Source organism: Xenopus tropicalis, chromosome 10 (genome assembly GCF_000004195.4).
Source record: "Xenopus tropicalis strain Nigerian chromosome 10, UCB_Xtro_10.0, whole genome shotgun sequence".
Taxonomy (NCBI): Eukaryota; Metazoa; Chordata; class Amphibia; order Anura; family Pipidae; genus Xenopus; species Xenopus tropicalis.
The window spans coordinates 9650206-9714031 of NC_030686.2; the positions used below are offsets into that span (position 1 = coordinate 9650206).

General features: G+C 44.9%; 2 protein-coding genes across 2 annotated transcripts; one reads left to right on the forward strand and one right to left on the reverse strand.

The window, feature by feature from the left end:
* The first annotated feature begins 16167 nt into the window (after positions 1 to 16167).
* Positions 16168 to 34074, forward strand: ikzf3 (IKAROS family zinc finger 3). Its single transcript, XM_031894801.1, has 4 exons — positions 16168 to 16454; positions 17405 to 17515; positions 21170 to 21295; positions 33028 to 34074. The coding sequence occupies exons 1-4, from the start codon at positions 16241 to 16243 to the stop codon at positions 33708 to 33710; spliced, it is 1134 nt and encodes a 377-aa protein (XP_031750661.1). The 5' UTR covers positions 16168 to 16240; the 3' UTR covers positions 33711 to 34074.
* Positions 34075 to 43791: 9717 nt separating this feature from the next.
* LOC100491569 (retinol dehydrogenase 8) lies at positions 43792 to 58799 on the reverse strand. The gene is made up of 6 exons (XM_002940371.4): positions 58294 to 58799; positions 53494 to 53655; positions 50576 to 50755; positions 49998 to 50091; positions 45221 to 45404; positions 43792 to 44179 (listed from the first exon to the last, which is right to left on the reverse strand). Exons 1-6 carry the CDS (start codon positions 58508 to 58510, stop codon positions 43940 to 43942), a joined length of 1077 nt encoding a protein of 358 aa, XP_002940417.2. The 5' UTR covers positions 58511 to 58799; the 3' UTR covers positions 43792 to 43939.
* Between the last annotated feature and the right edge of the window lie 5027 nt (positions 58800 to 63826).

Below are 63826 nucleotides of genomic sequence, written 5' to 3' on the forward strand. Positions count from 1 at the left end.
AGCCCCATTCTATTTAGATATCTGTTGAGTGATAATCTGCCTGCTGAACTCAACTAGATGCCCCTCTAGGCGCCAGTTGGTTGGAACTTGAATGTAACTCAATATTCATTCTGCTTTTTCTAGATGCTGATACGAGTATGGATTCTATGAGTTCTCAAGATCAGCCAGAACCTGCAGGTAACCCAATTTCAATGAAGATTTGCCTTTATCATTACATAAAAGCCTTTTACTATCTCATTCAGTAATAGTAATAAAAAAAAAATATGATACATGGGCTACTTTATATGTAATTCAGCTTCATATAAGATGAATAACCTTGAATTTTGAATTGTTATACGTATATGTTATTAGTATCAGTAATGGAAGGTAGGAATTGGCAAATTTGCCCACATCCCCTAATCACTGAAACAGTTTATGAGTCTAAACCAGGGGGCTCCTGTGCATCATAATGGGAATTGGGGGTCCGTTATTATTGTTCAGGCGGGGCAGAGAGGTAAGGGTTATTGTGGCTGACACAGCACCCTACAGAAATTCAAATTTGTGAGGTTTCATTTTGGTTATAACAAACTCACAATTAAAAAGAACTTGAATCTTTGCTTATTTATTGTGGAAAAAAAAATAAAATACATTAAATTTGTGAGCCCATCTGGCAGAGAAAGTGGCTCATACTAGGTAATTCATCTGGGAGCCTTAAGGTGGCCATACACATTAAGATCTGCTTGCTTAGCGAGGTCGCCAAGTGAGCAGATCTTCTCCCGATATCCCCACCTATGGGTGGGCGATATCAGGTGAATTCAGGTTATTTAGGCCTGGGGCCAAACAATCGAATTACAACAACGGTAATAGGCGCAGTCGATTCGGGGACCACATCAACGAGCCGATGTTGTCCCCGATCCGACTAAATTTTTTAACCTGCCCGATCGATATCTGCCCAATTTCCAGCCAGATATCGGTCGGTCAGGGCCATCGTTTGTGCCCCTACATGGGCCGATTAGCTGCCGAATCGGTCTAAGGGACCCATATCGGCAGCTGTAATTGGCCCGTGTATGGCCACCTTTACTCATGAGACTTATTTGCCAAATTGACTAAATTAGCAGTATGTTAGTTATACTAGCAGTAATATCTGCAGATACCTGTCATCCGAATTGTCTATGAATGTTTCCATTCGTCAAGGTCAAGAAATGCAGTATCTGTTTATGATAAGTTGAACTGAATAAGCTGCTCAGATGACGGGTTAAACATTCTCAAGTCCAATAGCTTTAGCTTTATTCTTGCTAGATACCACAGACCAAACTGTCGGCCCCTGGCTTACATAAAAGGGCATGGCTGTCATTTGAGAGTATCCTCTTCTAGGGAAAATAAGAAAAAAAGATTCTTGGCTGTCATGTAAAAGTACTTCTCAGATTTCCAATGACTGGGCATTCAAATCTATTTTTGGTTCTGGCCACAGAATCGTAGTACAAGAACAAAACCTTGTTGTCAAGCTCCAAATAATAGCAATTGTCCTATATTTGTTTAATATGGGGGTGATATTACTGCTGGTATAACTAACATACTGCTAATTTAGAGAGCAGAAGGGGATATTTGCAAGAAGAGCAAGTAGTCAATTTGGGTCTCAACAAAAGGGCAAGTAATTCTCATGGGTAAGGTTTACAGATGAATTACCTTGTATGAACTACTTTCCCTGCCAAATGGGCTAGGAAATGAAGATGGACTACAAATGATGTAAACGAGGAACGTTCCCAGATCCCTAAGTATATCCATTAAAACCATAACAATGACCCATTGGCTTCCAAAAAATCTACACACTACAATATATGCACCAAATGTTCCATCAGTACCTAATGTAGTTATAACTCTTTTATTGGCAAAGGGAACTCTCTATGGATGGCAGTCAGGGTCGGACTGGGCCAACCCTTGCCAGCGCTCCCCCGGCGGACTGTTCCTCCCCTGACGCATTAAATTTATGTATGCTAGGGGTGGACGTGGGTGGGGGCCCCTGTGGGGGGGGGGTCAGGGGACGTGGCCGGCGGGGGCACCTGCAGGCAACCCCCAGTCCAACCCTGGGCAGTATAAATTGTTGAGGTTGGCTGTGAATAGTTTTCCATGTTTCTTTTGTCAAAATCATAAAGTCTTCTGAATTCATTCAAAGTCCATATATTATTGTTATTCATTCGTTCCAGACCTGACTGTTTGCTCTGCAAAGAGAAACCAGGAGGCAGAGCCAAACGATGATGTGTTTCAGAAGGAGGAGGCCGCAAAGCACATGGATCAAGTGTCCCCTCAAGGAGCCAAGGATGATGGAGGTTAGGGTGTAACATAATGCAATTGGTGTTTGTTTACTGAAATGCAAGGTGTGAGAAAGAGACCCAAGGAATATAATAATAATATAATACGTGAGTTGTATCTTCTTTTTTTTCTCAGCTGAGAGATGCAGCTTCAGGTTCTCTGTTAAACAGGGAATAAGGTTGTTTACACCCTGTGGGGGTGCCAGTGCTGGAGCATTAAGGTGCTCAAGAGTGCAGCCTATAGAGCATTAAGGTGCTCAAGAGTGCAGCCTATAGAGCATTAAGGTGCTCAAGAGTGCAGCCTATAGTGCATTAAGGTGCTCAAGAGTGCAGCCTATAGTGCATTAAGGTGCTCAAGAGTGCAGCCTATAGTGCATTAAGGTGCTCAAGAGTGCAGCCTATAGTGCATTAAGGTGCTCAAGAGTGCAGCCTATAGTGCATTAAGGTGCTCAAGAGTGCAGCCTATAGTGCATTAAGGTGCTCAAGAGTGCAGCCTATAGTGCATTAAGGTGCTCAAGAGTGCAGCCTATAGTGCATTAAGGTGCTCAAGAGTGCAGCCTATAGTGCATTAAGGTGCTCAAGAGTGCAGCCTATAGTGCATTAAGGGGCTCAAGAGTGCAGCCTATAGTGCATTAAGGTGCTCAAGAGTGCAGCCTATAGTGCATTATGGTGCTCAAGAGTGCAGCCTATAGTGCATTAAGGGGCTCAAGAGTGCAGCCTATAGTGCATTATGGTGCTCAAGAGTGCAGCCTATAGTGCATTAAGGGGCTCAAGAGTGCAGCCTATAGTGCATTAAGGTGCTCAAGAGTGCAGCCTATAGTGCATTAAGGTTCTCAAGAGTGCAGCCTATAGTGCATTAAGGTGCTCAAGAGTGCAGCCTATAGTGCATTAAGGGGCTCAAGAGTGCAGCCTATAGTGCATTAAGGTTCTCAAGAGTGCAGCCTATAGTGCATTAAGGTTCTCAAGAGTGCAGCCTATAGTGCATTAAGGTGCTCAAGAGTGCAGCCTATAGTGCATTAAGGGGCTCAAGAGTGCAGCCTATAGTGCATTAAGGTGCTCAAGAGTGCAGCCTATAGTGCATTAAGGTTCTCAAGAGTGCAGCCTATAGTGCATTAAGGTGCTCAAGAGTGCAGCCTATAGTGCATTAAGGTTCTCAAGAGTGCAGCCTATAGTGCATTAAGGTGCTCAAGAGTGCAGCCTATAGTGCATTAAGGGGCTCAAGAGTGCAGCCTATAGTGCATTAAGGTGCTCAAGAGTGCAGCCTATAGTGCATTAAGGTGCTCAAGAGTGCAGCCTATAGTACATTAAGGTGCTCAAGAGTGCAGCCTATAGTACATTAAGGTGCTCAAGAGTGCAGCCTATAGTGCATTAAGGTGCTCAAGAGTGCAGCCTATAGTACATTAAGGTGCTCAAGAGTGCAGCCTATAGTACATTAAGGTGCTCAAGAGTGCAGCCTATAGTGCATTAAGGTGCTCAAGAGTGCAGCCTATAGTGCATTAAGGGGCTCAAGAGTGCAGCCTATAGTGCATTAAGGTGCTCAAGAGTGCAGCCTATAGTGCATTAAGGGGCTCAAGAGTGCAGCCTATAGTGCATTAAGGTGCTCAAGAGTGCAGCCTATAGTGCATTAAGGGGCTCAAGAGTGCAGCCTATAGTGCATTAAGGTGCTCAAGAGTGCAGCCTATAGTGCATTAAGGGGCTCAAGAGTGCAGCCTATAGTGCATTAAAGCGGACCTGTCACCCTAAGAAATAAGTCCAAATTATTTTCTATATTGTTAGTTCAGCAAAATAAACTTTACTTACTCTATATAAATAATATAAATCTTGTTTCCTTCCGTCTTGGAATTACTCAATCAAAGCAAGCAGGCAGGCACCATTTTGTGAACACTGTTATTAAGGCAAGCTTTGTATTATGCCAAAATCTTGTTTATGTGACTTACTGGGGGACCTGATCCCCAGGCCCATGCACTGGCTACACAGTTAGATGAGGAGGAGGGAGGGGAGAAGTGAGATGTGCAGTGACATCTAGGAAGTGCTGAACGGAAAGCTAAAGTTATTGTCTGCCCCGCCTCTATGCCTAAGGCATAGAGGTGGGGCAAGCAATATATGATTGACAGCTGTGATTTTGAAATGCCTTTATAATGGGTTTGGATGTGTTAATATAAAAATGAATTTGGGTTTCATGTTTAATTTGAACAGGACTTTTATTATACAGATTTTCATGTCTGGGTGACAGGTCCACTTTAAGGTTCTCAAGAGTGCAGCCTATAGTGCATTATGGTGCTCAAGAGTGCAGCCTATAGTGCATTAAGGGGCTCAAGAGTGCAGCCTATAGTGCATTATGGTGCTCAAGAGTGCAGCCTATAGTGCATTAAGGGGCTCAAGAGTGCAGCCTATAGTGCATTAAGGTGCTCAAGAGTGCAGCCTATAGTGCTTATTCTAGGAGCACTTGTGCCCCCCCCCCAGCTCCACACATAGCTAAGCCTTTCCTTACCTCCTTCCTTAGAGTGGGCAGTAAAGACCTGCATGTCCTGCCACTCCCTACACAACTACATCCCTCTGGTCAGCACTGGATCCAATGGCAGGTCTCTGCGCTCCAAAATGGAGCAGCCTGTGGCCATTTGCAGGAGGCCAACTGCAGCATACAAGGCGAATAAAATGCCATTTTTGCACTTTGTGTGGTGTGTTCGGCTTTGCAAATGAGGCCTTTTATGTTTCCTTTGTTCAGAAAATCTTGCTGTTCGCTTCTGGAAGCTGAAGTGTTTTGGAATCACACAATATATACATATATATATATATATATACAAAACAGCTTTGTTGGTGGGTTTTCTGCCTGCGTTGGATAAATGTGCCAGTTTGTATTAACTGTGTTAATTAGGAAATTGTTTGGGACCATCAGGATTCCCCAGTTGAAATATTTTACAGCATTGCCTGAACTGCCTCAAACTTCAATCGGGACCCTGGTCATGGCCCCAGTCTGCAGCAATAGAATTCTTCACCCATGCTGGATTATGTGTCAGATATATTAGATTATGATTTAGTCGGATCGGGGACCGCATCGGCTCGTTGATGTGGTCCCCAAATCGACTGCACCTATTACCGGCGTTCTAATGGGGCCAAACGACCGAATTAACCTAAATTCACCCGATATTGCCCACCCGTAGGTGGGCATATCGGAGAAGATCCGCTCCTTAAGGCCACCTTAAGGGACAAATGTTAATGAAGGTCTTAACTCCAACTCCAAGCCGTCTATGTCCCTTGACTTTACAGAGTTGTAGTAGAACATCAGCAGGGGAACCTTGGGCTGGCCAGTACTACTTTAAACCATTTGCCCTACCCAGAATAAGAAACTCTATACACAGGTAGCAGAGAGTGATCTGCTGGGGTTGGAATAGAACGTTCTTAATGACTTTTTTACTCCTTATGGACCCCATAATTCAAATGTAAATGTCATAGAGGCATGATGGTTGGATCAAATTACTGAAAATTGTTTCAGTTAGTACAGTTATTGGTCAATTGTATAAGGTTTCCCATGTTGGGCGTATTTGTTCCATCCGTGTAAATCAGTAAAATGAGAGGCCTCTTCTCGTAACTCGTGCATTCAACTCACAAATTTCCCAGTTTCAGACTTTTTGACGGCTGATATTCACCATTGATATCGATGTTTCGTCTCCGTGGGATAGCAGAAGAATGGAAATAACATAATCCAGAATTAACTCATACTCCTTATTCATTATCTGGTCTCAGACCAAAGGGGAATGAGTTGTTTCCGCTAAACCTATTAAAGTACGATATTAGCCTGTCCTGTTCATTCTGCAGTATCAGCTCTTCCTGCCACAAGCCACTCATACCTCCTCATCCTCCTCCGCTGCGGTTTAGGACGCTCATTTTTCAGACACTGCCACCCACTCAAAGACTGCCACATCAATGGGTGCCTGCCCCTGTGCCTCTGGTGGCCTAGATTATATTGACTCCCATGACTACAGTGCCCAGTTAGTTAAAGCAAAGTTGCCTATTATGGGATAAAACCACAAGGTAGAATGATAAGCTTCAATGTCATGATTTTATTTGCACCTCCTAAATAATTTATCAATATGTCGTTCATGATGAAACTACTCATCTCAATCTTATTTTATGAGATTACTGCATTATAATTATAATATATATATATTATATTGTATTATATTGTAACGTCCAGGGTCGGACTGGGCTTGGGGGGCACCGGGAAAAAACCCTGTGGGTCCTGCCCAGTGTCGGACTGAGATGCCAGGGGTCCACCAGAATACCCTGGACCATAGGCCCAATCTCTGAACTATTATTCCTCCTCCCTCAACCCCTTTTATTACCCAAGTTGTTCTCTTTTCTCTATCCTTCCATCTCTTTTCCCCATACAGAAATAGGGAATGACCATGCAATTGGCCAAATAGTTAGAAGCAGGAGGGCCACTGACACCTGGGCCCACCAAGGGGGGTCCCTTGGGGGTGCGGCGGCCCCCTTTGGGGAGGTGTGGGGGCCCTGGTGGGGCAGCCCCGGTGGGCCCTACACCCCCAGTCCGACCTTGGTAACGTCAGAATGTAAGTTGCCTTATCCCACCGTAAAGGAGTAGAAACAGAATCCTTTTTTACTTTCATCTCTGCTGTGTTCATAGCATTTAGCATAGTTACCTATAAGCAATGTATTTGCACTGCTGCTGTTTGATCTAAAAGGTAAAAATCCTATTTGAAGCTTCTCCATTTTGCCTCAGAGGGTGAAGAAACCTTGACCTTTTGCTAAAAGTTAACATCAGTGATATTGTATTTTGTTCCTGGCCAAAAAGGTATCCAGCCCTTTCTTGAAGTAGAACTGCTTCAGGGCGAGAATACCGTTACTTCATGGCTTTCAGTGTAACTACTTGTGATGTTTGGCCCGGCCTGGACCCGCGGGTCGCGACGTTTTTGGGCCGACCTCGGCACATTACTTGCAGGTCGCAGTTGAGCTCTTCTACTCGCCCTCCCCGCCCTCGACCTAACACCGCTGACTGCTTCTTCCGGCTGAATTTATAGGCACCCCGGTCCTTTTGTGATGTCATTGCGGGGCGGGTCTATAAATAGAGGGGAGAATTTGGGTTGGGAGTGGGTGGGTTAGGGTTGGGTGCGGGCCTTTTTTTCAACCCGCACATCACTAGTAACTACTCTTTTCACGCCTTAAGAGGAAACCTCCTATATCTTCATCTAAATCAGGGATCCCCAACCCTTTATACCCGGGAGCCACATTTAAGTGGAAATAGTGTTGGGGAGCAACACAAGCATGAAAAAGGTTCCTGGGGGTGCCAATAAGAGCTATAATTGGCTACTTAATAGCCCCTATGTGGCTAGCAGCCTACAGAAGGCTCTGTTTGGCATTATACTCGGTTTATGCAACCAAAACTTGCCCCCAAGTCAGGAATTCAAAAATAAGCAGCTGCTTTGAGGCCACTGGGAGCAACATCCAAGGGGTTGGGGAGCAACATGTTGCATGAATGACCAGTTTAATTAGCAGTGACTGAGATAAAAAGTGTATATAATTAGCAAACCGGCTAAGCACCTAATAGAGCTGCAGAAACATGAAAGAATGGGATGGTCGATCCATGAAACCTCCATGGTTGCCCTCTGAGAAGCCAGATGTAGACGACACATAGAACAAAGTGCCTCGTGTGTTCCCCGCAGGCGCCAGAGAGATGAGAAAGGCAGAATGTGAGCTCTCCCTGTGCCTGTGAGCGTGCACTCCGGCTGCACAGCCCTGCCTTGCTTCTGTTTGACTCACAGACAGCAGCCGAGCATCAGGATGTGGTAATTGCCTTGGTGTGGCAGCGCCGAGTTCTCAGCAGCCTGCTCTTACACATAACGTGTCCAAGGAGCGGCGGTGGGTAGAGGCGGTAGATGTTTGTGGGTTTTTAAGAGTCGAGGTCCCTTGTTGGGTTTACTTATCTTGCAATGTTCTGGTTCGCACCTTATAGTCGTTTTTTCTCCAGGAATAAAGCCTTAGTGAGATGAGGCGGTCACTATTGCTTTGTTGGTGGGGGTGTCTAATTGCACGGCCCTAATAGCACGAGAGTTACAGTTCGTTTATTAGGCACGCATAGCTGCATTTGATTACGACCTATAAACCACAAGGTAGGGACAATAACATTTTGTATATACTGCCATTCTCTCTAGAAAATAGTTCTTTTTTTGTCTTCTGTAGAGTAATTCTACTCTGCATGTTTTAGGCAACTGTGGAACCGGCCAAAAGTACAGAGGTTGATTTAATACCCAGGGCTTACACCCTTAGTCCTACTCCATTAAGGGTTTGTTATTAATTATAAACAAATGTTTTGGAATTTTTTACTCCACTGGCAGTGGAAAAAACCCCCAAAATTCCCATATTCGGTTGTATTTTTCTGTTTAACAAGTGAGTGCACCCATGTTCTGTCCCCACCTGTGGATCTGCTATTGTAGAAGGGACACAATGTTTGGGATCCCCACATATACTAGGGCAATTAGGGTACAGCAGAGAGGATATAACATATAACAGCATATATATAAGGGACATATTACAGGTATGGGACCTGTTATCCAGAATGATCCAGACCTGGGGATCTCCAGGTAAAGGGTATTTCCTCAATTTGGATCATCATACGTTAAGTCTACTAAACAATCATTTAAACATTAAATAAACCCAATAGGATTGTTCTGCCCCAATAAGGGGTAATTATATCTTAGTTGGGATCAAGTACAGGTACTGTTTTATTATTACAGAGAAAAGGGAATCATTTAACCATGAAATAAACCCAATAGGGCTGTTCTGCCCCAATAAGGGGTAATTATATCTTAGTTGGGATCAAGTACAGGTACTGTTTTATTATTACAGAGAAAAGGGAATCATTTAACCATGAAATAAACCCAATAGGGCTGTTCTGCCCCAATAAGGGGTAATTATATCTTAGTTGGGATCAAGTACAGGTACTGTTTTTACAGAGAAAAGGGAATCATTTGTAATTGGATTTATTTGATGGCCTTCACGTAATTGAGAACTTCCGTTATCAATAGGGAATCAAAGTGTGATCGTTACTCCGTGACTACTCTATGAGTGTTCCCTGTTATTTATTAGTCACACACCTACACCCCATACTATTTAATATCAGAAGAAGTGTGCCATTTAGATCTGAGGCGGATTTCAGCTGATGGGAGAACTGACAAATGATTCCCCAGAACTGATATGTTGGTTTCTGCATACTTTACATTATTAAGTTGCTGTTTGCTCATTTTTAAAAGGGTTGTTCACTTTTGAGTTAACTTTTATTATGATGTAGAGAGTGCTATTCTGAGATCATTGCAATTGGTCTTCATTTTTTTACTATTAGTAGTTTTTTTAATTATTTTACATTTTGTTAGGAAGCTTTTCAGTTTGGAATGTCAGCGTTTTTTTGGTTGCTAGGGTTCAATTTACCTTAGTAACCAGGGAGCCGTTTGAGAGAGTGACTGATATATGCATAGTACAGGTATGGGACCTGCTATCCAGAATGCTCAATAGGGCTGTTCTGCCCCAATAAGGGGTAATTATATCTTAGTTGAGATCAAGTACAGGTACTGTTTTATTATTACAGAGAAAAGGGAATCATTTAACCATGAAATAAACCCAATAGGGCTGTTCTGCCCCAATAAGGGGTAATTATATCTTAGTTGGGATCAAGTACAGGTACTGTTTTATTATTACAGAGAAAAGGGAATCATTTAAACAAGAAATAAACCCAATAGGGCTGTTCTGCCCCCAATAAGGGGTAATTATATCTTAGTTGGGATCAAGTACAGGTACTGTTTTATTATTACAGAGAAAAGGGAATCATTTAACCATTAAATAAACCCAATAGGGCTGTTCTGCCCCCAATAAGGGGTAATTATATCTTAGTTGGGATCAAGTACAGGTACTGTTTTATTATTACAGAGAAAAGGGAATCATTTAACCATGAAATAAACCCAATAGGGCTGTTCTGCCCCAATAAGGGGTAATTATATCTTAGTTGGGATCAAGTACAGGTACTGTTTTATTATTACAGAGAAAAGGGAATCATTTAACCATGAAATAAACCCAATAGGGCTGTTCTGCCCCAATAAGGGGTAATTATATCTTAGTTGGGATCAAGTACAGGTACTGTTTTATTATTACAGAGAAAGGGAATCATTTAACCATTAGATAAACCCAATAGGACTGTTCTGCCCCCAATAAGGGGTAATTATATCTTAGTTGGGATCAAGTACAGGTACTGTTTTATTATTACAGAGAAAAGGGAATCATTTAACCATGAAATAAACCCAATAGGGCTGTTCTGCCCCAATAAGGGGTAATTATATCTTAGTTGGGATCAAGTACAGGTACTGTTTTATTATTACAGAGAAAAGGGAATCATTTAACCATGAAATAAACCCAATAGGGCTGTTCTGCCCCAATAAGGGGTAATTATATCTTAGTTGGGATCAAGTACAGGTACTGTTTTATTATTACAGAGAAAAGGGAATCATTTAACCATTAAATAAACCCAATAGGACTGTTCTGCCCCCAATAAGGGGTAATTATATCTTAGTTGGGATCAAGTACAGGTACTGTTTTATTATTACAGAGAAAAGGGAAATAATGTTAAAAATTCGAATTATTTGCTTATAATGGAGTCTATGGGAGATGGCCTTTCCGTAATTCTTGAACTTTCTGGAAACCAGGTTTCTGGATAAGGGATCCCATACCTGTAGAGGTGCTGAATAGAAAGATAAGTAATAAAAAGTAAGAATAAAAATAAAGCTGTAGCCTCACAAAATTGTTTGGCTGCCGGGGTCAGTGACCCCCATTTGAAAGCTGGAAAGAGGTAGAAGATGAAGGCAAATAATAAAAAAAACTATAAAAGATAAAAAATGCAGACCAATTGAAAAGTTGCTTAGAATTGTCCTTCTATAAAATATTAACTAAAAAGGTGAACTCAGGCCCGGATTTGTGGCGAGGCCACAAAGGCCCGGGCCTAGGGCGGCAAACATTTAGGGGCGGCATGCCGCCCCGCCGCCCCGAAGTTCTGCTCCCATACAGAGCAGCGGGGACCTCTCCCCGCTGCTCCGTATGTGTTCATATCGGCGCCCGCAAAAATGCACATGCGTTCGCTGCGGGGGGGGGGTGAGTTGCGCATGCGCGGGGGGGGGCGGCTGAGTGGGGTGGCCTCGGGGCGCTCGGATTTTAAATCGGGCGCTGGGTGAACTTCCCCTATGTTTTGTATGTTTTTAGCCTCTCCGTCTGTTCTCAAGCACCTTTGCCCCCATTTGTCCCAGTATAGACAGGACAGTCGCACTTTATGGCCGGTGGCTGCTAAATCCAGTTGCCTAGCAATGCAAAAACGCTTTACTCCTTTTTACTTCTTGCCCGAGATACTGAAAAGCCAAACGGCCCCATAGATAGATGGATGCTAATGGGCTGGTGCGTGCCTCATGTTTCCGGGGATGGGGCAGATACAGCGACACTGATTCTCCATCCAGAGGCAGGAAACGCTGCAGCTAATCAGCCCGACACATCTCACCCACAGAATAACATCGGCTCAGAGGGCTTCCTAGGAAACTTCACTGATAATGGGCCGGGGGACTAGCAGGAAAGCTGCTACAGATATACAGATACACACACAGTAGGGCTGCTTTGCTATTAGTTTATGTCACCAATGTTTAGCGGATCCCCTGAACTGGTAGAACTTCACTTCCCACCATCCTGGCAGAACTGCCCAGAAATGCACTCCGTGTTCTTAAGGGTGAGGACACACGGAGCTACTAGTAGCAGCTACTTGTTGTGGCTACTAAAAAAGACAATGCTGATCATTTACTGATAATTGTCTCTACGCAGGGTCGGACTGGGCCGCCGGGACACCAGGAAAAATCGGGCCAGAATCAACCCTTGCTGGCGCTCCCCCGACACATTAAATTTATACGTGCTTGGGGAGGACTTTGGGTGGGGGACCCTGCGGGGGGTTAGGGGATGCAGTCGGCGGGAGCCCCGGTGGGTCCTGCAACCCCCAGTCTGACCCTGAGTCAACTCTCAGTATTGTCTATGGCAAGGTATTTTCTGGCGTTAAGTAGCCTTCAAGAAGTTGCTGCTACTAGTAGCCCAGTGTGTCTTCACCCCTAGTGTGGCCATTCAGGTCATATCAGAGCAAAGGTGGCCATACACGTTAAAATCCGCTCACTTAGTGAGTGGATCTTCTCCCGATATCCCCACCTAAAGGTGGGCGATATATATATATATATATATATATATGTACTAGAGGTACAGGGCTTTCTACTGTAAGTTGTATTTTCATGCATACAATGGTTATTTAATGAATAAACATATAAGAAACGAGTTCCAATCCTGCCCATGAATATCTAACCTTCTTTGTGTTTCTGCCTATGTAGCAGAAGACATGGTAAAAATCAAAGATGAGTTCTGCTCCGTCAACAAGGAACCGATGGAGGTGGAATCCCTGGACCCCGCGGAGAGGACAGACTTAGCGTACGACTATGGCTCGGACTGCGGGCCCTATGATAGCATCCAGCTGGCCAGACACGCTGCCCCATATGACATGAGCAGGCCCGGCCTGGCAAAGCTATACTGTGACATATGCGGGTTGGCCTGCAACAGCCTGAATGTATTATTGGTACATAAGAGAAGTCACACTGGTAACTATTCTCTCCCACAGCTGCAACAGCCTAAATATTATATGGACCCAAACGGGGATAAAGCTGACTGCCTAACCCAGCGCTACAGCGTCAGTGTTGTATGTATCTCTTCTTGCTAATTCCTATGTGAATGTATAATATGCGTCTGTGTATATCTATCATGGTGTCTGTGCTTCTGCTTCTATCATTGTGGGCCTTCAGCTAGCAATCTATTCCTGGCGTCAAACAGAGGCGTCAAGTAATAACAGACTTTTGCTTTGAGGCTCTATTGGATTTCTGGTTTCTGAATATCAGTATATTCTTGCTTATAGTGATGAGTGAATCTGTTCCGTTTCCCTTCGCCAAAAAATTTGCGAAAAGGTGAAAATGTCATGCGGAAAAAAAAAATGTCGCCCACGGCTATTCTTTTGTCACCCGCGGCTATTATTTTGTCGCACAGCTATTCTTTTGTCGCCCGCAGCTATTATTTTGTCACCCGTGGCTATTATTTTGTCGCACGACTATTCTTTTGTCACGCGCAGCTATTCTTTTGTCACCCGCGGCTATTATTTTGTCGCACGGCTATTCTTTTTTCGCCCGCAGCTATTATTTTGTCACCCGCGGTTATTATTTTGTCGAACGGCTATTCTTTTGTCACCCGCAGCTATTCTTTTGTCACCCGCGGCTATTATTTTGTCGCACAGCTATTCTTTTTTCGCCCACGGCTATTCTTTTGTCACCCGCGGCTATTATTTTGTCGCACGGCTATTCTTTTGTCACCCGCAGCTATTCTTTTGTCACCCGCGGTTATTATTTCGTCGCGCGGCTATTCTTTTGTCACCCACGGCTATTATTTTGTCACACGGCTATTGTTTTGTCGCCTGTGGCTATTATTTTGTCGCACGGCTATTCTTTTGTCGCCCGCGGTTATTATTTCGTCGTCCCGCGTTTATTCTTTTGACGCCCGTGACTATTCTTTTTTGACGCTGGCGACAATTTTTGGACGTGCAGCGAATTTTTCCGCGCAAATTTTTTCATCCGTTTCGCAAAACCAATCCGCCAATGGCGAAACGCGGAAATTTGCCACAAATCCATGCCTGGCTAAACATTTCGCCCATCACTACTTGCTTAGTGTTTTTAAATGACTATTATTCTTTTGTATAATTAAATTAATCTTGACCTAAAGGGAAGGTAAAATCACTGTTAAAGGGTAACAGAAACACCCCCTTATCTGGAAAACCCCAGGTCCTGAGCATTCTGGATAACAGGTCCCATATCTGCACTCTCGCCGGGGATTAGTATTTGGCTTATTGCAAATGTGCCAGCTTGCACTATATATCTGACTACTTATTCCCCGATAAGTTAAAATTCACCAGTATAATCATTACCTACATTGCCTCAACAAAGACTAACAATATGGAAGCCACATCCATATGAACCTGCTGTACAGAAAAGTCCTAGGTTCACAATAAGATATTGGGGTTTGTTTCCTAACAGTGTTCAGTGTGTAAAAATGAGTGCCATTCCCTATTTAATTGCCCACAATACATCACTGTATTACAGATTGCCAGCACCTTTACATGTACAGGAATGGGACACCTTATCCGGAAATCTATTATCCAGAAAGTTCCGAATTATGGAAAGGCCATATCCCATGGACCCCATTTTAATCAAATAATTTACATTTTTAAAAATGATTTCTTTTTCCCTGTAATAATAAAACAGTACCTGTACTTGATCCCAACTAAGATATAATTACCCCTTATTGGGGCAGAACAGCCCTATTGGGTTTATTTCATGGTTAAATTATTCCCTTTTCTCTGTAATAATAAAACAGTACCTGTACTTGATCCCAACTAAGATATAATTACCCCTTATTGGGGCAGAACAGCCCTATTGGGATTATTTAATGGTTAAATGATTCCCTTTTCTCTGTAATAATAAAACAGTACCTGTACTTGATCCCAACTAATATATAATTACCCCTTATTGGGGCAGAACAGCCCTATTGGGTTTATTTCATGGTTAAATGATTCCCTTTTCTCTGTAATAATAAAACAGTACCTGTACTTGATCCCAACTAAGATATAATTACCCCTTATTGGGGGCAGAACAGCCCTATTGGGTTTATTTCATGGTTAAATGATTCCTTTTTCCCTGTAATAATAAAACAGTACCTGTACTTGATCCCAACTAAGATATAATTACCCCTTATTGGGGGCAGAACAGCCCTATTGGGTTTATTTCATGGTTAAATGATTCCTTTTTCCCTGTAATAATAAAACAGTACCTGTACTTGATCCCAACTAAGATATAATTACCCCTTATTGGGGCAGAACAGCCCTATTGGGTTTATTTCATGGTTAAATGATTCCTTTTTCCCTGTAATAATAAAACAGGGGTGAGGACGCGCCGCAAACTATAGTCCGGCTCCCCAACAGTCTGAGGGACCGGGAACTGGCCCCCTGTTTAAAAAGTTAGAGGACCCCTGTTATAGAAGCTCCTTTTTAGTAGTTTCTGCTAAACTTTTTATTTACTTGTCTTTCTATTCAGACCCTCTCTTAAGGTCCCCATACACGGGCCAATTGTAGCTGCCGATATGGGTCCCTTGGACAGATTCGGTAGGTAATCGGCCCGTGTAGGGGCAGGAACGAGGGGCCTGCCCAACCAACATCGCCAGATATCGATTGGGCTGGTTAGAAAGTTCAGTCGGATCAGGGACCACATTGGCTCGTTGATGCGGTTCTCGAACCGACTGCCCCATTGCCACCAATATAATTTGATCGTTTGGCCAAATTATTAGTTTTTTTTACCTACACGCTCCCCGATATCGCCCACCCGTAGGTGTGGGATATCGAGTGAAGATATCTCGCCAAGCGAGCGAATGTCAACGTGTATGGGGACCTTTATTTATATTACAGTCTCTCATTAAAAAGGGTAAATCGCTTGCTAGAAATGGGACGCTAGAACCCATAGAGCTGCTGAGATTCCAAGCTGGAGAGCTGCTGGCCAAAAAGCTAAATAATTCAAAAGGCCAACTGCAAATTGTCATTGATTGCCTGTGTCCTACATCATAATAAAAATGAATTCAAGGTTGAACCACCCCTTAATGATAGACGAATTACACCACATTTGCACATTTTACACCCCGTTTTTTCAATCAATGTGAGGAGTTTAGCAGTGAGCTGGACAAGTGAATGTACAATTGGATAGTATGATAGAGCCGGGGCAGAGCCGGCACTCTTTTTTAGCTTTATTGCTTATCGCTGTACTGCTCTTTGGCTTTAGCGCCATTGCTCCATGTGGTGCTGCCCATTCTCACCAATGATGCTGTTGCCTATTCCAGGAGAGAGGCCTTTCCAGTGCAATCAGTGTGGGGCCTCATTCACCCAGAAGGGAAACTTGCTCCGACATGGGAAGCTGCACACCGGGGAAAAACCCTTCAAGTGCCACCTTTGCAGTTACGCCTGCCAGAGGAGGGACGCGCTCACTGGGCACCTACGCACACATTCAGGTGAGAACCTTGCTTATTGGGAAGTAATGGCTGAACAATTACATTTCCCCTAGTCCAGTAACTCCTAGCAACGGCACTGGAACACAGCTGCCTGCCGGTTGCTCTGGGTTACAGGATCAGGGCAAATATTACAATGTAGAGCCTTTTTGCTAAATGGTGGTCAAAAAAGAAACCCTTCGCACCTTAGCGCAATAGACAGAAAATAGACTGTATACTCGTATATACTAAATGGTAAGTCTTGTGGAAAATAAGCAGCCTGTGCTTTGCTCTGGCATTTTGTTACAGGAAAAGGGTAAAAGCTACAAAAGTTCAAGGAGAAGGAAAGTCACAATCATTTGTGTGTGCCAAAAGTTAGGCACCGCCAGTGATTATATTCACTTACCTACTGCCTCCCTCAACCCTCTCCGACACATCATCTAAAATCCTGGCAGGGGAGGAGGGACTAAAACACTGATGTTACAGATTGTAACAACTTCCCCACAGCTTACGGACAGCATGCCTGAACTACATAACCCACAATGCATTGCACTGGGATGTTCCTTTCCTTATTGACATCACGTGTGCAGCAGGGAATTGTGGGATTGGGAGGAGGCAGGCTGAGGGACAGGTGACTACTGTTACAGTTTATTTGAGTCACAAAGTAGTCAGCCAGATCAGCAGGGGAACAGGGGGCGGGGCTTAGGGAACAGGGGGTGGGGCTTAGGGAACTGTTCCAAACCAGATTATTACATTAAACATCATGAAAAGGCTGCGTATTTATATTGATATTATATATTATATATTGATGTTACTTGAAATTATGTTTACTTTTCAAAAAGCTCAAGTTGTGTTGGGTGGATTTCCCCCTTACGGCATACTCCGCAATGGCTATGTATATACTATAAATATTATGATGTATTTCTAAATGTATTTATGTTTTATATTTATTTATGCTTCATTTTTTTCCCCAGTGGAGAAACCCTACAAATGTGAATTTTGCGGCCGTAGCTACAAGCAGCGCAGTTCCCTGGAAGAGCACAAGGAGCGGTGCCGCATTTATCAGCAGAACCTCAGTGAGTCCGGTGGGTCCCATCTCTGACCCAATCACTCGCACAATAACTATCTGTTCCTTTGCTTTCTGTGTGTGCTGTGCGTGTCAGAGATATTACATATATTGCTTTAAAAAAAATGGAAGCTGCAAAGGAAGTAAGAAAGCGTTTTCACACCTTATCAGATCAAAATCCCTGTTTACAGATTCAACCGCTGGCAGTAGAAGTATATAAATATATATATATATCTACTTTATGAGCTATTTTATGTAACCGCGTGTAAAAGAGTTGGCCACCGGCAGTCACCTGGGGCTACTCGCAGCCTCGTCACTGTAGTCGACCCTCGTGCTTCGGCAGCGCTTCACTGTTCTTCCTTAACTGACCACAAATGCAAAGGGACAGGAAGCAATGCCTTCCATTAGACAGCGAGGATACCCGAGCGCTTGCCTTGAATAGAGAGAGCAGAAAACCTCAAACCAGCTCAGTGGAAAGAATGACAAGCGACAGAAAGTGGTCGCAGAGAACAGGCAGCAGGTGTCCTTTACTTTGCCAAGAGAAGTCGGAGGTGATAAATACAGTAGAATTGTATCACGCAGGGCGGTATATACCAATGACCAACAGGATACTAAATAGATCATTTCCCAGCACTGCGGGGATAAGTAGAAATGGTAGTTTCATGGTTTACTAAACTCATATATACATGTATATAATCACAATTACACTTTCTGCATGCAGCGATGTTCATATGTCCAACATGGCTAAATGATTAAGGCATCAGTTGTAAAGTTGTCAGGATAAACAGCCACAAACATGAGCCAATGATCATCACGGGCGCTGCCAACCATTGGCTAATGTGGTGTAAAGTGGCCAACATGGCTGCTACCTCTCTTCAAGGTACAACATAGCTTCTATGCACTACATGGCTAAATGATTAAGGCATCAGTTGTAAACAAAATGCACTTTGTTGCAACACTAATGGTGGCCATACACGGGAAGATTCACTCGTTTGGCGAGGTTGCCAAGCAAGCAGATCTCACCCGATATGCCCACCCTAAGGTGGGTGATATTGGGCTAATTTACCGAGATCTGCCCAATTTTAGGCCAGATGGTAGCTGGGTAGGCCCGTCGGGGGTTCCAATACACAGGCAGATAAGCTGCTGAATCGGTCTAAAGGATGGCCACCTTTAGTTGTATGTATGTATGTATGTATAACTTTATTTATAAAGCGCCACAAGGGTACGTAGCGCTGTACAGTCTTACAATATACAGAGTTACACACAGGGAGGACAAGTGATATAATAAATACAATAAATATATATAAATGCACAGGGAGTAAGTGCCATGGGGTATGAGACACAGTAGGAAGGAGGTCCCTGCCCCATAGAGCTTACAGTCTAAGTGGTTGGGTAACATACAGGCACAAATTGGAAGATAAGTTGCACTTATTTCCCAACTATGTCTGTAAGCAATGTCAGCAAAACAACTATTTGTCAGGATAAACAGCCACAAACACGAGCCAATGATCATCACGGGCACTGCCAAGCATTGGCTAAAGTGGCATAAAAGTGGCCACCATTGGCCTCAAGAACAGTACAAACAGGTTCTATGAAGGGATGAATCACACACCATGCTGCCTTATGAGTGTGTTTGGTGGGGAGGATTAATGGCCTGGGGCTGGACGCAATTGGTTGGACTATGGCCCTGGGTTTCAATGAAAGAAACCCTAAATGCTGCTGCATAGAATGACATTCTAAAGGATTCCGTTTCTTTGTGGCAACAGTTTGGGGAAGGCCTTTTCCTGTTTCAGCACAATAATGGCCTGATGCACAAAGCCAGGTCCTACAGAAAGGGTTAGCTGAGATAGGAGTAGAATAATAGAGGCCTGCACAGAGCGCTCATCTCAACCCAACTGGCACCTGTGGGATATTGGAACCCCAACTGTGAGCCAGGCCTGATCCCCAACATCAGTGCCCAACCTCACTAATAATACTCTTGTGGCTGAATGGAAGCAACATACCATCAAAAGTGTTCCGGACTCTAGCGGAAATTGGGGAAGAATCACCAACAGCCAATGGCAACTGTACCAGTGTATTAAATCAAAAGGGCCTGGAATTCACTATCACTTATACACACATGATCCTTTATTTATAGAAGAAATAGAAACAGTGTTGAAGTACAGGTATGGGATCCCTTATCCAGAAACCTGTTATCCAGAAAGCTCCGAATTACGGAAAGGCCTGTCTCCCATAGACTCCATTTTAATCAAATAATATAGAACTTTAAAGCTGATTTTCTTCTTTCTCTGTAGTAATAAAACAGTATCTTGTAACCTATCACAACCAAGATATAAATAATCCTTATTGAATGCAAAACAATCCTATGGGGTTAAATTAATGTTTTATTAATTTTTAAGTACATTTAAGGTATGGAGATCCAAATTACAGAAAGATCCCTTATCTGGAATTCCCTTGGTCCTGAGTATTCTGGATAATGGGTCCTATACCTGTACACAAGTTCTATGTGCAGGTATCCAGCCTGCTATCCAAAATGCTTAGGGCCAGGGATATTGTAGATAAGTGGTCCTTTCTGTAATTTGGATCTTCATACTTTGTCTTCTAAAAAGTAATTAAAAAATTAAATAAACCCATTAGGGTTTCTGTGCTGTGTTGGGCTCTTTTGGTTCGGAAGCCGGAGCTCCCCTAGAGCTTGTTTGTAATGGCAAAGCGTTCTAGAGCTTTTCCATCAAAGTAAAGTAAAAGATTAGAAGCTACTCCATATCAAACACTGGGGATTTATCTCCAATCACAATGGACAGAACCACCCCAAATCTTGTGGGAATCTCAAAGATGTTTGGCCATTGCAGTAGTGCCTAAAAGCACCGCAGTAGACACATAGCCACATGTGCCATAGAGAGAAGGGAAGAGCTTGGGCTAAAGCTGGCCATACACGCACCGATAATATCGTACCAAACCTCGTTTCGTACGCTATCCGGTGCGTGTATGGCAAGTCCGCGAGTCGACCGATATCGCAGGAGGCTGCTGATATCGGTCAAGGTTAAAAGATTTTGATTGGGCGCCATAGAAGGCGCCTGAGCAAAATCTGCCGTCAGGGCTGAATCGGCAGAAGGAGGTAGAAATCCTATTGTTTCTACCTCCATATCTGCCGTTTCAGCCCTGAAGGTTAGTGGCCGATTGGTCACATGAAAGATCGGAAATCGCCACGTGTGTGGCCACCTTAAGGCAGAACAAACAGATCACCGAAGTAGCCATTTTCCATCTATTGCTCTGAGCTTTATATTGGATGGATGAGCTGCAGACGTATATCCCATTGGCAGCAGTGGGTATAAGGAAGTTCTAGATGGATTTGTGGGCTTTACTTCTCTCCCTTATTTATTGAGCCCCCCCACCCCCCTGCAGCAATTGCAGTACTTCCTCCGGCTCAGAGGCACTTATGGTGTATGGGCCACGCTCTCATTTAAGCACAAGATTTGCATCTGTCTGAATGATGTTCAGTTGACCACAAATTAACTTGCACCTCACTGGCAAAAAAACCGCAACCTTTACAGCGAGGGCTTCACAGACTCTGCACTCTGACAGTTACTTTAGAGGGTCTGTGCCTGCAGTCACTTCTGCTTGTGACAATAAACAATTCCTTTTTCCTCTCTCTTTCCTACCCACCCGGGCACAGCAACAGCAGCAAGCGAGGACTCCAGGCCGCCCAAACCGGAGATGGGGAGTGAAAGAGCGTTGGTCCTGGATCGTTTAGCCAGCAACGTGGCCAAAAGGAAGAGCACCATGCCGCAGAAGTTCATCGGTAAGAACCGCTTTTCATTTTATCTAGAAATAAATCTAGAACTTGAAATTAAAAATATAGGCCATTACCAGGTAGGTACCATCATGGCAAAGGTCACATGTCTCCCCATCTCCAGCGTCCCCACCCTCCTCCCCAGGGCGAATTTGCTTCAGGGTTTCACAACCTCTTTCCATTTCTTGATAGGCAGTGAATTAGACCAGAGAGTTTGGGACTTGCTCCTATTAGCACAGAACCCTGTTGTCTATGTTTGTGGTGTGTATGTGTGTGTGTGGTGATGGGGAACACTTCACACCGGGTTGGTAGAGCATGAATTGTAAAAGGGGAAGAATCACCCTCAGCCAATGGCAGCTGTACAAGTGTATCGAATCGAAAGGGCTGAGATTCACTATCGCTGGCACCCACACGTGGTACTGTATTTATAGAATAAATAGAAACGGCGCTGAAGTACAGCAGGCATTACAATTCCATATACAGGTGTGCGACTTGCTATCCAGAATGATCAGGAACAGGGGGGAACAATAAGGGGTAATTATATCTTAGTTGGGATCAAGTACAGGTACTGTTTTATTATTACAGAGAAAAGGGAATCATTTAACCATGAAATAAACCCAATAGGGCTGTTCTGCCCCCAATAAGGGGTAATTATATCTTAGTTGGGATCAAGTACAGGTACTGTTTTATTATTACAGAGAAAAGGGAATCATTTAACCATGAAATAAACCCAATAGGGCTGTTCTGCCCCCAATAAGGGGTAATTATATCTTAGTTGGGATCAAGTACAGGTACTGTTTTATTATTACAGAGAAAAGGGAATCATTTAACCATTAAATAAACCCAATAGGGCTGTTCTGCCCCAATAAGGGGTAATTATATCTTAGTTGGGATCAAGTACAGGCTGTTCTGCCCCCAATAAGGGGTAATTATATCTTAGTTGGGATCAAGTACAGGTACTGTTTTATTATTACAGAGAAAAGGGAATCATTTAACCATTAAATAAACCCAATAGGGCTGTTCTGCCCCCAATAAGGGGTAATTATATCTTAGTTGGGATCAAGTACAGGTACTGTTTTATTATTACAGAGAAAAGGGAATCATTTAACCATTAAATAAACCCAATAGGGCTGTTCTGCCCCAATAAGGGGTAATTATATCTTAGTTGGGATCAAGTACAGGTACTGTTTTATTATTACAGAGAAAAGGGAATCATTTAACCATTAAATAAACCCAATAGGGCTGTTCTGCCCCAATAAGGGGTAATTATATCTTAGTTGGGATCAAGTACAGGTACTGTTTTATTATTACAGAGAAAAGGGAATCATTTAACCATTAAATAAACCCAATAGGGCTGTTCTGCCCCCAATAAGGGGTAATTATATCTTAGTTGGGATCAAGTACAGCTACTGTTTTATTATTACAGAGAAAAGGGAATCATTTAACCATTAAATAAACCCAATAGGGCTGTTCTGCCCCAATAAGGGGTAATTATATCTTAGTTGGGATCAAGTACAGGCTGTTCTGCCCCCAATAAGGGGTAATTATATCTTAGTTGGGATCAAGTACAGGTACTGTTTTATTATTACAGAGAAAAGGGAATCATTTAACCATTAAATAAACCCAATAGGGCTGTTCTGCCCCCAATAAGGGGTAATTATATCTTAGTTGGGATCAAGTACAGGTACTGTTTTATTATTACAGAGAAAAGGGAATCATTTAACCATTAAATAAACCCAATAGGGCTGTTCTGCCCCAATAAGGGGTAATTATATCTTAGTTGGGATCAAGTACAGGTACTGTTTTATTATTACAGAGAAAAGGGAATCATTTAACCATTAAATAAACCCAATAGGGCTGTTCTGCCCCAATAAGGGGTAATTATATCTTAGTTGGGATCAAGTACAGGTACTGTTTTATTATTACAGAGAAAAGGGAATCATTTAACCATTAAATAAACCCAATAGGGCTGTTCTGCCCCCAATAAGGGGTAATTATATCTTAGTTGGGATCAAGTACAGCTACTGTTTTATTATTACAGAGAAAAGGGAATCATTTAACCATGAAATAAACCCAATAGGGCTGTTCTGCCCCCAATAAGGGGTAATTATATCTTAGTTGGGATCAAGTACAGGTACTGTTTTATTATTACAGAGAAAAGGGATCATTTAACCATGAAATAAACCCAATAGGGCTGTTCTGCCCCAATAAGGGGTAATTATATCTTAGTTGGGATCAAGTACAGGTACTGTTTTATTATTACAGAGAAAAGGGAATCATTTAACCATGAAATAAACCCAATAGGGCTGTTCTGCCCCAATAAGGGGTAATTATATCTTAGTTGGGATCAAGTACAGGTACTGTTTTATTATTACAGAGAAAAGGGATCATTTAACCATGAAATAAACCCAATAGGGCTGTTCTGCCCCCAATAAGGGGTAATTATATCTTAGTTGGGATCAAGTACAGGTACTGTTTTATTATTATAGAGAAAGAGGAAATCATTTTTTTAAATCTTGAATTATACGATTAAAATGGAGTCTGTGGGTGTGGGAGATGGCCCTCCTGTAATTCTGGAAAAGGGGTTTCCAATGATCCTAGACAGGCATTTATAAAGCTATGTAATGACGTTTTGGTACAAGAAGATGGACATTAAAAACCCCCAGTGTTACAAAGCTGCATTTATTGCCCCTGCTTTATAAATTACTTTTTCATGTTATCGTTTTGCTTGAGTTTCTACTGATTAATTTGGAGAAACACCGGGCTTGAAGTGGTGTAAAATAATAGTATAGGTGACAGTGTGCAGTGGGGCATACAAAACATTTGGGGGTGTTTATATACCTTATGAATGTACCCTGTAAAGGGAACCTCCACCCATGTTTGCTTGATTAAAAAATATAGCATTCTGTGCCACTTTCCAATATTTATAATTGACTTATTTTAGTGGTTTAAAGTTATTTGGAAATGTAATGGTGTTTGGAAGCCATGTTTGATTATCCCCTTTCCTTCATTCTGCAGCAATAAAACAGTTCTTGGGGTGGAGGACTCCTTTAATGCGCATAACATATTAAGGATTTCAAATGAAAATTATACATATATATATATAAAATATTTGCACAGGGAATAAGGCAGATGTCCCACAGAGAATTAGCCACACTCCACCGGCAAGAATAGGAGTCGCCAGTGGAAAGGCCTTTGAATTACTTTAGATTTCCAAAGTTGCACAAAGTTGCCTACAGGAGGAACCTTCATGCAACTTCGGAAAACCGAAACAATGTGAAGCCCTTTCCACCTATTGTGGCCGGTGGAAAGGCATTTTGGAGCGGTTATTCACCCCAGATAGCAGAGATCTATTGTTGGCCACTAACTGGTTTCGTGGAACATCAGCCTAATTGGCTGAATATTATTTTTTTTTTATTGACAGTTTTTTTGCATATACAAGTTTAACAGTCAAGCTTTGCATTATATCTAGATGTATCTCTAATATTGAATGTGTCTGTATGTGTTAAGACATACAATCTCAGGAAGAGAGAGCATAAAGAGAGAAGGAAGAGAAGTAGGGGCTGAATATTATTTTGCAAGATAAGAAAGAGCACCAAAGAGCTTACAGTCTAGAACAGGGATCCCCAACCAGTGGCTCAGGGGTAACATGTTGCTCCCCAACCCCTTGGGTGTTGCTCCCAGTGCCCCAAAGCAGGTGCTTATTTTTGAATTCCTGGCTTGGGGGCAAGTTTTGGTTGCATAAGAACCAGCTGTACTGCCAAACAGAACCTCCTGTAGCTGCCAGTCCCCATAGGGGCTCCCAAATAACCAATCATAGCCCTTATTTAGCACCGCCAGGAACATTTTTTTCTTGCTCCCCAACTCTTTTTACTATTGAATGTTGTCCACGGGTTAAAAAGGTTGGGAAATCCCTGGTCTAGACTGTGCAGTGGAGAAATAATGCAGCCACAATAATGGTTACTAGAGCTTATAATATACCCCACTGTGCCAAGCAGCCATGAGTGTGTTAGGTGGGGTACTGGGGGGGCTCCTATATATGTCTGTGTGTGCTGCTAGGGGGGGCACGGTGCATGTATCCTGGCGTGTGTGTGTGTGTGTGTCAGGGGGGCACTTTCATTGAATCCTGTATATTAGGAACAGGTGACAGATGTTTCCTGATCTGTGAGTATTTGGGGAAAATGACGTTTATGTAAATGTGCCAACAAACATTATGTGTGTGTATTGTGTGGGGCAGTTACATGTGTATGGTATGTACGTATGTATGTACAGGGGCTTATTAATAAAAGTATGTTCTGGTACCTGCAAGGGAAGCGGTGGGGGGGGGGTAATACACATATAATGGAAGGTAATATTTCCTACTTGTGTTTTAAAGGAAAAGGAAAGCAAGAATACCGGGGGGGGGGGGGGGGGGGCTGACAGTTGGCTAGTTACTTCCGCCCCCCCCCCAGTAATTAATATTAATAACTTTTCACTCAAGGTTTTGATTTATTATTACAGAGAAAAAGGAAATCATTTTTAAAAATTAGAATTATTTTCTTATAATGGATGGGAGATGGCCTTTCCGTAATTTGGAACTTTCTGGATAATGGGTTTCCGGATAAGGGATCCTATACCTGTACAGGGATCCCTTAATCCAATGCTGCACCTTTTACAGCAGTGAATCTGGAGCAGATATATCTATATCTATATATATATATATATATCATACAGGTTGCACCCTACAGTGGTAGATGTGCAAGTACCCCATTGACGGGACTGACAGGGTTAATTGGGCCCTGCCCTAAGCATTCAAATACACCATTACCATTAGTAACTGAATTCTGCATTTGATTCTTGATTTGGTTCAGGATTTGGCTGAATCCGAGTGCCTGATGGAACCAAATCTGAGTCATTAAAATCACTGGCAAAAGATTAAGGAAACTGCTTATTATTTTACACGCGCTGTGCGCACAGAATTCTTTCCCCCTTCCTTACAGATTTATGGGGCATTCACACAATCATTGCACAACTGCCATGTTTGTTGTTCCCACAATGCATTCTGGTGTCATTGTGGGCACAAACAGGTGAATCTTTTGGCATCACAAATTGGGCGCCAAATATTTTCTAAGCCTGCCCGGCATCATCTCATCAGTGTTCAGCTGGCCGGGTACCCACAGAATACCCACAAAACTGGGCAGAAGATCTGTGATCTGTGCAGGTAGCCTGCGGGTACACAGCGGGGGTAGTCGGGGAGGTTGCTGGCAGCTTTAAAAAAACACAAAAAGACCTGCGCTCCCCAGCAATCTCGCCAATTTATGACCTTAATTCTGGTTCCCGCCCCAAAATAATGATGTAACTTTCAGTTTGGCGGGGCAGTGACGTGTCCAGGTTCCACCTTGTTCCACCCTAGGGTGACGTCACTTCCGTGCCCATGATGTCACTTCTGGTGACATCACGGGGGAAAATTCCCTGGACTACTCAACCCCCACGTCCCCCCCCCAGCTCCGCCGCTGGATTTCCACTGGTAGGACTGGCCAGGGTCGGTCTGGGAGGTGCAGGGCCACCGGGGCTGCCGCCCCAGGGGCCCCGCATTCTCCAAGGTGCCCCCGCATCACCCGCCGGCCGCGCCCCCCTAACCCCCAGGAGGGGCCCGCCCAATGTCCTCCCTAAGCACAAGTAAGGGAAATGTGTCAGCGGAGGACATCAGTGGCTGGTGGAGCGGCAACAGGGATCGGGACTGGGGACTGGAGAGATGCCGAATAAAAAGCTGGGCCGCTCGGACACCAGGAAAAACTAGTAGGCCCCGGCGGCCCAGCTTTTTATTCGGCATCTCTCCAGTTTGGAATTTCAGCAGTTATCTGGTTGCTAGGGTCAAATTTACCTTAGCAACCAGGCAGTAGTTTGTATAAGAAGCTGGAATATGAATAGGAGTGGGTCTGAATATAAACATAAGCTATAACAATGAAATGGGAGCCTCACAGAGCAATCATTTTTGGCTGCCGGGGTCAGTGACCCCCATTTAAACGGTGGAAAGAGGCAGAAAAGGAAAGAAAAAATTTAAAACCAATCAAGCAATAAAGACCAATAGAAAAGTTGGCCATTCTATAATATAAACATTAACTGAAAGGTGAACCTCCCCTTTAAAAAACAAAAAATAGGAAAAAGGTTTAAGAAAAAAAATGACTTTAAAGTTAAATTTAGCTCCACACCTCTGTAAAAAAGATGATTAATCTCATATTTTTAAGAGGCAATTTCAAAACGCTATTGCGATCTGACAGGTCCCAGAGCTTGAGGTTCGTGAGATGATTCTGCTCTTTCTGGTTTCAGGTTTGCACATCATGGGAAGGCAGCGAGCACAAACGCACCGCTATGTCAATGAATGGTTTTCATTTGTAACTGCAAGAAATTAGGGCAGGAAGAACTACTGAGCTCATAAACACATAGGCACCAAGGGTGCGGGGTAACAACATGGCTTTAACTGAAACTGTAGGTAAAGGGGAATACAGAACAGCCCTATTGGCTTTATTTCACGGTTAAATGATTCCCTTTCCTCTGTAATAATAAAACAGTACCTGTACTTGATCCCAACTAAGATATAATTACCCCTTATTGGGGCAGAACAGCCCTATTGGGTTTATTTCATGGTTAAATGATTCCCTTTTCTCTGTAATAATAAAACAGTACCTGTACTTGATCCCAACTAAGATATAATTACCCCTTATTGGGGGCAGAACAGCCCTATTGGGTTTATTTAATGGTTAAATGATTCCCTTTTCTCTGTAATAATAAAACAGTACCTGTACTTGATCCCAACTAAGATATAATTACCCCTTATTGGGGCAGAACAGCCCTATTGGGTTTATTTCATGGTTAAATGATTCCCTTTTCTCTGTAATAATAAAACAGTACCTGTACTTGATCCCAACTAAGATATAATTACCCCTTATTGGGGGCAGAACAGCCCTATTGGGTTTATTTCATGGTTAAATGATTCCCTTTTCTCTGTAATAATAAAACAGTACCTGTACTTGATCCCAACTAAGATATAATTACCCCTTATTGGGGGCAGAACAGCCCTATTGGGTTTATTTAATGGTTAAATGATTCCCTTTTCTCTGTAATAATAAAACAGTACCTGTACTTGATCCCAACTAAGATATAATTACCCCTTATTGGGGGGCAGAACAGCCCTATTGGGTTTATTTAATGGTTAAATGATTCCTTTTTCTCTGTAATAATAAAACAGTACCTGTACTTGATCCCAACTAAGATATAATTACCCCTTATTGGGGGGCAGAACAGCCCTATTGGGTTTATTTAATGGTTAAATGATTCCCTTTTCTCTGTAATAATAAAACAGTACCTGTACTTGATCCCAACTAAGATATAATTACACCTTATTGGGGGCAGAACAGCCCTATTGGGGTTATTTCATAGTAGGCTTATGCTATGGAGATCCAAATTACAGAAGGAAACTGTATCCAGAATACCCTGGGTCCCGAGGATTCTGGGTAACAGGTCCCATACCTGTACTAGATACTTAGTATGATTCAATGGGAATGTATTTAAAAAGGCAATTTCCCATGGGCAACGTAATACTCTGATTGGCTGGAACCCCCTATTACTCCCCCTCACTTTGAATGGTGTAACCTCCTTACTAAACACCTTAACCCCATTTAAACCCCTTTCGTTGAATTAAACTAAATCAGCCTGGGTACAAATAAAGCTTTACTGCTTCTTTAAGCGAGTATTGTATAAACAGGTAATGAAGGTGAACAACATCCTTATTGGGGGGCAGAGTTGTAGCTGATTTGTAAAGAAATAGCTGCAATAATTCTTGAAAATGTGTGCGGTTAGAGGCACCAAGCGGTGCGGAGGTGGGTAGAACCATGAGAACAAGGGAGGCGAAAAGAATAATGTAATATTTTTCCGCACATTGCTGACTTGCTATTTAAAGAGTGGTGGGAAGTGCGGTGCATTTGCTGACGATGATGGATTGTACTGTAACAGTAACGTATTGCTGAACTGCATCTGACTCACAACCATCACAAACTTATTGTAGGTTACACACTGCTGAAGGCATGGGGAATCGTGCCAGAGGGACCAATCAGAGACTGTTTCAGCTCGTAGCAACCATTCAGGCATTTGTACCATTCTGGCTACTGTACATGAATTGCCAGTAATGGGTTAACGGGTCGGGTAAATGAGTAACAATCCTATCAGTGATAGATTAAACCTGCCTGGGGTGCTAGGTGGTCCCCAAGACATGGGCCCCCTCTACTGATCCAGATATGGCACATAAACAGCTAGAACCATAGTTATTCCAACGGAAATGCCAGACCCCCTTTCTGTTTTCCCCCTAATTTTTGTGATAGATTAAACCTGCCTGGGCTGCTAGGTGGTCCCCAAGACATGCCCCCCCCCTCTACCAATCCAGATATGGCGCACAAACAGCTAGAACCATAGTTATTCCAACGGAAATGCCAGACCCCCTTTCTGTTTTCCCCCTAATTTTTGTGATAGATTAAACCTGCCTGGGGTGCTAGGTGGTCCCCAAGACATGGCCCCCCCTCTACTGATCCAGATATGGCGCACAAACAGCTAGAACCATAGTTATTCCAACGGAAATGCCAGACCCCCTTTCTGTTTTCCCCTTGATGGGAAATCTGTGGCTGGCCATGAACTGCCAGTAATGGGTTAACGGGTCGAGTAAATGAGTAACAAACCTATCAGTGATAGATTAAACCTGCCTGGGGTGCTAGGTGGTCCCCAAGACATGGGCCCCTCTCTACCGATCCAGATATGGTACCCAAACAGCTAGAACCATAATTATCCCAGCGGAAATACCAGACCCCCTTTCTGTTTTCCCCCTAATTTTTGTCAACCGTGTTGCTTCACTCACAGAAGGACCCACACAATATGGGTGATAGGGGACAACCTCTTTTGTTTTAATCAAATACACCCCAAAGTTCAAGCAGGAGCCCCAGAGAAAGGAAAATATATTAGGACCTCCATGAGAATGGGTCGGTGGGATCAGAGTCATTGCTCTCCCCCATTGTACAGTAACCTATTAAATCTCTCCTGCCTTACTGATGATGTGATATGGATACAAGGGACCCCGTTACCTCACCTAATGCACAAGGTAGGGGCTTATGGGTAATTCATGAACACAGTTATTTACCTAAACCATCTCACCCTAAGGGACAGATTAATTACTTAAGGGGGAACTCCACCCAAACGCAACTTAAACTTTTTGAAAAGTAAACATAATTTCAAGCAGTAGGCCGATGCCACCCCCCTTACGCGCTTTATGCCTTTTGCCTTCGGCTTGCATCTTCCCAATCCCACAATTCCCTGCTGCACACATGATGTCAATAAGGAAAGGAACATCCCAGTGCAATGCATTGTGGGTTATGTAGTTCCTGCATGCTGTCTGTAAGCTGGGGAGAAGTTGTTACAATGTGTAACATCAGTGTTTTAGTCCCTCCTCCCCTGCCAGGATTTCAAATGATGCAGAAAGAGAAGAACAGTTTTGCAGCTGGATTTCAGCATATAAAAATGGTATTTATTCCTACTGGTTGAAGGAACAGATTACAGGGATAGGTATATTAGGGGTTTAGTATTAGTGGTTGTATATATAGTTTATGTATGTGAGTGTATAGATTGGTAGGTATAGGGTTGTGGGTGCTGGGTTTACTTGGAAGGGTTGAACTTGATGGACTCTGGTCTTTTTTCAACCCTATGTAACTATGTAACTATGGTGGAGAATGGGCGGGACGGAAACCCTGAAGGAAGAAGTCCCTCCCACTTAGGAATAGATAGGAATAGATGCCAATGGTTAGCGCCTTGTGGAAGGTTGATCTGTACATGAACCTACTGAACAGCTTTTGAATTGGCAGTTAAACCCAAAAAACATGTTCCGATAAAGCAGATATGTGTTTTCGCCGCTCTCATCAGTTTCTTACCTTTAGTGATTGTTCCTGAGGAAAAGAAAGGCCTTTGTTCACACGATGATTCATTAATACTCACTGCGGGGTGCTCAGGTCTCTCTAGTGAGAGGGCGTAGCTGGGTAAGATCAGACGAGGCAGTCAGTCAATAAAGAAATTCAGTTCTACGGTGGCTCACAGGGAGATTATTGTTTGGGGCGTTAGGCTCTGCTGAAGTACTGAGAAAAGTTAATGTGAAAAGACATTTGTGGCCAAATAAAGAACAATGGCATCTAATGCAAGGCTGAAACTGCCACCTGGATCAATAAACCTACATAGGAACTAATGGAAGCAAAGAAAATGGAGTCATTTTACCTCTATTGTTTCCATTCCATGAATGCTAAAGCAAAGAAATGGTAGTGGTCCCTGCGACTGAAGCACAGAGGTCTCAGGTTTAGTGATGGGTCGAAATGTTTCGGCAGGCATGGATTCGCGGCAAATTTCCGCGTATCGCCATTGGCGGATTGTTTCGCGAAACGGCTGGAAAAATTTGCTGCGGAAAAATTTGAAGCGCATGCAAAAATTGTCACGGGCGTCAAAGAATAGTTGTGGCGTCTAAATAGTTGCGGGCGTCAAAATAAATAGTCGCACGTCAAAAGAATAGTCGCGGTGTCAAAATAAATAGTCGCGGTGTCAAACTAAATAGTCGCGGGCATCAAAATAAATAGTCACGGGTGTCAAACTAAATAGTCGGGGCATCAAAATAAATAGTCACAGGCATTAAACTAAATAGTCGCGGCGTCAAAATAAATAGTCACGGGCGTCAAACTAAATAGTCGCGGCGTCACAATAAATAGTCACGGGCATCAAAAGAATAGTCGCGGCGTCAAAATAAATAGTCGCAGGCATCAAAAGAATAGTCGCGGCGTCAAAATAAATAGTCGCAGGCATTGTGCAGTGTAAAAAAAAAATAGTCGCGGGCGTCAAAGAATAGTTGCGGCGTCAAAATAGTCGCGCGTCAAAGAATAGTCCCGTGACAAAAAAAATTTTCACGGGCGTCAAAGAATAGTCCCGCCGTCAAAAAAGTTGCGCGTCAAAATAAATAGTCGTGGTGTCAAAAGAATAGTCGCGGCGTCAAAATAAATAGTCGCGGTGTCAAAATAAATAGTCGTGGGTTTCAAAAGAATAGTTGCGGCGTCAAAATAAATAGTCGCGGCGTCAAAAGAATAGTCGCAGCGTCAAAATAAATAGTCGCAGGCATTGTGCAGTGTAAAAAAAAAATAGTCGCGGGCGTCAAAGAATAGTTGCGGCGTCAAAATAGTCGCGCGTCAAAGAATAGTCCCGTGACAAAAAAAATTTTCACGGGCGTCAAAGAATAGTCCCGCCGTCAAAAAAGTTGCGCGTCAAAATAAATAGTCGTGGTGTCAAAAGAATAGTCGCGGCGTCAAAATAAATAGTCGCGGTGTCAAAATAAATAGTCGTGGGTTTCAAAAGAATAGTTGCGGCGTCAAAATAAATAGTCGCGGCGTCAAAAGAATAGTCGCAGCGTCAAAATAAATAGTCGCGGCGTCAAAAGAATAGTCGTGGCGTCAAAATAAATAGTCGCGGGCGTCAAAAGAATAGTAGCAGCGTCAAAATAAATAGTTGCGGCGTCAAAATAAATAGTCGTGAGCGTCAAGAGTAGTCGCGGGCGTTCTAAAAGATTCGCACATTTTTCGCCAAAGCGAAACGGGACGCATTCGCTCATCACTTATCAGGTTTCTATATATGTTTTGCTGTCAGCCCTAATGTTATGTGAGTGCTAACGCAGTTCTGGCTCTGTGTGTCCCCAGGAGAGAAGCAGCCGTGCTTTGAAATTTCCTACAACGGTTACTTGTACGACAAGGAGCACGAAATGATGGCCGCCAGAATCATGGAGCAAAACATAGGCGCCACCATGGCCTACGTCAACCCTGAAGTCCTACGCCCAATGGTGCACACACCGGCGGTCCCCACTGCTGAAATGGTGTCGGTTATCAGCAGCCTGTACCCCGTGCCCCTCACACGCGTGGAGATACCCAATGGCCACGTAACTGGACAACTCATGAAAGAGAAGAGGTCAGTGCCTGACAGGGTTCGTTCCCCAATCCCCAGCGCTCAGGACTCTACCGATACTGATAGCAGTCACGAAGAGAGGTCCTCTTTCCCCCCTACCCTAACCGCTACCCCTATGCGACCCAGCATTGCCGTCGAGCCGCCCCGGCAGATTTCTAGAGTCTGTGAGAACGTCAAGCCAAGTGGGCAGTACCAGCGGGACCCCATTAGGGTGCTGAGCAAGGAAGGCTGCCCCCTGGGGGTGTACCGCTGTGATCACTGCTGTGTTCTTTTCCTGGATTATGTCATGTTTACTATCCACATGGGATGCCACGGATTCCGAGACCCCTTTGAGTGCAACATGTGCGGATACCGCAGCCAGGATCGCTATGAATTCTCCTCTCACATTGCCCGAGGGGAGCACCATCTTGGAATGAAATAGCGTGTTTGTAAGGTGTATATATATATCTCTGAGGCCTAAACAATGAACTGATTCTGAAAACCGAACTTCTAGGTTTCTTCCACCAGATCGATCTCATTTGTACAAGTTGGACATGGCTTAAAGCAGAGATCAGGGCCCTTTTGAGCTCATATCACGGTTACAGATACCTGACCAACCTGCTCTAGTTTTAGAGATATCCAAGCAGAAACTTAGCATTTCTTCCAAAACTTACCCTGATTGGCCTTCTGAGCCCCGAACCTCCCCACCGCCAACACAAATCCATTGCACACTAGATATCGCCCTCTGCGGTAACCACTGTCATAAGGTTTAGGAGCCGTGCCGTGCCATGAAGGAAGATACTTCACAACCCTACCTGCAACCTCCTACCTACCAAAGATTCCCAACCCTACCTGCAACCTCCTACCTACCAAAGATTCACAACCCTGCCTGCAATCTCCTACCTATCAAAGATTCCCAACAATACCTGCAACCTCCTACCTACCATAGATTCCCAACCCTACCTGCAACCTCCTACCTACCAAAGATTCACAACCCTGCCTGCAACCTCCTACCTTCCAAAGATTCACAACCCTGCCTGCAACCTCCTACCTACCAAAGATTCACAACCCTGCCTGCAACCTCCTACCTTCCAAAGATTCCCAACAATACCTGCAACCTCCTACCTACCAAAGATTCACAACCCTGCCTGCAATCTCCTACCTACCAAAGATTCCCAACCCTACCTGCAACCTCCTACCTACCAAAGATTCCCAACCCTACCTGCAACCTCCTACCTTCCAAAGATTCCCAACAATACCTGCAACCTCCTACCTACCAAAGATTCACAACCCTGCCTGCAATCTCCTACCTACCAAAGATTCACAACCCTGCTTGCAATCTCCTACCTACCAAAGATTCCCAACCCTACCTGCAATCTCCTACCTACCAAAGATTCCCAACCCTACCTGCAATCTCCTACCTACCAAAGATTCACAACCCTGCCTGCAATCTCCTACCTACCAAAGATTCACAACCCTGCCTGCAATCTCCTACCTACCAAAGATTCCCAACCCTACCTGCAACCTCCTACCTACCAAAGATTTACAACCCTGCCTGCAATCTCCCACCTACCAAAGATTCCCAACCCTACCTGCAATCTCCTACCTACCAAAGATTCCCAACCCTACCTGCAACCTCCTACCTACCAAAGATTTACAACCCTGCCTGCAATCTCCCACCTACCAAAGATTCCCAACCCTACCTGCAATCTCCTACCTACCAAAGATTCCCAACCCTACCTGCAATCTCCTACCTACCAAAGATTCACAACCCTACCTGCAACCTCCTACCTACCAAAGATTCACAACCCTACCTGCAACCTCCTACCTACCAAAGATTCCCAACCCTACCTGCAACCTCCTACCTTCCAAAGATTAACAACCCTACCTGCAACCTCCTACCTACCAAAGATTCCCAACCCTACCTGCAACCTCCTACCTACCAAAGATTAACAACCCTACCTGCAACCTCCTACCTACCAAAGATTCCCAACCCTACCTGCAACCTCCTACCTACCAAAGATTCACAACCCTGCCTGCAATCTCCTACCTATCAAAGATTCCCAACAATACCTGCAACCTCCTACCTACCATAGATTCCCAACCCTACCTGCAACCTCCTACCTACCAAAGATTCACAACCCTGCCTGCAACCTCCTACCTTCCAAAGATTCACAACCCTGCCTGCAACCTCCTACCTACCAAAGATTCACAACCCTGCCTGCAACCTCCTACCTTCCAAAGATTCCCAACAATACCTGCAACCTCCTACCTACCAAAGATTCACAACCCTGCCTGCAATCTCCTACCTACCAAAGATTCCCAACCCTACCTGCAACCTCCTACCTACCAAAGATTCCCAACCCTACCTGCAACCTCCTACCTTCCAAAGATTCCCAACAATACCTGCAACCTCCTACCTACCAAAGATTCACAACCCTGCCTGCAATCTCCTACCTATCAAAGATTCCCAACCCTACCTGCAACCTCCTACCTTCCAAAGATTCCCAACAATACCTGCAACCTCCTACCTACCAAAGATTCACAACCCTGCCTGCAATCTCCTACCTACCAAAGATTCACAACCCTGCTTGCAATCTCCTACCTACCAAAGATTCCCAACCCTACCTGCAATCTCCTACCTACCAAAGATTCCCAACCCTACCTGCAATCTCCTACCTACCAAAGATTCACAACCCTGCCTGCAATCTCCTACCTACCAAAGATTCACAACCCTGCCTGCAATCTCCTACCTACCAAAGATTCCCAACCCTACCTGCAACCTCCTACCTACCAAAGATTTACAACCCTGCCTGCAATCTCCCACCTACCAAAGATTCCCAACCCTACCTGCAATCTCCTACCTACCAAAGATTCCCAACCCTACCTGCAACCTCCTACCTACCAAAGATTTACAACCCTGCCTGCAATCTCCCACCTACCAAAGATTCCCAACCCTACCTGCAATCTCCTACCTACCAAAGATTCCCAACCCTACCTGCAATCTCCTACCTACCAAAGATTCACAACCCTACCTGCAACCTCCTACCTACCAAAGATTCACAAACCTACCTGCAACCTCCTACCTACCAAAGATTCCCAACCCTACCTGCAACCTCCTACCTTCCAAAGATTAACAACCCTACCTGCAACCTCCTACCTACCAAAGATTCACAACCCTACCTGCAACCTCCTACCTACCAAAGATTAACAACCCTACCTGCAACCTCCTACCTACCAAAGATTCCCAACCCTACCTGCAACCTCCTACCTTCCAAAGATTAACAACCCTACCTGCAACCTCCTACCTTCCAAAGATTCACAACCCTACCTGCAACCTCCTACCTACCAAAGATTCACAACCCTACCTGCAACCTCCTACCTACCAAAGATTCACAACCCTACCTGCAACCTCCTACCTACCAAAGATTCACAACCCTACCTGCAACCTCCTACCTTCCAAAGATTCACAACCCTACCTGCAACCTCCTACCTACCAAAGATTCACAACCCTGCCTGCAACCTCCTACCTTCCAAAGATTCCCAACCCTACCTGCAACCTCCTACCTTCCAAAGATTCCCAACCCTACCTGCAACCTCCTACCTTCCAAAGATTCACAACCCTACCTGCAACCTCCTACCTACCAAAGATTCACAACCCTACCTGCAACCTCCTACCTACCAAAGATTCACAACCCTACCTGCAACCTCCTACCTACCAAAGATTCACAACCCTACCTGCAACCTCCCACCTACCAAAGATTCACAACCCTACCTGCAACCTCCCACCTACCAAAGATTCCCAACCCTACCTGCAACCTCCTACCTACCAAAGAATCCCAACCCTACCTGCAACCTCCTACCTACCAAAGATTCCCAACCCTACCTGCAACCTCCCACCTACCAAAGATTCACAACCCTACCTACAACCTGCAACTGCAATTAGGAATGGCTTATAAATCCCTCCATGCCAGGGTCAGACTGGGCCACCAGGACACCAGGAAAAATCCCGGTGGACCCGACCCTTGACGGTGCTCCCCCTGCCCGTCGTTCCTCCCCTGATGCATTCAATTTATGCGCTCGGGGGAAGACGTCGGGTGGGGGGCCTGTGAGGGGGGTTAGGGGGGCCCCTGCGGGGGGGGCCCAGGCACCTGCAGGGCCCCGGGGGCGGGAGCCCCGGTGGGCCCTTCACCGCCCAGACCGATCCTGCCCTCTGCTGTGGATCACCCTTTATAACTATGGGCCCCACCTCTGCTCCGCCCATAACCTCACCCATTTGCCGGCCCCCTTCACCTTTCACCGCCCATTTCCCAGCCTCTTACGGCATAGCCCTGCCCCTAAATGATGTCATGAAAAAGGTGGCAACCCTGTTCAAAAGTGGGAGATCGTTTATGTACATAGATTGTATATTTATCAACTGGATAGTTCATCTAAAGGCAGGTTTTGCCTGCATGGACTGGATCAATTGCTCAGCGCTCTTCTGTTCTACAAAACAAAACTAGGGACGTCTGAACTACTGTAATACAGACTGGTTAAAGGGGCAGCCCCTTGTTCAACCTGAGCTTGGTTTACAGGTCTCCTAATGCCTCAGCTAAATCTGTGATATTTCTTAAGGGGGAAAGAAAAACGAAAACTGTTTTCAATTTCCAACTTCCTGTGGTTCTTGCGAGCAATTGTGAGAGGAGGAAGTGGTCGTTTTATTCCGATTCCCCATTCACAGACACTTATTTGCCAGTCAAAAACCCATCAAAAGGGGCCCCAAGGCATGGGACAGATCTCATCATCTGTATCCAGACCAAAGCAGCCGATTACAGGAAGCGCGAGCAGGAAGTAGTAAGTGTAAAAACAAAGCAGTGATTGGCTAGTGCTTTATAATGAAACAAAATAAGGAAATAGGCATATTTTGTATAAAAAGAATCCATGTTTCAGGATCGGTTCTATTTATTTTGCTCATGCTGAAAAGATGTGTCGGCACGTACGTCCCCTTTAATGTAGCATTTGACGTGGTGTATTTTTTAACCTGTTTTTTTTTTTTTTCTCAATTAGGATAAGAAAAATAAAGATTTTGTGATGTAAACTTCAATTTCTCACAGACTTTATTATATTTAAACATACAAATACTGTACACGGTGCATATCTGTTGGTTTTCGTTTTTTGCTGTAATTATAACATGAAAAAATTCCAAGTGTGTACGGATTAAAGGTCAAGTTAAACCTATGTGCCCCATATAAACGTTCCTGAATAGGTGAAGCACGGATTTATTCTCCATGAGAGGTAGGTATCCCCTGGAATATTCCACCAAACCCAGGTATGGGATCCCTTATCCGGAAACCCGTTATCCATAAAGCTCCAAATTTAATAATAAAACAGTACCTGTACTTGATCCCAACTAAGATATAATTACCCCTTATTGGGGGCAGAACAGCCCTATTGGGTTTATTTCATGGTTAAATGATTCCCTTTTCTCTGTAATAATAAAACAGTACCTGTACTTGATCCCAACTAAGATATAATTACCCCTTATTGGGGCAGAACAGCCCTATTGGGTTTATTTCATGGTTAAATGATTCCCTTTTCTCTGTAATAATAAAACAGTACCTGTACTTGATCCCAACTAAGATATAATTACCCCTTATTGGGGGCAGAACAGCCCTATTGGGTTTATTTCATGGTTAAATGATTCCCTTTTCTCTGTAATAATAAAACAGTACCTGTACTTGATCCCAACTAAGATATAATTACCCCTTATTGGGGCAGAACAGCCCTATTGGGTTTATTTCATGGTCAAATAATTCCCTTTTCTCTGTAATAATAAAACAGTACCTGTACTTGATCCCAACTAAGATATAATTACCCCTTATTGGGGCAGAACAGCCCTATTGGGTTTATTTCATGGTTAAATGATTCCCTTTTCTCTGTAATAATAAAACAGTACCTGTACTTGATCCCAACTAAGATATAATTACCCCTTATTGGGGGCAGAACAGCCCTATTGGGTTTATTTCATGGTTAAATGATTCCCTTTTCTCTGTAATAATAAAGCAGTACCTGTACTTGATCCCAACTAAAATATAAACTATTGGGTTTAATGAATGTTTTATTAATTTTTTAGTAGACTTAAGGTATGGAGATCCAAATTATGGAAAGACCTCTTATCCCGAATACCCTTGGTCCCGAGCATTCTGGATAATAGGTCCTATACCTGTATATTGCTGCTGCCTGGCTGATAAGCCATCAAAGTGTGTCTAAAATAAGAAAGTGAGGGCGAGGGAGGGGGCCATGGTGTCTCTATAGACTATACAGGTGCAGAGTCTGTTACTGGGGACCCACAGCTGATCTGATCTGCTTCCCCCATATTCCGCTGGTGTGGCTGTGGTGTAGGAAGACTACGTGTAGCTGAGCTGGGTGCAGCTGTGAATGTATGGGCCGCCCTGGAATAAAAACTTCTCCTTTGTTATTCTCAACCTAAACCACGTTCCTTTTTGTGGGGGGGGGGGCTTAACAGGGTCCCCTATAATGTTATAAAGAGTCTGTAACATGCCTAACCATATAACAAGCTCAGAGACACAATGAAGTAGGACTAATCAACAGGGTGGTTGTACTTGGCAATCGTCTAATGAATGAATCCCATTGGGTGGAATAGGAGAATCGATGGTTCTAGATCAATAAAAAAGTTGGGGTCCTCCTTTTCCCTTTTTCTACCAGAAAACACAAAAATCATCCCACACCTTCAGGCCCTTGGGTTTATAAACTTCTTGCCCCACATGCTTTCAAGCTTCTTACTGGCTAGGGTAGTGGGGGGCAGAACCATGGTGTTGGGCGGAGCAATTAAGTTATTGGGGGTTGGGAACAGGGCTGCACCGAATCCACTATATTAGGATCCGGCTAAACCCTGAAACCTGGTATATGCTTTGCTTTGAAAAAATTCAACTGCCGTGTTTATGTGACAAAAAGTCACGTGATTTTGAAGGAGAAGGAAAGGTAAAAACTAAGTGAGCTTCACTGAGTCCTCTATCAAAAGATACAGGATTTCTTGTCTGTCTGTTTTCCTCTGCCCGAGACACGCAGCTCTCACCTCTCCTGCTCCCCCTCCCTCAAGAATGCTAAGAACTCCCTCCTCCCCTTAGGAATGTGAATCTGAGCCAATCAGCAGGAAGCTGACTCATTGCCTTACTAACTGAGCATGTACACCGGTCTTAGTCTTGGTGCAGGAGTGAGGCATTATGGGAACTTTCTTTATAGAATTCAACTTTTTTTTCCTGTTTGGCTTCTGATCATCTTAACGGGAGAAATATGGGGAGACGTAAGGGCACTATTGAGAGAACTGAAGGTATGCCTGCGGCTTGGGATTAACTCTTTATTAGCCTTTCCTTCTCCTTCAAGGCCAGATCCAGAACCGAATCCTGGATTCAGTGCACCCTAGTTGGGAATGAAGTCAGGCTATAAAGGGAGCTGGGAGAGGGGATAGGAGGCGGATCGGAGGCGGGCTGTGGGCGGAGTATAAGGTATTACAAATGTAGTTGCCAGTAAATTTGTAATACTGGCCCTGGCTGGTTTTTTACTGGCCGGGCCAGTTGGCAGTTCTAGCCACACCCCTATAATCTCCATTTTCTGTTTAATCCTTATGATCCGAAGACTTTCAACAACATCTGCTTTACAGTTTTCAGCCTCCATTCCCGAGTACTAAACGCGCCACAACCCTCCGAAGCGAAAAGGTTAAGTTGTACAGGTGCCGGCAGATCTCTCCAGTAGTACCGGGACTGATGTGACTCTGTGTGGCCCCCCTGGGGCCCTGAGAGCTGGTATTTTGGGGTTGGAAATGGGAAGTGAAACTCACAGCTCGGTGACCGTCGCCGCTCGTATGTCAGTAAGTTCCCTTCTCCATTAACCATGGGACAAAACCCTTTTGATAAAATATACATGGGCTGACGCAAAGCCAGAGCGCGGGCATGTTCCGGGCACGCTACGGCCGCTTGCTGGAAAGCCTTCGTCTGCCTTCACTTTATATTCAAAAGGAAAAAAACCCCAGTCGGGAGTTCCTGCAAAAATGCCCAAATGATTTCAGAGAAAGGCAAATGTTCCAACTGTCACCCTAAAGCCTTGTTCTACTGCATTATATATATCCGTTATATTCTTACAGACTCACAGAGATAAACACAGGGGGAGCAAAGCAGACATTTGGCTTAGACGACAATTAGTGATGTTGCAACAAAATCTGCTCCATTTGTAACTGTCTGAGATACCTAATTGCACACATGGATCAGGCTTTATGGGTTTGGCTCAGGCCCGGAAATGCCAGGGGGGCTGTAAGGTGCCACAGACAGTCACTATTTATTGGGCTGGGGGGGCTGTTTGTGCCTCTGGGTACTGGGAATGCCAGGGGGGCTGTAAGGTGCCATAGACAGTCACTATTTATTGGGCTGGGGGGCTGTTTGTGCCTCTGGGTACTGGGAATGCCAGGGGGGCTGTAAGGTGCCACAGACAGTCACTATTTATTGGGCTGGGGGGCTGTTTGTGCCTCTGGGTACTGGGAATGCCAGGGGGGCTGTAAGATGCCACAGACAGTCACTATTTATTGGGCTGGGGGGGGACTGTTTGTGCCTCTGGGTACTGGGAATGCCAGGGGGGCTGTAAGGTGCCACAGACAGTCACTATTTATTGGGCTGGGGGGCTGTTTGTGCCTCTGGGTACTGGGAATGCCAGGGGGGCTGTAAGATGCCACAGACAGTCACTATTTATTGGGCTGGGGGGCTGTTTGTGCCTCTGGGTACTGGGAATGCCAGGGGGGCTGTAAGGTGCCACAGACAGTCACTATTTATTGGGCTGGGGGGGCTGTTTGTGCCTCTGGGTACTGGGAATGCCAGGGGGGCTGTAAGGTGCCACAGACAGTCACTATTTATTGGGCTGGGGGGGCTGTTTGGGCCTCTGGGTACTGGGAATGCCAGGGGGGCTGTAAGATGCCACAGACAGTCACTATTTATTGGGCTGGGGGGCTGTTTGTGCCTCTGGGTACTGGGAATGCCAGGGGGGCTGTAAGATGCCACAGACAGTCACTATTTATTGGGCTGGGGGGCTGTTTGTGCCTCTGGGTACTGGGAATGCCAGAGGGGCTGTAAGGTGCCACAGACAGTCACTATTTATTGGGCTGGGGGGGCTGTTTGTGCCTCTGGGTACTGGGAATGCCAGGGGGGCTGTAAGGTGCCATAGACAGTCACTATTTATTGGGCTGGGGGGTGCTGTTTGTGCCTCTGGGTACTGGGAATGCCAGGGGGGCTGTAAGGTGCCACAGACAGTCACTATTTATTGGGCTGGGGGGGCTGTTTGTGCCTCTGGGTACTGGGAATGCCAGGGGGGCTGTAAGGTGCCACAGACAGTCACTATTTATTGGGCTGGGGGGCTGTTTGTGCCTCTGGGTACTGGGAATGCCAGGGGGGCTGTAAGGTGCCATAGACAGTCACTATTTATTGGGCTGGGGGGGGCTGTTTGTGCCTCTGGGTACTGGGAATGCCAGGGGGGCTGTAAGGTGCCATAGACAGTCACTATTTATTGGGCTGGGGGGCTGTTTGTGCCTCTGGGTACTGGGAATGCCAGGGGGGCTGTAAGATGCCACAGACAGTCACTATTTATTGGGCTGGGGGGGGACTGTTTGTGCCTCTGGGTACTGGGAATGCCAGGGGGGCTGTAAGGTGCCACAGACAGTCACTATTTATTGGGCTGGGGGGCTGTTTGTGCCTCTGGGTACTGGGAATGCCAGGGGGGCTGTAAGGTGCCACAGACAGTCACTATTTATTGGGCTGGGGGGGCTGTTTGTGCCTCTGGGTACTGGGAATGCCAGGGGGGCTGTAAGGTGCCATAGACAGTCACTATTTATTGGGCTGGGGGGGGCTGTTTGTGCCTCTGGGTACTGGGAATGCCAGGGGGGCTGTAAGATGCCACAGACAGTCACTATTTATTGGGCTGGGGGGCTGTTTGTGCCTCTGGGTACTGGGAATGCCAGGGGGGCTGTAAGGTGCCACAGACAGTCACTATTTATTGGGCTGGGGGGCTGTTTGTGCCTCTGGGTACTGGGAATGCCAGAGGGGCTGCTGTAAGGTGCCATAGACAGTCACTATTTATTGGGCTGGGGGGGCTGTTTGTGCCTCTGGGTACTGGGAATGCCAGGGGGGCTGTAAGGTGCCACAGACAGTCACTATTTATTGGGCTGGGGGGGCTGTTTGTGCCTCTGGGTACTGGGAATGCCAGGGGGGCTGCTGTAAGGTGCCATAGACAGTCACTATTTATTGGGCTGGGGGGGCTGTTTGTGCCTCTGGGTACTGGGAATGCCAGAGGGGCTGCTGTAAGGTGCCACAGACAGTCACTATTTATTGGGCTGCTGGGGGGCTGTTTGTGCCTCTGGGTACTGGGAATGCCAGGGGGGCTGTAAGGTGCCACAGACAGTCACTATTTATTGGGCTGGGGGGGCTGTTTGTGCCTCTGGGTACTGGGAATGCCAGGGGGGCTGTAAGGTGCCACAGACAGTCACTATTTATTGGGCTGGGGGGGGGCTGTTTGTGCCTCTGGGTACTGGGAATGCCAGGGCCTATTTTGGATGCCAGGTTTGGCTGGTTCGGTTGCCCCATTACGATGCCCCATAACCCCCCCTCAAGGAAGACACATTTGGATGTCCATAATTTATATCAGACCCAGCATCCTTGCTCCTTGTTGGACTTTGTGTGCTTTCCAGCGGATGAGTTTTATTGCCCGGAGGCTGGCTTGCATGAGGGTGTCATGGTGGAAAACTAACTTGTAGAAAATGTCATTCACCAGCTCTCCGCTGGGATCCGCGTATTTCAGCGCCGTCACCGGGGTGTAAACCTGGTTGGTCTGGTGCCGAAACGGGGGTTCCTCCATCGTGATGACCCGAAGAATGTGCTAGAACAATTCCAGTAAAGTGTTAAACCTTGTGTTTGAGTATTGATTGGTTATTGGCTAATATTCCAGTTACAGTACACCATACCCCTCCATGCCACATTTCAACTGTGCGACAGTATTACTCTACGTATATAAACCCTAGTGCTGCTATTCCTTTCTAATGGAGGTGCCCCTCTTCCTCCCCCCCCCAGCTCACCACTTACTAACCTGTCCAGCCTATGGGAACATTGCTCCGCCTCCTCCAATATGGTCACTCATGAAGCTTTCCTTCAAGCCAAGTCAGAGAGCAACACAGATTGGTAAGTGCTGAGCTAGGGTAGAGGCACCTCCAAAACCAAGTCGCTACAGAGACTATAGTTGCACGTTCCTGTTAAAACCTGGAAGATTTCACGAAGGACCCAGTGTAGCTTCTAGATAAGGGATCCCTAACCAGTGGCTCTGGGGCAACATGTTGCTCACCAACCCCTTGGGTGTTGCTCCCAGTGGCCTCAGAGTAGGTGCCAATTTTACATTTCCGGCTTGGAGGCAAGTTTTGGAAGCCCAGAGACACAGTTTTACCCCTCCTGCAGGCCAGGGCTACCAAATAGCCAATCACAGCCCTTATTTAGCAACCCCCAAAGAACTTTTTTCATACTTTCGTGGCTCACCAACATCTGAGTGTGGCTAAAGAGTAAAAAAAGTTTGCGGATCCCTGTTCTAGATCATCCAGAGAAAGAGAAAGGCATCAGAATATTTCTAGCAGTGGCTGAGGGGTGGGGAACATTAGATGACAGATACTGCAGAGCTACCAAAAGTAGACACATATATTGGAGCAACGGGTGATAGATACACACAATGACAATATCGAGGTACTTCTCCGGTTGGGTCAGAATTCCATTGTGTTTCAAGTATTTCTTTATGATCTTGACTGTATCTAGGTGGGCTACCTCATCATCAGAGAAAACCTTCCTCACTAGAGCCCCATTGTAGTCAAGCTGGAAACTGGAGATGGACCAATCATTTTAGTTGTCTGGTGAAACAGAATGCGGCCAATGGCCTTACCTCAGCAACGTCCTCAGGGGTCTGTCCCAAACTGGAAAAGATAGCCTTGGTGTTCTTCAAGTAAAAGTTGATAAACATCTCCGCCGTCTCCAGGTCGGTTTTGGAGTAATCGCCGCGTATCGCTTCCTCGTTAACCTTCAGCTCAAACTCAGTCACAACTGGACCGGGTTCTACAAGAGTGAGACTGCAACACACATGGGGTAAATCCATGAACTGCTGGGACTTTTGCTAGTTACATTATTTTTTCCGTTTCAGAGCTATTTAAGTTATTATTTACTGCCAATATAATGAATTTTGTAACAACAGCGCCACCTGCTGGTTCCTGTGTTGTTACTGTACTCGGGGAATAGATCAAAAGCCCCAGATGCCCTTTCCCATCTCCTTCCGGAGAACCCGTCTCTGTTTCCCACTGAAGGAATCTCTGACTTACAGTTACAGGGACTGGCCAGCAGGTGGCGCTGCTGTTACAAATTCATTATATTGGTAGTTGATAAAAACTTAAATAGCTCTGAAACGGGGGAAAAATAAATAATTAATAATTAAAAACCTGCTAATAGTTAAAAAACGGAAAGAAATTCATTCAGCTACATTGCAAAAGCGCTCAGAAGAGCAACGGGCTAAAGTCATATGACCAATGTGCCCACTGTATGAATTTACCTGCAAACCTACCTTTTCCCATTTTATACTAATACAGGTATGGGACCTGTTATCCGGAATGCTCAGGACCTGGGTCTTTCTGGATATGGGGTCTTTCCATAATTTGGATCTCCATACTTTAATGGGTGTATTTATCAGTTATTGAAGGAAAACTCACAAGCTTTTTTAGATGCTGAAGTTTTACATTCGAGTTTCTGGGGTTTTTGTACTTAATAAATACCTGCATTGATTGAAATAGTTAAAAATGTTGAATAAAAATGGTTAAAAAATTAAAAATACACAAAAATATATGTTTTGTTCATGAAGATATAAAAGCTGATCATCTTTAAACTCTTTTGGAGCCTCACAGCCGCGCCAGGTCTGTTCAACCCATAGCAGCCAGTCAGATGTGGTTAGCCGGTTAATGCTAGCTGCTGATTGGTTATTAGACTGACTGCAATGGTTGCACCTGTTATTATGTAGGTTCATAAAGAATCCCACCAACAGACACAGGTGTCAGACAGCTGGAGCTTTTGATCGTAATGTGCTCGGCTTTGGGTCAGCTGAAACTGCGGCAAAATAATAAAACAGTTCATACAAACGCCGACTGAATAAACAGGGAGGGTTAGCGAGTTCAACGTCGGGGGTATTTTGGCTGCAGGTAATGGAGGGCATTTGTCTGAACTGCTGCTGGCTGCACTGTGCCTGGTTGGTCTTTGTTAGTGTGACAAATCAGTTTAATATACCTCTCTGCCAGTCCCTGCACTGGTTACCAGCCTGTGACCTAAACCCTTAAAACCTTGACCCAAGCCTACAACCTAAACCCTCAGTAACTTGACCCAAGCCTATAACCTAAACCCTCAGTAACTTGACCCAAGCCTATAACCCAAACCCTCAGTAACTTGACCCAAGCCTATAACCCAAACCCTCAGTAACTTGACCCAAGCCTATAACCCAAACCCTCAGTAACTTGACCCAAGCCTATAACCCAAACCCTCAGTAACTTGTCCCAAGCCTATAACCCAAACCCTCAGTAACTTGATCCATGCCTATAGCCTAAACCCTCAGTAACTTGACCCAAGCCTACAACCCAAACCCTCAGTAACTTGACCCAAGCCTATAACCTAAACCCTCAGTAACTTGACCCAAGCCTGCAACCTAAACCCTCAGTAACTTGACCCAAGCCTATAACCCAAACCCTCAGTAACTTGACCCAAGCCTATAACCCAAACCCTCAGTAACTTGACCCAAGCCTATAACCCAAACCCTCAGTAACTTGACCCAAGCCTATAACCCAAACCCTCAGTAACTTGACCCAAGCCTATAACCCAAACCCTCAGTAACTTGACCCAAGCCTATAACCCAAACCCTCAGTAACTTGACCCAAGCCTATAGCCTAAACCCTCAGTAACTTGACCCAAGCCTACAACCCAAACCCTCAGTAACTTGACCCAAGCCTATAACCTAAACCCTCAGTAACTTGACCCAAGCCTGCAACCTAAACCCTCAGTAACTTGACCCAAGCCTATAACCCAAACCCTCAGTATCTTGACCCAAGCCTGCAACCTAAACCCTCAGTAACTTGACCCAAGCCTATAACCCAAACCCTCAGTAACTTGACCCAAGCCTATAACCTAAACCCTCAGTATCTTGACCCAAGCCTATAACCCAAACCCTCAGTAACTTGACCCAAGCCTATAACCTAAACCCTCAGTATCTTGACCCAAGCCTATAACCCAAACCCTCAGTAACTTGACCCAAGCCTATAACCCAAACCCTCAGTAACTTGACCCAAGTCTATAACCTAAACCCCTTAGTAACTTGACCCAAGCCTATAACCTAAACCATCAGTATCTTGACCCAAACCTATAACCTAAACCCTCAGTAACTTGACCCAAGCCTATAACCTAAACCCTCAGTAACTTGACCCAAGCCTATAGCCTAAACCCTCAGTAACTTGACCCAAGCCTATAACCCAAACCCTCAGTAACTTGACCCAAGCCTACAGCCTAAACCCTCAGCATCTTGACCCAAGCCTATAACCCAAACCCTCAGTAACTTGACCCAAGCCTATAACCCAAACCCTCAGTAACTTGACCCAAGCCTATAACCCAAACCCTCAGTAACTTGACCCAAGTCTATAACCTAAACCCCTTAGTAACTTGACCCAAGCCTATTACCTAAACCATCAGTATCTTGACCCAAACTTATAACCTAAACCCTCAGTAACTTGACCCAAGCCTATAGCCTAAACCCTCAGTAACTTGACCCAAGCCTATAACCCAAACCCTCAGTAACTTGACCCAAGCCTATAGCCTAAACCCTCAGTAACTTGACCCAAGCCTATAACCCAAACCCTCAGTAACTTGACCCAAGCCTATAACCCAAACCCTCAGTAACTTGACCCAAGCCTATAACCCAAACCCTCAGTAACTTGACCCAAGCCTATAACCCAAACCTTCAGTAACTTGACCCAAGCCTATAGCCTAAACCCTCAGTAACTTGACCCAAGCCTATAACCTAAACCCTCAGTAACTTGACCCAAGCCTATAACCTAAACCCTCAGTAACTTGACCCAAGCCTATAACCCAAACCCTCAGTAACTTGACCCAAGCCTATAACCCAAACCCTCAGTAACTTGACCCAAGCCTATAACCTAAACCCTCAGTAACTTGACCCAAGCCTATAACCTAAACCCTCAGTAACTTGACCCAAGCCTATAGCCTAAACCCTCAGTAACTTGACCCAAGCCTACAACCCAAACCCTCAGTAACTTGACCCAAGCCTATAACCTAAACCCTCAGCAACTTGACCCAAGCCTATAACCCAAACCCTCAGTAACTTGACCCAAGCCTATAGCCTAAACCCTCAGTAACTTGACCCAAGCCTATAACCCAAACCTTCAGTAACTTGACCCAAGCCTATAGCCTAAACCCTCAGTAACGTGACCCAAGCATATAACCCAAACCCTCAGTAACTTGACCCAAGCCTATAGCCTAAACCCTCAGTAACGTGACCCAAGCATATAACCCAAACCCTCAGTAACGTGACCCAAGCCTATAACCTAAACCCTCAGCAACTTGACCCAAGCCTATAACCCAAACCCTCAGTAACTTGACCCAAGCCTATAACCCAAACCCTCAGTAACTTGACCCAAGCCTATAGCCTAAACCCTCAGTAACGTGACCCAAGCATATAACCCAAACCCTCAGTAACGTGACCCAAGCCTATAACCTAAACCCTCAGCAACTTGACCCAAGCCTATAACCCAAACCCTCAGTAACTTGACCCAAGCCTATAACCCAAACCCTCAGTAACTTGACCCAAGCCTATAGCCTAAACCCTCAGTAACGTGACCCAAGCATATAACCCAAACCCTCAGTAACTTGACCCAAGCCTATAGCCTAAACCCTCAGTAACGTGACCCAAGCATATAACCCAAACCCTCAGTAACGTGACCCAAGCCTATAACCTAAACCCTCAGCAACTTGACCCAAGCCTATAACCCAAACCCTCAGTAACTTGACCCAAGCCTATAACCCAAACCCTCAGTAACTTGACCCAAGCCTATAGCCTAAACCCTCAGTAACTTGACCCAAGCCTATAACCCAAACCTTCAGTAACTTGACCCAAGCCTATAGCCTAAACCCTCAGTAACGTGACCCAAGCATATAACCCAAACCCTCAGTAACTTCACCCAAGCCTATAACCCAAACCCTCAGTAACTTGACCCAAGCCTATAACCTAAACCCTCAGTAACTTGACCCAAGCCTATAGCCTAAACCCTCAGCTTCTTCACCACCTTCCTAACCCTCCTTCTTTTTGCAAACACCCACAGTTACTACTGGTTTCCAATTTCTCACTATGCACTTACCATCACTCTCTTAACCAACAGGACTTTTACTAACACATTTGTCACCCTTACTGTATACCTCACTTTCTCCCTTTTAGATTGTAAGCTCTTGTGAGTAGGGCCCACACTTACCATCTACTAATACATGTAATTGTAACTATGCGCATCTATTCTGTTGAACTCTATGTATAAGTAATTCTTGTACCCCATACTCTATAAAGCCCTGTGGGAGACAACGGAACTATATAAATAATAATAATCTCCAGCAAATGAGAATCACAGACTTACAAGATATTAAAGTTCATAGTCTGGTACAGGAGGCTTTCACAGAATCCTTCAACGGCAAACTTGGAAGCAGCGTAAATATCATTGAACATGATGCCTGGGGTAGAAAGGATAAACGTAAGGATGAGATAAAGAACAGAAACAGATACAACTTGGGCATAAATGTATTGCCTGGCAGGATTGGGGCTTATACAGCAGTCTATACAGTAGGGGCAGTCATGTCCGTGTTGTTGCTGTTGTCAGTATAAATAGTGAGGTATCAGCAACGCAAGGCCACGTTGGTTGGGCGCCCTAGGCAACCTGGCCAACCAAACAGCCAGCCTGCCCACCTCTCCACCCCCCACGAGAATATGGGGATGGGGGGAGGACAAGGTTTAGAACTAGGGGTAGGCAAAGGGTTGTGCCCTAGGCAAGTGCCTCTACTGCCCTCCCCCTAGTTCAGCTTCAACATTTCCTAGTGTTCCGTGCCGCACCCTGTGCCATAACTAGAAAATAAAACAATAAAAAAGTAAAAATCTGCACTTGATGTTTGACCTTTTCCATGGTTTATTATCATTCGTGTTACCACGTTGCCTTCTGACCTTGGAGACCCATCACGCTGCTGATCACCACAATGTGCCCCCTTCTTCTCCTCTTCATGTCGGGCAGGACCTCCTTGATCATTCTAACCACCCCAAAAAAATTGGTTTCGAAGACTCCTTTCATGTCGTCTATGGACTGGCACTCTATGGGTCCGATTAACCCCACGCCCGCATTATTAACTAGAACAAAAAGATAGAGAAAGGGTTAAGAAACTCAGATGGGCAAAAAGCCATTACTCCAGGCATGGAGAACTACTAATTCCAGGCATGGAGAACTACTAATTCCAGGCATGGAGAACTACTAATTCTAGGCTTGGAGAACTACTAATTCCAGGCATGGAGAACTACTAATTCCAGGCATGGAGAACTACTAATTCCAGGCTTGGAGAACTACTAATTCCAGGCATGGAGAACTACTAATTCCAGGCTTGGAGAACTACTAATTCCAGGCTTGGAAAACTACTAATTCCAGGCTTGGAGAACTACTAATTCCAGGCTTGGAGAACTACTAATTCCAGGCATGGAGAACTACTAATTCCAGGCTTGGAGAACTACTAATTCCAGGCATGGAGAACTACTAATTCCAAGCTTGGAAAACTACTAATTCCAGGCATGGAGAACTACTAATTCCAAGCTTGGAGAACTACTAATTCCAGGCTTGGAGAACTACTAATTCCAATCTTGGAAAACTACTAATTCCAGGCATGGAGAACTACTAATTCCAGGCTTGGAGAACTACTAATTCCAGGCTTGGAAAACTACTAATTCCAGGCTTGGAGAACTACTAATTCCAGGCTTGGAGAACTACTAATTCCAGGCTTGGAGAACTACTAATTCCAAGCTTGGAAAACTACTAATTCCAGGCATGGAGAACTACTAATTCCAAGCTTGGAGAACTACTAATTCCAAGCTTGGAGAACTACTAATTCCAGGCTTGGAGAACTACTAATTCCAGGCATGGAGAACTACTAATTCCAGGCTTGGAGAACTACTAATTCCAGGCAAGGAGAACTACTAATTCCAGGCTTGGAGAACTACTAATTCCAGGCTTGGAAAACTACTAATTCCAGGCTTGGAGAACTACTAATTCCAGGCTTGGAGAACTACTAATTCCAGGCTTGGAGAACTACTAATTCCAAGCTTGGAAAACTACTAATTCCAGGCATGGAGAACTACTAATTCCAAGCTTGGAGAACTACTAATTCCAGGCTTGGAGAACTACTAATTCCAATCTTGGAAAACTACTAATTCCAGGCATGGAGAACTACTAATTCCAGGCTTGGAGAACTACTAATTCCAGGCTTGGAGAACTACTAATTCCAGGCTTGGAAAACTACTAATTCCAGGCTTGGAGAACTACTAATTCCAGGCTTGGAGAACTACTAATTCCAGGCTTGGAGAACTACTAATTCCAATCTTGGAAAACTACTAATTCCAGGCTTGGAGAACTACTAATTCCAGGCTTGGAGAACTACTAATTCCAGGCTTGGAGAACTACTAATTCCAATCTTGGAAAACTACTAATTCCAGGCTTGGAGAACTACTAATTCCAGGCTTGGAGAACTACTAATTCCAGGCTTGGAGAACTACTATTTCCAAGCTTGGAAAACTACTAATTCCAGGCATGGAGAACTACTAATTCCAGACATGGAGAACTACTAATTCCAGGCTTGGAGAACTACTAATTCCAGGCTTGAAGAACTACTAATTCCAAGCTTGGAAAACTACTAATTTCAGGCTTGGAAAACTACAAATTCCAAGCTTGGAGAACTACTAATTCCAAGCTTGGAGATCTAGTAATTTCAAGCTTGGAGAACTACTAATTCCAAGCTTGGAGATCTACTAATTCCAGTCTTGGAAAACTACTAATTCTGGACATGGAGAACTACTAATTCCAAGCTTGCAGAACTACTAATTCTGGACATGGAGAACTACTAATTTCGGGCATGGAAAACTACTAATTCCAAGCTTGGATAACTACTAATTCCGGGCCTGGAGAACTACTAATTCCAAGCTTGGAAAACTACTAATTCCAGGCATGGAGAACTACTAATTCCAAGCTTGGAGAACTACTAATTCCAGGCTTGGAAAACTACTAATTCCAAGCTTGGAGAACTACTAATTCTGGACATGGGGAACTACTAATTCCAACTTGGAGAACTACTAATTCCGGGCCTGGAGGCAATTGGAACTACTAATTCCAAGCTTGGAGAACTACTAATTCCGGGCATGGAGAACTACTAATTTCGGGCATGGAAAACTATTAATTCTGGGTATGGAGAACTACTAATTCAAAGCTTGGAGAACTACTAATTCTAACTTGGAGAACTACTAATTCCAGGCCTGGAGGCATGGAGAACTACTAATTCCAGGAATGAAGAACTACTAATTCCGGGCATGGAGAACTACTAATTTCGGGCATGGAAAACTATTAATTCCGAGCATGGTGAACTACTAATTCAAAGCTTGGAGAACTACTAATTCCAGGCTTGGAAAACTACTAATTCCAGGCTTGGAGAACTACTAATTCCAGGCTTTGAAAACTACTAATTCCAGGCTTGGAGAAATACTAATTCCAGGCTTGGAAAACTACTAATTTCGGGCATGGAGAACTATTAATTCCAGGCTTGTAAACTATTAATTCTGGGCATGGAGAACTACTAATTCCAGACATGGAGAACTACTAATTCCAGGCTTGGAGAACTACTAATGCCAAGAATGAAGAACTACTAATTCCAGATAAGGGAACTACTAATTCTGGGCTTGGGGAACTACTAATTCCAGGCTTGGAGAACTACTAATTCCAGGCTTGGAGCATTATGATGATGAGTGCAACAATTCAATGAATTGCAAGTATTTGTTTGGCCTCTACTGCCCCAGCCCCTCTATAACCCGGCTGGCATCCAGGCTCCACTCACTGAGAACGTCCACGTGCCGCCCGGGGATGCTTCCCATGCATTCCCTGATGGAACTGTCACTGCACACGTCCAGCTTCTTTATCTCCAGGGTGTCATTGAGGGCATCTCCCGCCGCCTCTTCCAGGGCCCCTCTCTTGGCCAGGTTACGCATGGTGGCAACAACTACAGAATAGGCGGCAGTTATGCAAAGGAACAAGCTGTACCCAGACTGCTGTCGGCTCCTGATTATCTATTGCATCACCCAGTGATTGGGCGCTCCTTATTGGGGTATAATGTATGCACAGAGCAAGTACAGTCGCAACGAGTATTGGAAACTTCCTTAGAATTACATTTGATTTGAGCCAGAGCAGCTTTTGGGTGGAGTTGCCTTTAATAAGAGAATTAATTGACAGTTCGTTAGTGGATTAAAACCTTAATCCTCGCTTGCAGCCAACTGAGCGAATGCCTATTCTATTCCTGGCTGCCAGGGGCACATCGGGTGCTTCACCCAAGGAATTTCAGCTGCACCCCCCGATATCCCAACAGATTTACCCCCACAATCCTGAAGCTGCCTTTTTAGTACAGACACAAGGGATGGTTCAACTTTAACTTAACTTTTAGTATGTTATAGAATGTACTATTCCTAGTAACTTTGCAGTTGGTCTTCATTATTTATTCTTTATAGTTTTTGAGTTATTTGGTTTCCTCCTCTGTCTCTTTTCCAGCTTTCAAATGGGGGTCACTGACCCCGGCAGGCATAAAACTATTGTTGCGTTTGATTTTTATTCAGTTCCCCTCCTATTCTTATTCCAACCGCTGCCTTGTTGCTATGGAAAATAACACCCTAGCAACCAGATAGCTGCTAAAATACCAAGCTGGAAAGCTGCTGAAAAAGCTAAATAACTGAAAAACCATAAAAAAAACACCATAAAAAGTGAAGACCAATTGCAAACCATCAGAATATTACTGTCTACTTAATACTAAAAGAATAAATAATTTAATTTAAAGGTCAACTAAACCTCTTGTATCGGTTATTGGTTGCTTTATATGTTACTCTGTATGTCCTAATGTATGAAACCCACTTATTGTACAGCGCTGCGGGATATGTTGGCGCTTTATAAATAAATGTTAATAATAATAATAATAATAATAATAACTACCCCCTTAATTGAAAACCCCTATACAGAATGCCCAAGGTCATTCCCCGCTGGGTGTTATTTAAACAATTGTTCATTTTTGCCCCAATTAATTGTTCCTTTGTACCATTTTCTTCTTTATACAGTTACATTTGTGTGAATAGATTTAGGACATGGGAAAATAAATTGTATCCAGATATCTCTAGCATTCCAGAATACATCAATGATTACAATCAATGTACCTTTATCTCCCACCCCTAATACCCCACCATCACTGGCAACTCCCGGGGCCCCCACAACCCCACAGGGGCCCCCACCCTGCCCCATGTACCTTGTACTTCACCACAATCAGGAGAGGAAGGGGCAGGAGGGGATCGGGTCTGGGTTGATGGGACCCACCAGGTTTATTCCTGCTGGCCCAGTCCGACCCTGCCATAAAGGAACAGTCCTTTGCCGCCTACAATAGATGGGGATTGGAGGTCCCATAGGACCATAAAGGAAAGCAGAACCAGAACATGGAATAACTGAACCATTGGGTAAACCCCTAGTGCTTTATTGTGCCAGACAAACGGCAAAGCATTCCCTGGGGTTCAGCTCTTTGGCGCTGGTTTTGCTGTCCTTTATAAATCTAGAAGTTGGGTGCTGGTCCCCCCCAGTACTAAATACCTTGAAATAAGGTCGGTGGTTACCTTATAATATCCCTTTGGACCCCATTAGTATTACTAATTACTATTAAACTTCCCCCCTGTCCCCACATCAACAAAATAAGGGGGTTGAGGTCCAAAAATAAATAATTACATTAGCATCGTTAAGTGATATTATTACGCCTATTTCTAAAGCCAGTCTGAAATATGTTGAAAGGGATGGTGTGGGTTGTTTGGAAATTCACAAATCAAGTATTTAGAATCAGGGGTTCTTACTAGGGATACAGCGAATCCCAGATTTGGTTCAGGATTCAGCCAAATTCAAGTATTTTCTTTAGCAGGTTTTTTATTTGGCCGAATTCAGGAGTCGGACCAAATCTGATCCCTATATACAGCGCTGTGGAATATGTTGGCGCTAATACTAATACTAATATATAAAGTATAAAATTTGCTGCACACACGTTGACTCCGCCACTTCAGAGGGTTCGAATTCAGTTTGGTATTGGCCCGAATCTGCTAATACCAAAAAGGTAGGTTTGATGCCTCCCTAGTTCCTACCTGTGGGACTGGCCCCAGTTTTTGGGTTTGTGAGCCTGAATTCTGCATTTGAATTGTAGCACTGCAGTTCCAATGGGCACCACTGGGTGTCAGTAATGACCAATACAAGGGTAACAAGCGCTCAAGCAGTTAGTAGTGTATGCAGCACAGAGCTATTAACCAGTTGTAGTTATAATAAGTATTACTGGTGCAGAACTGGATATACAGGTCACCAAACCCGTGTAGAGATCACAGAGATCACGGGCCTTGCGTGTCAGTCTGACTGTTTAATCCTTTTAGTGGGATCATCTCCCTGACGCTGTGACCTCACCAGTGATTGTCATATCATTATTATTCTTCATTATTTATATGGGAGAGGCTGAGCTGCCATTTAACTGAACGTCATTGCTTAAAGTCACGCACAGGCGGCATTAACTGCAAATATTTGTACGGGGCAAACCGCACGTCTAATAATGTCATGTGGAAAATTGAGGTGTAGACATGAAAATGTCAATGAATTCCCTGAAAATCCTGGAGCGGCAGGGAGAATTAAAATGGCGGTGTTTGTGCCATGTGTGCAGTTTGGGAGCAGATTGTCAGTCCGGGCCTGTATCTATCCTTCCCTCCTTCATAGTGGAGAATTATTAGTTCTGGACTGGGATACAAAATAGGCCCTGGCATTCCCAGTACCCAGAGGCACAAACAGCCCCCCAGCCCAATAAATAGTGACTGCCTATGGCACCTTACAGCCCCCCTGGCATTCCCAGTACCCAGAGGAACAAACAGCCCCCCCAGCCCAATAAATAGTGACTGTCTGTGGCACCTTACAGCCCCCCTGGCATTCCCAGTACCCAGAGGCACAAACAGCCCCCCCGCCCAATAAATAGTGACTGTCTGTGGCACCTTACAGCCCCCCTGGCATTCCCAGTACCCAGAGGCAAAAACAGCCCCCCCAGCCCAATAAATAGTGACTGTCTATGGCACCTTACAGCCCCCCTGGCATTCCCAGTACCCAGAGGCACAAACAGCCCCCCCAGCCCAATAAATAGTGACTGTCTGTGGCACCTTACAGCCCCCTGGCATTCCCAGTACCCAGAGGCACAAACAGCCCCCCCCCCCAGCCCAATAAATAGTGACTGTCTGTGGCACCTTACAGCCCCCTGGCATTCCCAGTACCCAGAGGCACAAACAGCCCCTCCAGCCCAATAAATAGTGACTGTCTGTGGCACCTTACAGCCCCCCTGGCATTCCCAGTACCCAGAGGCACAAACAGCCCCCCCCCAGCCCAATAAATAGTGACTGTCTGTGGCACCTTACAGCAGCCCCCCTGGCATTCCCAGTACCCAGAGGCCCAAACAGCCCCCCAGCCCAATAAATAGTGACTGTCTGTGGCACCTTACAGCCCCCCTGGCATTCCCAGTACCCAGAGGCCCAAACAGCCCCCCAGCCCAATAAATAGTGACTGTCTGTGGCACCTTACAGCCCCCCTGGCATTCCCAGTACCCAGAGGCCCAAACAGCCCCCCCGCCCAATAAATAGTGACTGTCTATGGCATCTTACAGCCCCCCTGGCATTCCCAGTACCCAGAGGCCCAAACAGCCCCCCCAGCCCAATAAATAGTGTCTGTCTGTGGCACCTTACAGCCCCCCTGGCATTCCCAGTACCCAGAGGCCCAAACAGCCCCCCCGCCCAATAAATAGTGACTGTCTATGGCACCTTACAGCCCCCCTGGCATTCCCAGTACCCAGAGGCACAAACAGCCCCCCCAGCCCAATAAATAGTGACTGTCTGTGGCACCTTACAGCCCCCCTGGCATTCCCAGTACCCAGAGGCACAAACAGCCCCCCCAGCCCAATAAATAGTGACTGTCTGTGGCACCTTACAGCCCCCCTGGCATTCCCAGTACCCAGAGGCACAAACAGCCCCCCCCCAGCCCAATAAATAGTGACTGTCTGTGGCACCTTACAGCCCCCCTGGCATTCCCAGTACCCAGAGGCACAAACAGCCCCCCCAGCCCAATAAATAGTGAGTGTCTGTGGCACCTTACAGCCCCCCTGGCATTCCCAGTACCCAGAGGCCCAAACAGCCCCCCCAGCCCAATAAATAGTGAGTGTCTGTGGCACCTTACAGCCCCCCTGGCATTCCCAGTACCCAGAGGCACAAACAGCCCCCCCAGCCCAATAAATAGTGACTGTCTGTGGCACCTTACAGCCCCCCTGGCATTCCCAGTACCCAGAGGCACAAACAGCCCCCCCAGCCCAATAAATAGTGACTGTCTGTGGCACCTTACAGCCCCCCTGGCATTCCCAGTACCCAGAGGCACAAACAGCCCCCCCAGCCCAATAAATAGTGACTGTCTGTGGCACCTTACAGCCCCCCTGGCATTCCCAGTACCCAGAGGCACAAACAGCACCCCCCAGCCCAATAAATAGTGAATGTCTATGGCACCTTAAAGCAGCCCAGAACCCACAGATTGCCAGTCCGGGCCTGACCCTGTAACTTACCCTTGAAACGTTTCTGCTCATCATTGGCTAACTTCACAGCCAGCGCCAAGCCAATCCCCGAAGAGCACCCTGTTATTAGCACAAGTCGAGGCTCCATCGGAGGCGGCCGAGGCAGGGAAGGGCGGTTGGACCGGAGAGGGGTGCTTGGCGTGCTAAATCTCTCCGTCATGCTTATATTTAAGGATAATGCTGAGTCCTGATTGGACCTTTTAATCATCTAGTCACGCTCCAGACAGTAGGGATTAGGGGATTATCCTGTCACAGACAACACACAGCCAACTGGGGCAATGACAAGTGAGGGAGAGACAGAAAGTTTCCAAGAATAGTTGCTCTATAAGCGTCAGGCGGGGCCACATTCAGAAATCTTAGGGCCCCACACAACAAAATAATCAGGCCTCCCGTGCTAAATACATGGGGCGCTTTGTAAGATAATGCCTTGCCTGCCCAGCAGCTGGAGGGCCCAAGGGGGCTGTATTATTGGGGCCCCCTACAGACTGTGCCCTGCCCATAGTTGGCATGTTTAGTGTCGGACTGGGACACCAGGGGCCCACCAGAAAACCTTAGACCATGGGCCCACTCTCTGTTCTTCTATTTATTTAGTTGCTTTGTTCCCATAGAAAAATAAGTAATGACCATGAATTAGGCCAAATGGCTACAAGCAGGAGGGCCCACTAACACCTGGGAATTTTCCTGGTATCCCTGTGAGCCAGTCCCACACTGGGCATGTTATATACAAGCCCTGGCCACAGTTTAGTACAAGAGAATGATATGGGGGTGGTTTTTTGTTCCCCAGGGTGCAAGTGGCACTTACCCAGCACTTGACCCCAGAGCAGTATATATATATATATATATGGGCACCCAAGGGCTTGTACCTAGGGCAGCAGCCTCAGTAGGGCCCACGGGTGCCTATATCATTGACAATTTTTTATTTTTTAAATGAAAACCCTCCCCAGCTGCTGTCGGATATTTCCTGGGCAATTCCGGCGGCGGAGCTGAGGGAAGGGGGGTTGAGGGTTCCCACGGTGATCATGGGCACATGTGATGTCATGCGTAGACAGAGTGATGTAACCAGTGTCGGACTGGGACCCCAGGGGCCCACTAGAAAACCTTAGCCCATAGGCCCGCTCTCCAAACTATATTTCCTCCTTTCCCCACCCAACCTCTTTATTCTCCCAGTCTCTTTTATTTACATGCTAGCATCTATTCTTCCATCTATTTCTCCTCTTTCTTCCCATTCAGAAATAGGGAATGACCATGAAACCGGCCAAATGGTCAGGAGCAGGAGGGCCCACTGACACCTGGGCCCACCGGGAGTTTTCCTGGGATCCTGCTGGGCCAGTGCGACACTGCATATAACATCACTTCTGGATGGTAGGGGTGCAGTTAGGCCGGTGCCCATTGGGTGCCATTGGCGCTAAATACAGCCCTGTTTGAGCCCTGGGGAAAGCTGCTCCCTGCACCAAGCGCCAAATCAAAAATCAGAAAAGATTTATACATGGCTGAAAATGTCAACTTTTTCATTCTTAAATGGCGTGCAGAGGCCTGAGGCAAATGAAACACCGCAGCACCCAAAGTCCGTATAAAGGTGCCAATGTGGCCCCCCCGGAACCCTACAGTGTTACAGTGCCTTACAAGCTCAGTTGCTCCCTTTGCTGCTATGATGCCTGGGATATTCCATAACCAACCACTTGCCCCCAGTTATATCCGTTAACACTCCCCAGTTGGCTTTTAATAAGGAGATTATAAAACCATAGAAAAGATATTGACAGACGTAAGGAATATTGTGCCAAGTGAGTCGGTGACATCTTGTTACTCCCACGAGAAGTGAAAACAATAATATAGGGGCCCATTGAGATAATAATAATGGAAACTCATTTAAAAGGTTAAATATAAAGGGAAGTGTCATGTAACCCTTTATGTGCCTGTCTCGTTGGGTTTCACTGGGCCACATCTTACCATAAAGCCTGCAGTGCCGGCACGGTGGTACTTTCACGCTCTCTATGGCGGCTATACGGAAAGGGTGGAAATATAAATATTTTTATGAAAGGTTTCTACTTGTCCTTTATCCTCAGTATAACATAAGGGCAGGGGATGCTCTGCACACAGACTTCTAGGGGAAAATGCTGCATCATGGGTCCAAAAAATCATAGCGAATTGCACTTTTCCCCTTGTTACTAGAAGAGACCCTTTATTGGCTGCTCAGTACAGTGTGGAGACAATTTGCAATTGGTCTTCATTTTTTATTATTTGTATTTTTTTTACATTTTCAGTTCAGGAGCTCTCCAGTTTGGAGTTTCAACAGCTATTTGGTTGCTAGGGTCCAACTTACCTTAGCAACCAGGGAGTGGTTTGAATGAGGGCCTGAATAGAAAAGAAAGTTACAAAAAGTAATAATAACAATAAAACTGGAGCCTCACAGAGCAATTGATTTTAAGCTGCTGGGGTCAGTGACCCCCCCATTTAAAAATAGTTTTTAAAAACTATAACAAATAAAAAAAGACCAATTGAAAAGTTGCTTAGAATTCTTCATTCTATAACAACCCCTTTAATAAATGACTTCCTTGTGTTTGTGGGTCTCCCGTTGTTCCCTACCCACGCTAAGTACAAGGCAACGGAATATACTCCATGTTGTTTACTGGCCGGCGATGCCTTGGGACCTGCTTGCCTGGGGTCTGGCCGCCTTCCATGGTTCCCGTCATTCGTGCAAAGAAAGTGAAGCGGAGCAGCGGCTTAATATCCATATTATACTGTAATTATCATCCTTCTCCTTGCCCAGTTTCACTGAATAGTGGAGTTTTTAAACTATTCCTTCCAGTTTGGCATTTCAGCAGCTATCGAGTTGCTAGGGTCTAAATTACCTTAGCAACCAGGGAGTGATTTGAACAGGAATCTGGTATATGAATAGGAGAGACCTGAATAGAAAAATAAGTTATAAAAAGTAACAATAACAATAAAACTGTAGCCTTACAGAGCAATCTTTTTGTGACTGCTGGGGTCAGTGACCCCCCAGTTGAAAGCTGCAAAGAGTTAGAAGAAACAGTAGAACAGAAAAGTGCCGTTACTAGGCCCCACGGCACCATATTATACTGTAATTATCATCCTTCTCCTTGCCCAGTACCACAGGATAGTGGAGTTTGTAAACTATTCCTCTCCAGTTTGGCGTTTCAGCAGCTATCTAGTTGCTAGGGTCTAATTTACCTTAGCAACCATGGAGTGATTTGGTGTTACTAGGCCCCACGGCATCATTTTATACTGTAATTATCATCCTTCTCCTTGCCCAGTACCACAGGATAGTGGAGTTCTTAAACTATTCCTCTCCAGTTTGGCGTTTCAGCAGCTATCGAGTTGCTAGGGTCTAATTTACCTTAGCAACCAGGGAGTGATTTGGCGTTACTAGGCCCAACAGCACCATATTATACTGTAATTATCATCCTTCTCCTTGCCCAGTTCCACAGGATAGTGGAGTTATTAAACTATTCCTCTCCAGTTTGGCGTTTCAGCAGCTATCTTGTTGCTAGGGTCTAATTTACCTTAGCAACCAAGGGAGTGATTTGGCGTTACTAGGCCCCACGGCATCATTTTATACTGTAATTATCATCCTTCTCCTTGCCCAGTTCCACAGGATAGTGGAGTTTTTAAACTATTCCTCTCCAGTTTGGCGTTTCAGCAGCTATCTAGTTGCTAGGGTCTAATTTACCTTAGCAACCAGGGAGTGATTTGGCATTACTAGGCCCCACGGCATCATTTTATACTGTAATTATCATCCTTCTCCTTGCCCAGTTCCACAGGATATTTCAAAAGACCAATTGAAAAGATGCCTAGAAATTTCCTCTCCCTTTACTCCACCCTTTAATGGAATAAACAGTAGAACACGAAAGTGGCGTTACTAGGCCCCACGGCATCATTTTAGGGCCATTTCAACTTTGGGAATAAGGCATTTTTCATATATATATATATATATATATATATATATACTGAAGCGGCCATACTAGGCCCTGCGTACCTCCTGGCCCCCCCCCCCGCAGTCACATAGTTGCCTGATGTATCTGTATTTAGACTTACTACTCTGTGTGGGGCCCGTGGGAGAGTTTGCTGCCCATACAGTAAATACAGGGAAGGGACAATTCATTATATGAAAGAAATAATCCATTTCAATGAAGACTTTCAGTTATTAAACATGAGAATTGCTTTATAGATCACACTGTAACCATACACATATGTAGGCCGTACCCCTGTGTGTCTGGTTACCGGCTCCCTTTGTATCTATAATAAGCCCGACTGTCATTATCCTGCTTACTCAGGGCAGGCGTAATTCCCAGAACTTCCTAATCAGGTGTCTATACAGTCTCACTCTGTACATACACGTAGGGTATATCCTGCAGCCGCCACTCAGCCTATCAGCCGGCCCTTCTTACTGAAACCCTAACTGGCGACTCTCTTTTCAGGGGTTTTGATTTGAGTATTTACCTGTAGGAATAGATTCCATATGTAGTACAGCATCCTTCCTTTTAAAGGGGAACTCTGGCTTCCGAACCAAAGTTGGTTAAAGAGCCCCACACAGCACAGACACCCCTAATATCCCTATCCCTGTAATCTGTTCCTTCAAACAGTAGGAATAAATACCATTTTTATATGCTGAAATCCAGCTGCAAAACTGTTCTTCTCTTTCTGCATCATTTGTAATCCTGGCAGGGGAGGAGGGACTAAAACACTGATGTTACACATTGTAACAACTTCCCCCCAGCTTACAGACAGCATGCAGGAACTACATAACCCACAATGCATTGCACTGGGATGTTCCTTCCCTTATTGACATCACGTGTGCAGCAGGGAATTGTGGGATTGGGAGGAGGCAGGCTGAGGGACAGGCGCTACTGTTACAGTTTATTTGAGTCACAAAGTAGTCAGCCAGATCAGCACGGGAACAGGGGGCGGGGCTTAGGGAACAGGGCGGGGCTTAGGGAACAGGGGCGGGGCTTAGAGAACAGGGGGCGGGGCTTAGGGAACTGTTCCAAACCAGATTATTACATTAAACATCATGAAAAGGCTGCATATTGTTTAATTGATGTATATTGCAAAGTTGCTTGAACTTATGTTTACTTTTCTCCTTTGATACTCCAGGTTATGAGCCTTGTTTAAGTGCCGTATGGTCGTAGGTTTTGTTTCTTTCATTATACAGAGCAAAAGGTAAGATTGGGGAGGGTCAAGGGCTAAAATTAAGGATATTGCACATTTACCAGCAAGTTCATTGGTGGTAAATTTGTAATACCAGCCCCCTGGGATCATAGGAGTCACAGTGCACACAAACAAACCAAGGCACACATACATGTTAGGCCCCATCAGCCAATGAATGGACAGAGTTCTGTCTTTTACTCCCACACTACTTCCTGTTACAGTTAGAGCTGCATTACTTCCTGTCAGCTGATCTCTGAGGGAGCACACAGCCCAGCACAAAATGGCGGCTCAAGGGAAAGGATGGAAAAGGGCAATATTTACTGATAGATATATTCCAGTTTGGTAAGATTCTTTAGGT

What these genes read in the sequence shown, in the direction of transcription:
- ikzf3 (XM_031894801.1), top strand. Translation starts at nt 16,241, where the DNA reads ATGTGGTGCTGCCCATTCTCACCAATGATGCTGTTGCCTATTCCAGGA. An exon ending in GCACCTACGCACACATTCAG is followed by an intron (nt 16,455 to 17,404) that starts GTGAGAACCTTG and finishes TTTTTTCCCCAG; the next exon opens with TGGAGAAACCCTACAAATGT. An exon ending in CATGCCGCAGAAGTTCATCG is followed by an intron (nt 21,296 to 33,027) that starts GTAAGAACCGCT and finishes GTGTGTCCCCAG; the next exon opens with GAGAGAAGCAGCCGTGCTTT.
- LOC100491569 (XM_002940371.4), bottom strand. Translation starts at nt 58,510, where the DNA reads ATGATTAAAAGGTCCAATCAGGACTCAGCATTATCCTTAAATATAAGC. An exon ending in TGAGCAGAAACGTTTCAAGG is followed by an intron (nt 53,656 to 58,293) that starts GTAAGTTACAGG and finishes CCTATTCTGTAG; the next exon opens with TTGTTGCCACCATGCGTAAC. An exon ending in CAGCGTGATGGGTCTCCAAG is followed by an intron (nt 50,092 to 50,575) that starts GTCAGAAGGCAA and finishes TTTCTACCCCAG; the next exon opens with GCATCATGTTCAATGATATT.